The following is a 72,089-nucleotide window of genomic DNA, read 5'->3' as shown; positions in this document are numbered from 1 at the left end:
TTAGGTAACTTATTCAGATTACATCTTATTTGTTATGCTCTTACTTGCATCTTCCCATTCCCTGCTCCCTCCTTCTTTCATCCTATTCTCCTCCCCTAGGTCTGTGACAGAAGGGGATCTTGTCCCCCAGTATAAGATTATAGCCTATCAGGTCTTTCCCTCATAGCCTGCTTATTCTTCCTCTGAGTGTCACCAGGTATTAACACAAATAGTTCTTCCGGTGTATGCTCAAAAATGATACAGGTGAGATAACATGATAGATGTTTCTAACCTTTGGGAAAACCACCAGGCTGATTGTCTGGGTGATTTCAATAGTTTATTATACTAAAAACAGTGTCTAAAAATTCCATTTTCCTCACACCTGTGACAACCTTTGTGTTCTTTTGTATTTTTAAAGATGGTCATTCTGTTTAGAGTGATACAGAAAAATAACAAAATGTGAATATGTATTGGCCTGATGGTTAAGAATGTTGAGTAATTTTAATGAATAAGGTACATTTTAAGTCTCAATTATAAAATAATTAAGCAATATACTAATTATTTGGAAGGAACTGATAATGGCAAAAATAATAAATGATAAAAAGTCTATATCAAAAAACGCATTTAATCAATACATGCAATAACAAAAATATTGTGGATATAAATGTGTACTGTGTTCAGAAACTGTTGTGACTCAGTTTTATTAAATATCAAAACTTTTGACCTCGGAGGGAAAGTTCTTAAGATACAATGTTTACACAGAGGTGAAACAACAGTGTGATCTCAGAAGACTTGAAACACTGCAAGGAAGTCCTTTAAAATAGGAAGTAAACAATTCAAATCTTATACTGACCAGATTCACTAGGGCCTTCCATATCCAAAGAGTATATAAAGAGCAAATTCTGTTGAGTCACTCTCAGACAAATCAAGCAATAAAATATGTCCAGAGGATCCTCTGGCTACCTGGAAAAAGCAGAGAGCACCTAAATTGCTTAGAAGAAACAAAAAACCAGTTGAGCTACCTAAAAGAATCTCAGACTAACTGAGCTACTTGGAAATAAGTCTTTCCAACCTGCTAGCTACCTGAACACTGTGCAATGTTCTCCAGGTTTCCAGCTTTTGTGAGCTGAGGTGGGTTTTGTTGATGCACATGTCTTTGAAGCATTTCTGATACTGTAAATAATCCCTCAACCACCTTCATGTAAGTAACCTCAATAAAAATCATTGGTTCGCCAAGTTTGACTTCTGGTGGTGTCTTTACTTTGGTGTATAATGAGCTACATCCCCAGGATGAACAGACATAAGTGGGTTGTGTCTCCACAGGAAGTTACCACAACAGAAATTACTTCATATACTGACAAAAATAACCTGAAGCTATTCGTATCACAAAGAGTAAAGAAATTTCTAAAATATACATTGTCATTATTAAAATTAAGATAGGTGTTAAGATTTGTGTGTGAAATGTAAAACATTAATTTAGAAAGCAATGGCATTGTGGATTCTGTGAAACTTGTAGTAGTGCTTTAGTGGGAAAGTTCCAGGTAAGTGCAAATATAGACTCCAATGTGAATAATATATATTTTTTCTCTCTACAATTTCCCCTTCCCTTCATTCCTGCCTCCATTCTTCCTTTTTACCACTATTCCTCCCACTCTGGACCTATTTTATAAATTTTCACGAGAACTACTAATAAACAGAATACTTAATCTCATACACAAAAATTCAGAAAGACAAATTAAGAATGGATTTTTATTGCATACATATTCTGTCAAGAATCTCAGGGAAACAGAAAGTTGAATAACACATTGAGTTTTGTAACTATTTATAAAAGAATGTTTCTTTCTAAACATAATTTGAAACATCCCATGCAAATCAGAACAATAAAAGCACTGGTCCAGAGAAACAACTCTGAGGGACTTACATTTTTTGCATTCACGGTTAAGGCAGGAATACTGTTATTTTCTTTGTGTATTTGTGCACATGTTATATACAAACTTCTCCCATATATAACCAACTGTGTAATATTGCTTAGCATATTATTTGGTAAGAAATGGATAGTTTTATTACTACTCCAAAGTGCTCTAGAACACGTTATTAGAGTTAGTCTGATTTACGTATTCATTCATTCACTCACTTATTCATTTATTTATTCATTCATCCAAGAATATGTAAAAGATTCTTATTCACTGAAAGTAATTATTTTAAGGTTGTTGCTTGCTCTCATGAAGCCTAGTTTCTATTTTGGAAAGTAGTATACTTGAAATAGATATGCAACACAATTATGTATAAAGTTGGAAGTGAGATCTGACATAAATGTAATAGTGTAGGAAATATGCATAATAAGATAAAAATAGTAAAGAAAATACAAAAATGGGTGTGAATATCTAATACAAACCATTTATAAAGTGTCTTGAAGTAGGATAAGATTTTTAAGTATAGAAAAGGACAAATATAAAAGACACTAGTTTCTAAGAGAAGAGTGAGCAGCAAAAAAAAAAATCCTCTTAAAAGAATGCTTGAATTCCCTTGCTATATCAGTAAATGATTCTACTCTCTAGATACTCAGTTCAAAAATCAGCAGGTTTCTGAGTAGCATTCTCTTCCATTGTTAATCATTTTAGAGTCATAAATAAGCATTAGTAGGCTTGAAATATCTTTCATACCCATCATTTTCACTAAACCTATTATCACTAATTTTGTATAGGTTTTTTCTCTTGCATAGTTCTACTGCCCAACTAACATTCCCCCTTGTCTCAAACTGTCTCTCTGTAATCTGTCTTCCACTTTCACATTTCATCATATGAAATTGTATCAGAGCAGACACACTTAGACACTTCAAGCAGCTAATTTCTTTAGGCTAAAACAGACCTTTTTGAAGATTACATAAATAGTCTGGATGATTCAAGGTCTGCTTTTATGCATATCTGTATCTACAGTCATTCCCCTGATGTAAGTATTCAGCAGAACTTTCAATTTTCAGAACATGTCATATTGATTTTTGACTGTTGCTTTATTTTATGTTGCTATTTCTGTGTGAAGCAAACCCAGTGATGTTTTTAATAACTCATAAATGAACAAAGCATTAGTTCCTAACACTGTTTGCTTGTAGGAATTCTCATATAATTTCTACATATCCCAGTTTAAATTCTATGGTCATTGTCTTTAACTCTACTAATATGTATTTCTAAGCATCTTTCATCCTGTCTTTAAATTGTATATCTATGAGTAATTTTAATGCCTTTAATTTTTAAAAAATCTAACATGGCTTGTTACCATTTTATTTTATTTTTTAAAAATTCCCTCCTCTAATTTTCCTACATCTTCTTCATCTCTCCACCCACAGTCTCTCTTTATAAAATGGACAAAAATAGTTTAGTTTTACAATTAAGCTTAGCTGTTTGTGGGTTAAGTTGTTTTTATGTCTATATAGATGTTTTAAGTTGATAACGGTGAGATATGATAGATATTGATTTATATTCAGAATTTTAGAAGCACCAAGATAGGAAAGATGTTTTCTTCAAGTCTGCCAAATACAAATAGCCGAAATACTAAGAATGTAACATTTATATAATTCCTGATTGTTTCATGGTTCTTCTTGCTGTAGGTAATTTATTGGATATATGTGTAATAATATAAATGTATCTATATAAATAAAAACAATATTTAATAAAAAATAAAAAAACAAAAAACTAATACAAAAGAAAATGGAAAAATGTATAAAATTCTAAATATACCAGAATGAATTTTTTTTAAAGACAAAAAGCAAGAAACACATGGACTCTTTGTGTATAATTGAAGTTAACTTAAATGGCAACCCACACTCAAAAGATATTTAATATCACATTAAAATTAATCATAGTAATCATGGCATCCAAATAATTGTATCTCTTATGTACTTGACAAGGTTCTTAGAACATTAGACAATCATAAAATCATTACCGACCAAGAAGCAGGACTCTAACAGTAATAGTGTAACAGTTAAATTTTTATTATTGTCTCTTGTGCTGAAATTCCTGCCTACATCTTCCAAAAGATACTGATAATTTATACTTCAAAAGATTTCTTTTGTTGCTGTTGTTCATTCACTTTACATCTTGGTCACAGCCTCATCTCTCCTGTCCTCCCAGTTACACCCTCCTTCCCTCTACCCAATTTCTCTTCCCCTATTCCTAAGAAAAGGGAGTCCCTTTTCCATCCACCCCAGCTCATCCACTCACATCAGGACTGAACATGTTCTATTCCCCTGTGGCCTAGCAAAGCAGTCTCAACAGGAGGGAATGATCAAAAAGCTGGAAACAAAGTCTATGTCAGACACAGCCCCTGCTCCCCTTTCTAGAGGACCCACATGAAGCCTAAGCTGCCCATTGGCTACATCTGTGTAGGAGACCTAGGTTCAATCCATGCTTGGTCTTTGGTTGGATTTTCAGTGCCAGCAAGCCCCTCTTTGCCCTGGTTAGGTAGCTATGTTGGTCTTCTTGTGGAACTGCTGTCATCTCTGGGTCCTTTTCTCCTTCCCCCAACTTTTACACAAGACTCCTTATGCTTTGCCCCATGTTTGGCTGTGAGTTTCAGCATCTGTTTCAAGGCACTGCTGCATGGAACCTCTCAGAGGACAACTCTGCTAGCTCCTGTCTGCAAGCCTAGAAGAGTGTCATTAATACATCAGGGCTTGGCTGTCTCCCATGGGCTGGGTCTTGGGTTGTTTGGCCAGGTATTGGATGGCTATTCCCTCAATCTCTGCTCTATCTCTATCCCTGCACATCTTGTTGGCAGGGTAAAATTTGGGTCAAAATTTCTGTGGGTGGGTTGGTGTTCCCTTCCCTCTACTAAGAGTCTTGTCTAGTGAGGAGGAATCCTCTTCAGTCTCTATGGGCCCTCTTACTAGGAATCTTGGCCAGAGTCCCCCTCACATTCTCCCAGGAGCCAACCCTAATTTAGTTTTCCAGCTTGTCACACAGATGCTTCTGCCCACAGTTTCTCTTTTCTTTTCAGGTCTTCTGTCTTCCTGCTTGACTCTCCCCACGTATAGACAGAGGAAGTGGTTGAAGAGAGGGAAAAATGTAGTAGAGGGAGCACAGAGAGATATAAGGGTTGATATCAAAAGATTTCTTAACAATACTGAACTTTATCTAAAATGCTTTGGGCCTTGTAGGCTCATTTCTGCTATTACTACAAGATAGACCTGTGTGAATTCCTAAAGGAGAATGTAAAATAAAAATTCCAGAATAGCAAACACCCAAATGTCTCTGAAAGTTTAATCACTGGAAACACAGGCCCCAAGCTGGTATGAGAATATCTGTGACATTAAAAGTACTACTCTTTGATAAATTAAAATATTAAATTACTATCTCTACTTTCCCAGTGCAATAAGAATAATTTTGAGATACAATTGCAAAACACAGACTACATCAAGATTCAGTCAATCAATCAAGAAATTATGAATTTCAGGTAGCAGAGCTGGCTCTAAGTAAAAGCATTTGCTAAACAAGGATACAAGGATGAGACATTTATGGCCAAATCTCCAGAAGACACATTAGAAAAAAAAGAAATTAAAAACTCAGGCAGACATATACATGTGCCTATAACACCAATGATGTAGGGATACCATGGTAGAATGATCATGGGAGCTGTTGGACTACCAGCCTAGTTTCACATTCAGTGAGAGATCCTGTATTTAGAGACTAATGTAGAAAGTGGTCAGAACATTTTATGTTTTTCTCATACATGTGCATGGGTGCATGCATCTGCATTCACATGTGAATATACAACACACACACACACACACACACACACACACACACACACACACACACACACACACCAAATCATATATCTCTAGCGTTGAATGCTTGATAAGCTTTTGAACTGATACTTCTCTAAGTAATTACAAAATAATTTAAATACTGGAAACAGAGTTTAACTAAAGAAATTGAACATAGGAAATAAAAACAAATTACTAAACATGGAAGTGAAAAACACAGTGACCAAGACATACTAGATAGGTTTCAAATTATAATGTATGTGATGGTAAATTTAAAGGCAAAACAATTATTGATCTAAATGAAAATGAAATGGCATAGAAAGCAAAGTCAGAACTTTGAAAGCTTGAATGATAAATAGAAAATATATCATATATTGTGTCATTAGATATTAAGGCTAGAAATTATGGAAATAGGTTGAAATAGTAAAATCAATGATATCTGACAACTCTTCAAATTTAACAGTACATAAAAAAAAACCAGAAAATAGACACTTGTTTAAAAATCACCTTATATAACACATGTATGTTAAATATAAATATATTGCAATTAAAATATTTTAAAAGTGTACTATATTTCAGAAATTTCGTGTTTCAAATGAAACATATTTAATAATAAATAATTTGGAAACAAAGATAAATACTTCATTCAATAGGTCAGAAATAGATTTATTTTTTCTGAGGGAGAATTTAAATACATGAAAGATTACCTCTATGAAACAACAAAAGTAAAATGGAAACAACACAAATATTTTTAAATTGCTCCAAAATAAGAAATATAAAACACATTTAGCAAAACTACGATTCTTAAATGCAATGAAAACATATTCTCTTGGTAAAAGAAAAGTAATTACATAAAATTCAAGAAAAAATAATCCTGATAACATCTAAGCATATGATCTTCTTCAAGATTAATTTTTCAATTTTCCATTGTTTGAATGATGTATTTTATTTAGCAAAAGACTTTGTCCTAAAAGAATATTGCAGCGTGGAGCCAAATCATACTTTACAATCCTCAAGCATCTAAAAATTATATTTTATTACTGAATTTAACAATATACATTGTACATGCTTGGTGAGGCAGTTGATCTACATAAATTTACAACTCTTTAAGCATTTAAAAATTCTCATTATTCCAATTTTTATAAGCCAATTATTATATTAAATTCTTCTCAGTTTTGTTTATCTCCTAAAATTCAGACTGTATGTATTAGGTAGAAATACTATGTAAATGATCTCATATGTATCTGTTAAGTTACAGAAATAAGACAGAAGTAAGCTTGACATGCTAACAAGTATTGAAATACTAGGGACCATATTGATGAGAAAGACTTGTGAATTCAATGTTAGACTGGTAAATAAGACAAAATACTGTCTAAAATGTATTATAAAATATATGAGAGGAAATGTGTTCAACAGAAAATAGATACTTGTTTGAAAAATATCTTATATAACACAGGCATGTTACATATAAATTTATTATGACCAAAACATATTAAAAGTGTACATTTGTGAAGACATTTCATATTGTAAAATAAAACACATTTAATAATAAATAATATAAAAAATTTAGTTCTATTCCTCATACTAAAATATTTATAGACCTATTCATTCAAAGTTGAATATAAATGTTGTATAAATATTATGGGAGAAAAATGAAAATAGAATTACAGAATGTCTGTATTGATTTTGAAAGTTTTTCTTAAGAAAAGTTATTTTTCTCAACTGAGTGTCATTATTTTTATAAGAATTTTGGTTGTTTTGAGTTTTAACATACCCAGTGGACCTTGAAATTAACAACTGGGACTCTGTCTGTGGATTTGACTCCATATCCCATGCTGTGCATGAAATTAGCAAGGTTATTATTTATTCTCTTGTTAATAAATTAAAGAATCTCAGATAATTACTGCCAATTTAACAATTTCTCTCCTGTTTACCAAGTTGAGAATAAATTGTGTTTTAATATGCTCATCAAATTAAAAACATTTATTGTCAAGCCTGATCTGCAAGTTTTCAACAAAATATATTTTCTCCTGTAGATCATTGTTTTATTCCTAAATTTTTACTTATTTTTCAGTATTTTCACCTTCTTATTTGTTTATATATTGTTCATTCTTTAATTCTTTTCTTTATTTTCTTTTTCTTCCTTTTGTTACAGAATTTCCAGATAGTCACTGTTCTTTGATTCCCTTGTGTTCCTTTTACAATTGTATCATGTTACCTGAATCCATTCCTTATCTTTATATGGCTGTAATTATCTACAAATGTATACAGAAAGAAAATTGCTTCAAAGTTCTGAAAGGCACAGTCCATGAGCACCTTGAATCATGGGTAGAAGGGTGTGTGTGTGTGTGTGTGTGTGTGTGTGTGTGTGTGTGTGTGTGTGTGAATGTCTTCACTTATCAGGAAAGTGGGACAGAGGGGAGGACATCCTATTGGGACTTCAGGTGAGAGAAGCATGGGAGAATGGGGAAATAGAAGGATCCAGAGAGTCCTAGAAACCTACAAGGAAAACATTATGACGGGCAGATCTGGGCCCAGGGGTCCTGCTCAAACTATGACACCAGCCAAGACAGGCTATCTGTTCTTACTACATAAGCATAGTGATGTGGGTTTAGACTGCCAGTTTCCATGTAAAAGACATGGTTGCTGAGAACACCAGGATAGTTAACCAGTAAACATCAGAGTAGCTCCTATTCCTGTGGTGTGTGTGTGTGTGTGTGTGTGTGTGTGTGTGTGTGTGTGTTGTGTGTTACATGGAAACTGGCAGTCTAAACCCACATCACTATGCTTATGTAGTAAGAATTTAATTCATCTATCTCTCAGACTAAATTGGCCTGTATTTCTTGTAAAGTAATACATTAATAATTTAAATTGTTTTACTGTAGTAGTGCTTTTATGTTAATAACACATTTTGTTAACCCTTTTTTCAGTTATACTATCTTTGTTGAGATCTGTATTAAAGTAACATGTAATTTTCTCATCCTTTTATCTGAAATTTTCTAATTAACTTTAAAGTATGCTATCTAATTTTAATATTTTGGCATATTTATTTATGCATACAATGTTTTGAGGGCATATTAACCACCATCCATACTCATAATTTTTCTTTTTTACATTTAGCATTTTATGCATGAAGTTCTATATACAATTACCTCAGATAAAATTTTTCACTGGAGGGAAAATTTGTATAGGTAATTTTAACATGTGTGGTGGAAAAATACATGATATTATACATATAAAATAGAAGCACATTTATTTATAGATATATTGAGTTAATTTTCAAAGAAACAATACCTTAAAAAATCAGCTAGCACATTCATGAACATTGTATTGGTATGCATTAAAATCAGATTTTATAAAACCAAAATACTGTAATTTTGTCACATTCTACAACCTCTTTTACTAGAAAATAATTCTGAGGATGACTAAGAGTGTTATCGTTGCTTTTTTTCTATATGTGAAATTAGAGTTTACTCTAATATTGCCAATTTACAATGGTACTTCAGGAACATTAACATCCCCATCCTGCCAATTGGTTTCCTTCACTGCTTTTTGCTATAATTCTGCTTGATTTTGCAAATATTCCAATTCCTCACAGAGTTTTATTTCTCTACTTTTTCCTCTCACACAATTTTTCTAGATTCAGAGCACACAGAGAACACACACACACACACCCTCATAATAAATACACACATGAATGTATACAGAATAAATTATATAAATACTCTAATATATGTACATATATGACACTGATATTTCTCTTTTGGAATCCGACTTGTCACACATAACATGATGCTTTCAAGTTCTAATACTTTTTCTACAAATGTCAATTTCACATTTTTGTTTGGTGAAATTATAGTTGATTGTAGTATTTAGCTGTTATGTATAATGAACTAATAAACATGGGATTCAAATATGTCTGAGTTATGCTAACATTTTCTTAAGTACATATCTCAGCATAGTGTGTAAGAGTCTTAGGAGTTCTGGTAGTTCTAAATTTAGGTTTTTAAAAAATATTCATCCAGATTTCCAAGTGTCATTCTTTGTTTTCTCTCTGCATTTTATGTAGGTTCCTCTTTCCCAACTGTCGGTATTTGTTGCAATTTGCTTTTTTAATGATAGCCATTCTGACTGTGGTGAGATGAAATCTCAACACATATCTAATTGGCATTTCCCTATTGGCTAAGGATACTGACCCACTTTAAAAACTATTTAGTAGACATATGTGTTTTTAAAAAATCCACTCAATAGCTTATTTACTTTTTATTTTTTAATTCATTAAATTATTTAAATGTTTATTTATTATTTATATGTACTATCATTTTTATAAACACAATTTTTATTAACTTTACATACTGATAACAGCCCAATCCCTCCCCACAGCTCCGTTCCAACCCTTCCTCCATTTCTCCCCTCCCCCATCCTCTATTCCTCAAAACATGGGATCCCAAATACCCATCTACCCCAGCTCATCAGGTCACATCAGGACTGTTTATGTTCTGTGGCCTGGCAAGGCAATTATACCAGATGGCAGTGATCAAAAGGCTGGCATCAAAGTCCATATCTGAGACAGCCCCTGCTCCCCTTACTAGAGGACCCACATGAAGCCTGAGCTGTCAATAGGCTACATCTGTGTAGAGAGCTTAGGTACAGTCCATGCCCAGTTCTTGGTTGGTGCTTCAGTCTCAGCAAGTCCCTCTGGGCCCTAGATAGTGGGCACTGTTGGTCTTCTTGTGGAGCTCCTGTCACCTCCAGGTCCTTTTCTCCTTCCATCTACTTTTCCACAAGGCTCCTTAGGCTTCACCCATTGTTTAGCTGTGAGTTTCATTTTCTGTTCCACAGTGCTACTGGGTAGAGCCTCTCAGAAAACAATTCTGCTAGGTTCCTGTCTGCAAACATAGGAGAATAGCATTTATAGGCCAGGGCTTGACTCTTTCCCATGAGATAAGGCTTGAGTTGTTTGGCCAGGTATTGGACGGACATTCCCTCTATCTGCTCTATCTCTCTCTATTCCTGCACATGTTGTAAACAGGATAAATTTTGGGTCAAAGTTTTTGTGAGTGGGTTAGTGTTCCCTGTTGGAATAAGGTTATTGTATAATTCAAATGCACATTTCTGTACTCTCCATACCTGATTGCAAGCCTTCTGAGAGTTTCCTGTCTAAATGTTGTATAAATTCTGCTCTTCAATTGTTCCCCTGATATGCCAATAAAGCAACTTACAGCCAATAAGTGAGCAGGGGGGAAAGAATAGGACTGCACTTCCTGCCATCCAGAGGAGGAGTTAGAGGAGGAAGTGGAGATTCAGCAAGTTGATTCAGTCAAGGGTAGAGGTTCAACAAAGATCAGAAAGAAGGAGCTGGAGCTGAGAAGACTACAAAGTGCAAGTATCACTGGGATGTTTGCTGGGAGTAAGACAAAATAGCAAAGAGGGTTAAGAACAGACTTAAACTGTTCAAGCTTGTGTTGTGAAGCTATGTATTAGAAAAGAGTCTCAATTATTTATATGATAGCCTGGATATGAAATAAACTAAGAGAAACAAACAAAATCTTATAAGCATAACTTCAACAGTTCCCCTCCCTCTACTAACAGTCTTGACTCATTAGAAGTTGTCCTCTTCAGTTAGTCTTCATAATAGCCTCAAACAATATAAAATATCTTGGTGTAACTTTAACCAAGCAAGTCAAAGACCTGTATGACAAGAACTTCAAGGCTCTGAAGAAAGAAATTGAAAAAGATATCAGAAGATGGAAAGAGTTTTTGATTTAATCTTGTATCCAGCCACTTTTCTGAAAGTGTTTATTGCCTGTAAGTGTTTTCAGGTGGGATTTTGAGGGTGACTTATGTGTACTATATTATCATCTGCAAATAGCAATACATTGACTTCTTCCTTTCCAACTGTAGCCCTTGGATCTCTTTTAGTTGTCTTATTGCTCTAGCTAGAACTTAAAGTACTATATTTTTGAGGCATGGAGAGAGTGAGCAACCTTTTATTTTCCCTGATTTTAGTGGAACTGCTTTGAATTTCTCTTCACTTAATATGATGTTGGTTATCGGCTTGCTGTATATAACCTTTATTATATTAAAATACAGGCCTTGTATCTGTGATATCTCCAAGAATTCCATCGAGAAAGGGTGTTATATTGTGTCAAAGGCAATATCTATATTTATTGCTAATGTATGTTTCTTGTATACAGCATAATTTAAGGTGGTCCTGTTTTTGCATCCATTTTGTTAGCCTATGTCTTTTTATTGAAGAGTGAAAGCCATGTCTGTTGAGTGGTAATAATGAGTATATTAATTTTTGTTATTTTGATAGTAGTAGTGGTAGAGAGAGTATGTGTGCTTCCTGTTTTTAGTTTTGCATATATGGGGTTATTTATTTCCTGTGTTTTCCTGGGTGTTGTTTGACTCCTTTGGTTGAAGTTTTCCTTTTAGTATTTTCTGAAGGGCAGGATTAATGGTTAAGTATTATTTAAACTTGGTTTTGTCATGGAAAATCTTGTTTTATCCGTCTATGGTGATTCAAAGTTTTACTGGGTGTAATAGTCTGGCCTGACATCTCTGGATTCTTAGGGTATGCATAACAACTTCCAGGCCCTTATGGATTTCATAGTCTCTGTTGAGAAGTTCAGTATAATTTTGTTAGGTTTGCCTTTATATGTTAGTTAGCCTTTCCCCCTTGAAGCATTTAATATTCTTTCTTTGTTATGTACATTTAGTGTTTTGATTATGTGGCAAGAGGATTTTATTTTTGGTCCAAACTATCTGGGGTTCTAGAAGCCTCTTTTATGTTTATAAATATCTCTTTCTTTGGGTTGGGGACATTTTCTTCTATGATATTATTGAAAATATTTTCTGGGCCTTGGAGTTAGGAGTCTTCTCATTTTTCTATTCCTATTATTCTTAGGTTTAGTCTTTTCATAGTGTCCAAAATTTTTGGATGTTTTGTGTCAGGACCTTTTTAGATTTAACATTTTTTTGATATATCAATTTATTTAATTGTATCTTTTACACCTGAGATTCTCTCTTCCATCTTTTGTACTCTGTTGTTGATGCTTGTGTCTGTAGTTCCTGTTCTCTTCTCTAGGTTTTACATATCCAGAAGTGCCTCAGATTGTGTTTTCTTTATTGCTTTTATTTCTGCTTTTATTTCTTGAGCAGTTTTTTTCATTTCCTTCTTGTGTTTGATTGTATTTTCCTGCATTTCTTTAAGGGATTTATTCAATTCTTTAATCTGTTTGCACGTATTTCCTTGCATTTCTTTGAGGGATTTAGTTTCCTCCTTTAAGGCCTCTATCATTTTTATAACCTCAGATTTATATGTCTTTTCTTGTGATAATATTTTCAGGGATTTCTCTGGTAGAATATCTGGTTTCCAGTGGTGTCACATTGCTGCATTTTGTTGCTGGTGACCTTATGCTGACCTCTAGTCATTGTATTGTCTCTTGTGTTAGCTAACCTTCTGATCTCTCTGCTGGCCTTGTTTCAGGTGAGGTTCACAGGTTAAGAGTCAGTGACAAAGAGGGCCTCAGGATGGAAGATGATGGAAGCTGGTTCTCTTCAACAGCCAACTTTTGCTGGCTCTGTTGATTCACTGACATCTGTATCCAGATAGGTAAAAAAGATGGAGTCAGCAGCAGAGAACACTCTAAGCTGCATGTTGCTTGCCTGACAAAGGCCTCCTTGGGATGGAGAACTATGCGGGTTGGGTCCTATATATAGGTTATAGTTCACTTCTTCTGGTTCCAATGGATCACTGATGTCTGCGTCCCAGGTGGGACAACCAGTTGGAGTCAGAAGCAGAGAGGATTCTAAACTGAATGTTGCTCAGGCCAGACACAGACCTTCTTGGGTGTGAATTGTTTACTATTTTATTATTCCTGAACCTCAGCATATATTCCAGTTTTTACTAACACCCTATATCTTATATTTTGTCTGATACTATTCCTATTTTATTTTATCTGTTTAGTTATTTACACATTAAGACAATAGTCCTCTTACTTGCCACATATGATTTGTAAATCATTTTAGTTGGTTGTTTCCTTTTTAAATTACTGTGTATAATATTTGATATGTACAATTTTAATTTTACATAAATTACTAAGTAAGCTTTATATCATATATTTCCTCAGTTTTCTGTTAAGTATACCAGCCATCAATGTAGGATCAGGTAGATACTAATAACATTCATATTGTTTTTATTTATTGAAATTAACTATTTATTCTCTGTGTAATAGCTTTCAATATTTAGTACATATTTAACTTTATTTTATATCAAGTTTTCATTACATGATGCAGAAATATTAGTTTAGTTTAGTTTTTTTAAATCTTGTCATCTTTATGATTTTTATGATTAGGTATTTTTATTTTTTGAGAATTTGATACTCAAATTCTATCTGACATTCCTTTCTATAACTCTTCCAACCACATATTCTATGTTTGTTGAGGTTTAAAATCTAACTGAGCTAAAGCACAGCTTTGAAGATGCATGCCTTTAATCCCAGTACTCTGAAGGTAGAGACAGGCAGATCTGTGAGTTCAAAGCCAACCTGGTCTATATAGCAAGTTCCAGGACAGCCAAGGTTACACAGAGAAGTACTGTCTCAAGGAAAAAAAAAACAAAACAAAAAAATAAAAATCTCACTGAGGTCACTTACTGGCATCAGTGAGTATATAATTATAGAACTTTATGCTGAAGCAGGGTTAACCTGTCTAGGACACATCCCTTAAAAATAAAAATCCTGACCATTTTCCCCAGGAGACATCAACTGGTAGTAACTACTCAGCTAAGTATGATATTTCATTAGGTCTTCTTCCTCCATCTAAGCTGAACATTTAGCTCCTTTGCTCTCATGCATTTACTCACAACTGTTAGAGTTTATGTGTACAATGGTCCTGCCTTGTCCTGCAAATATTGCCTTATTGTAGATGCCTTTTACCGCTGGCTCTTATAATCTTTAGATCCTCTCCGTTTTGATGATCCATGAGCCTTGTGATGAAGGAGTGTAATATAGATATCTTATTTATAATTGAGAACTTCAGAGTTTCTTGTTCTCTGCATATTCACCAGGTATGAGTCTCCATATTAGTCATCATGTACTGAAAAATTAGATTCTCTGATGAGGGCTGAAAGAGCTATTAACTAAACTAATGATACAAAAATATTTAGGAGGAAGTTGGCTGTAATTTTTAAGTACATAACTTTTATAATGTTTAAATTTGTTTTCTATATTTCTGGTTTCTTTAAGACTGTTATAATAAGAGCATTTTCAATTTTGTTTAAAAAGACCATTTTAGCATTTATAGAGATGTGGATGTATTTTTTCCACATGCATGTATATGTATGTTGTTTCTTTTCCTGTTTTGTGTATGTTATCATATGTTCATATCTCTTTAATGAATCATTTATCATGGTGAATTATGATTTTGCTATGCCTCAGTATTTAATTTAAAACTATTTTGGTGACTAATTTTGCATCTGTGTTCTTTAGGAACTATGACATTAATTTTCTTTTTCATCAGGAGTATCTGATTTGAATATCAGGGTAACAATAGCTTCATAAAAAGATATAGATAGTGTTTTTCTCTTTACTGTGTTCTGGAATAGTTAGAGAATCATTGGTGTTATTCCATCTTTGAATGTATCTTGAAGTATACCTGAATTTTTCAAGGACTGGAATTTTTTGGTTAGGATATTTTTTAATCAATGATTCTTTCTCACTGATCTCAATAAAGGTCAGCTTAAATTATTTATTGCATCTTTGTTTAATTTAGATATGTCACATATCTGTAGAAATCCTTCCACTTTTACAGTTTCAAAATTTATAAGATTTGTGGGATTTTTCTCATCTCTTCAGTAGTTCTTTCAAATTTTCATGTTATGTATTGATAGCCATTCCTCAACTCTTCCTAGCACTACCAATTTTTCCAACCTACCCAAACTATGTGCTTTTTTCTTAACCCATCTAGTGAAATTTGTGCTACCCATAAGCTTTTAGATATGTGACTATCCTCTGGAGGGTGGTTGACCTACCATAAGCCTCATCCTTAAAATAAAATGTAATTTTCCATATCCTAACACCAATCAATTGCTAATAACTCCTTGGCTAGAAGTAGGACTTAAAGCACACCTTTCTTCAGTATTCTGGGAATTGTTCTGGCTTAAACTTCTACAGGTCTTTTGCCTGCTGTCATAACAGCTATGAGTTCATATATGCAGTTGTCCCATTGTCTCCAAAAGTCATTTTTTCTCTTTAGTCATCAATTGTCCATGCCATTGCAATCTCTTTCCTTTCATGTTCCACAATGTTACACATAGTGGAAGATTTTTGTTGATCTAGATTTTATTTTACTTTTTGGCACATACATATTATATTATACATATACATAATATATATAATATAATATATGTATATTATATTATTACATGTAAGTAGAAAAATTAGATACAACAAGCAGAACTTGAATTCAGCAGTACAGCATCTCTGGCAAGAGAACATATCCAAAGAGTTAGGTCTATGTGATCCTGTTAGAATATAGACACACCTTTAATTCCACTGGCTGGAATACAGACATGCCTTTAGTACACACCATTAATGAAAAAAAAATCTAATTGAGAGATACACAAAGTGACAAATTAGGGAAAGATTTGACAGAATGAGTAAGGGATAGCATACACCCAACTCTCAGGAGAACAGATAAGAAAGAGAAGCTACATAAGATCACTGCTTAGAGAGAGCAAGGAATTTGTGGAAACAGTACTGTAGAGTTTGGGAATATAGTAAAGTTCTGTGCAGACCAACTGAGTGCAGTTGAATTTGTGCAGTTCAGTTTGTGGGGTTCAGGGGCAGTTTTTTTTCAAACAGAGAAATTCAGTAAGAAGACAAGAGAAGCCAGTATGAATAAGTTAGCTTGGTAGCAATTTTGAGCAAGAACAGCTGAGTTGAAACAGACAGCTGGAGTTCAGAATGATCTAGAAAAATTGATCTTATTCAGCAATATGTCTCAGAGGCTGGAAAATTCTAAGCCCAGATAAGCAGAGGCAGGAAGCTGAAGCCTTAAAGGTCCAGGCTTGTAGAAGGTTTTTTAATATGGACACTAGAAGCTTCCAGCCCTAGGCATAGAATATTTATATAGAAAAGCTCTGGGCTCAGCCTAAGCCATGTATTTAAATAGTTTGTGTACAGCTCTCATCTCATTTCCTCTTCTGAGGAAATAAAACAAAATTTACAGATACTTGTGACTTAGGGGTTGAGTGCAATAAATGTGTTCCCCTTAATGATGTGTAGTTAATTATCTATTATACTCTGCATCTTGGACAGTTGTGGGTCTCTGTGCTCATCACCATCTACAGCAAATAAAAATTTTTAATGAGAGTTAGGAAATATATTAATCTAGGGAAAACCAGAAAATAATTGAGTCAGTTTAATATTACTTCAGTTTAGCAGAATAATAAAAGGTTCTCACCTAGAGCCTATAGACTGTATATCTATAGGTTCTAGAAATGATAATGACCTTTAAGGGAATATATTTAGAATATTTTGAAAATATTTTAATATTTTAGAAGTTTTTTAAATACCTTTTTTTGAGTCCTAATCCCTCCACTTGAGGCCTTGCCTGGTTACAAGAAGATGGCCTGTGACCCCCATTACTAGAAATCTTTGTTAGGGTTACTCTCTTATGTTCCACGGACTTTCCACTGCATTAGGTTTCCACCTTACCCTCAGAAGTACACCCCAATTACAGCCATTTCTCCGAGTATTTTCTCCCACCCTTCACCCACCTGCTTTCTCCTGTTCTCAACCCCATCTCCTCCACTAGTCCATTTGTGTAATCTATGTTATTTCTCCTTCCTGGGGAGATTTGTGCATACACACGTAAGCCCTTCATGTTTCTTAGCCTCTCTGAGTCTGTGGACTGTAGCATGAATGTTTTTTACTTTACAGCTAATATCCAATTATAATTTATTATATTCTATGTGTGTGTTTCTGAGTCTGTGTTACCTCACTCAGGATGATTTTTTTTCTAGTTCCACCCACTTGCCTGCAAATTTCATGATGTTGTCTTTTTCAACAGCTTAGTAGTGTTCCATTGTGTGAATGAACCACATTTTCTTTATCTATTCTTCTGTTGCGGGGCATCTAGGATGTATCTAGTTTTTGATTATTATGAATGAAAGCTGCAATGAACATAGATGTGCCCAAGACTTTGTGATAGGACGTAGAGTCCTTTGGGTATATGCCTAGGAGTGGTATAGCTGCATTTTGAGGTTGATCAATTTTCAATTTTTTGAGAAACTAACATATTGACTTGCAAAGTTGCTGTATAAGTTTGCACTCTCACCACCAACATGGGCTACACTTGCGTTTTTATTGTAGCCATTCTGACAGTGTAAGATATAATCTCAGGGCCATTTTAATTGCTCTTCTCTGATGGCTGAAAAGGTTGAGCATTTCTTTAGGTGTTTCATTGCCATTTGAGATTCCTGTGTTGGTAATTAACTGTTTAGATCTGTACTCTATTTTCTAATTGAAATACTTATTTTGTTGATGTCTGCATTTTGTTTGTTTGTTTGTTAGTTCTTTGTATGTTTGGGATATTAGCCCTCTGTCCAATATAGAGTTGCTGAAAATATTTTTTTTCCATTTTGTAGGCTACTGTTTTGTACACTAACCCACCAACAAACCCTTCTACATACAGTTTGACCTCTTTGCAGAATGTTCTGAGGCAAGAGTCTAGCAGAGTCATCATCAAATACACCAAAAGACTTCTTTCTTCACCTGATGGGAACAGATAGAGATAACAATACCCAAACATTAGGCAAATCTCAGGGAGCTCTGGAGAGGATGGGGGCAGTGGAGGATCAGAAAAACCAGAGGCGTCAAGGATACACCATGAAAACATGACTCACAGATTCACCTTACAAGGACTCATGTGGAATTACAGGGGCCAGGGAACCTGTAGGGGTCAAACCTCATAAATATTGTGGCTGTGTAGCTTCATGTTCTTGTGGGAACCAAAAGAGTGGGAGTATAAGCTTTCCTTAACTGTTTTGCCTACTAGTGGGACCATTTTCCTTCTATTGGTTTGCCTTTGTTCAGCCTTGATTTGATGGTAAGTGCCCGGTCTTCTTGTGGCTTGTTATGCTGTGTTTGGTTGATGTCCCTGGGAGGCCTGTGTTTTTATGAAGGGAGGCAGAACGGTGGTGGATTTCAGGAAGAATAGAGGTGGGAGGAGAGACTGGGGAAGGGAAGGGATAGAAAACTGGTCAGGATGCAATATATGAGAGAAGATCTTTTAAAAACACTCTTTTCAAACAATAAAGATGAAAGAAAACATTCAGAGTAGAATATGCCAGTAACATACAACAAATTTCAATTTCAAAAAAATGATGTGAGAAAATAAATTTTTTTCTGTATTCCTGGCATAAATTTTCTTCATAGTAAGAATAACATTTATTGACATTTTTAAGTTTATAAGGTACAAGACATTATTTTGTTTATTGTAGATGGTCCATTATATAAGATATGGTAGAAGCTGCTAAATCTAGGAAATAAACAGAGCAAGAAATTATAATTTGATATACATTTTCATAACTTCTTTCATATAAGAGAAGGAAAAGAAATAGGAAAATGATGAATGATGTAGTGATGATTATGATATGAATATTTAATCAAAAATGAATAGTGAGATGTCATTAGTAGTTAGGCTGCTTTTTTCCAGAAGAAACTATCTAAAATCAACTTAAAACTAACTTCTATTAGCCAGAATTTATGAATAAGTTTGATGTATCTTTATTTTATTTTTGTTGCTGGAAAAATTAACTTTTAATTTAATCAAACTACTTTCAGGAATGTCTCTGTACTGAACAATTCACAATAAAATTCTCTTTTTGAAGAAACTAAGTATTCTCATCAGTTCCATGCTCCTTAGGTCTTGGCAAAAAGTAGCCCATTTCTGAGGTGCCTCTGCTCCTCCAACTTCTAATCTCAAGTAAGGACCTGGAATGGTGAGTAAACTGTGCCCTCCTCCCATTACAGAAAGAGCTCTTAAAGAGTCAGAGTAAGAGAGCCTTTTTCACCTTACTCCCTGTCCAAGCTGAGACTCTCCATATAGGCAGGCAGGATAGCCCTGGCACCTCCCAGGTCTTGAGCCAATGCTCCACTCCAGTCCACTTAGGCAACTGTTCATAGGGCCCAGGGTGGGGAGTAAATATGTATGTAGTGGAGGAGAAATACTTCAAATGTCCCATCATGTCACATGTTCCATGCAAGTGGAGGAAGAAACCCACCACCAACCTAAGAAGGGCCCTAAGAAGAATACCAGCTTCAGAAGAAATGCTTAAATTCTATCTGGTTTATAGTAGCTAGATTTCAGCTTTTGTTGGTGGACTTCTGGGAGATCTGGCTTCCCTTTTTCCATGCTGGTGCCAGGTACTCAAACATAGATGTCAAGTGTGTAGACAGCACACCCTTGAGGTCTGGGGCTGGGGGCATCATCACTGTCAATTTGCTGTGCAGTGTCGAACACTAACAGCTTGTAGATGAGGTCCAGAGCATAGGAGTCCCACACATAGGCCTTCAGTCAGTCCTTCACCTTCTGCTTCTGGCCCTTGAGCAGTTTAAAATTTTCAGACAGTTCTTTCTTGTCCACACTTGGCTACACCTCTGGAGTGATAGACGCACAGATCTGGCTAAGGTGGGCAACCTGATTCTGCTCTGTGATGTCCTTCATCATAAGGCTGCAAGTCCACATCTCTGCCATGGTGAACCCAGTACCCCACAGGTCAATGGGCAGGTCATAGTCCAGCTTTCAGCCCAACAGGTGTGGAGTCCTGTACCACATTGTCACTACACAGTTGACGTAGCGGTCGGGCTTGGCTAGGCCAGCACAAAGTCTGCTAGTTTTAGAAGCCCATTTCATGTGATGATCACATTACAGCCTTCATGTCCCTGTGCAGGATCTTTTTCTTATGGATGAAGTAGAGGTTGCTCAGGAGCATCTGCATCACCATCTTGATCTCAAACAGTGTGAATTTGACTAACACATTGCTCAGCATCCCAGCAAGGTCATGCTCACAGAAGTCAAACACTAGATAAGGGGTCTCTTTAGTTCAGCAAATCTCAATTAGGTTGATCACATACTCATGTTTCAGGAGCCATAGGATCTTGATTTCCCCCAAAATTGTGATGCCTCCTTCTCCATCAACACTTTCTTCATAGCCCAGGATCTTTAATGGTTTAAAGATTCAGCCTCTTTGTTTCTTTGTGTATATAAGTAATTTTCATTATTTCCCTCCAAAAACAACATATATGAACTGAGTTTCAGTTTTTGTACATATTGATATTCACTTTATGTTTTCTGCTATTTGCCAGTTTTGAATTACCACTGATGTTTCCTAAAGCAGGTTAGAGATTCCCATACAGTCTTAAAATACAAAAGCTTTCTTTTTTTTCCTTTTTTAAAAATTAATTTATTCAGACTACACCTCAATTGTTAGCCCATCACTTGTATCCTCCCGTTCCTCCCTCTCTCCTGCTTTTACCCTATTTCCCTCCAATAGGTCTATGACTGAGTGGGACCTCCTCCCCTACCATATGTTCATAGGCTATCAAGTCTCATCTTGGTAGCCTGCTTATTCTTTCTCTGAGTGCCACCCAGCCTCCCCGTCCAGGGGAAGGTGTCAAATATGGGGCACCAGAGTTCATGTCAGAATCAGTCCTCGCTCTCAACGTAACTGTGGAAAATGTCCTGTCCATTGGCTAGATCAGAGTAGGGGTTCAATGTTTACTACTTGTATTGTCCTTGGTTAGTGCAATAGTTTGAGCAGAACCCCTGGGCCCTGATCCACCCATCATGATGTTCTTCTTGTAGGTTTCTAGGACTCTCTGGATCTTTCTATTTCCTCATCTCCTATATTTCTCTTACCTAGAGTTCCAGTAGGATAGCCTTCTATTTATCTTACTGCTAATTATCTCCCATGGCAATTGCAAAGCTCTCCAAGAGTTCTAATGCAAGTCAAAGGCAAGATTGCCTAGAAAATTCTATTTCAAGACATCTATAGTAGTTAAAGAATAAAAACATGCATTCTGGGTTCTTTAATCTCTGTATCATTATTATTTTATTATAATTATTATTCTTCACTTTTGTTGACACACTCTAATTCTCTAACCCTTATAACAACTTAATTGAAATAATTATGCTTCACGTATTTCATTTCTAATACTCTAGACTTTTCAAAGGGGGTGGGAACCTTTCCTTTTTCTGTCTCCTACACAGCAGGTACCTATAACATTAGTGAATTAATGGATTATTATCATTATATACTAAAATAATTTTAGTACATTCCAATCATTGTAGTAAGATCTGCTAGCCAAAAGTTGGTGAAGTATAATTCTACATTAGAATGATTTATTCATATGACAGAGTATATAAGTGTGTGATTCAATTGAAGTTATTTACTTTAAAAATTATGTTTTTTACTCCTAAGCCCATGACAAACAAGGTTTTTTGTTTGTTTATTTGTTTTAGATATTTGCATTGTCTCAAAATATACTAAAATCTACTTCTTTAAGAAACTTAAATTTGAGAACATTTATATACAGTTATATAGAGCCTTTAAGAAAGTGTATAGCTTTTATTTTTAACATACAGATTTTACCTTGAATTCTGATGTGTATTAGTATATGTCTGAGTCTGGGACTATGCCATGACTTTATTTCCTTAAGATTTATTTCTAGCAGAGGGGTAAGTTGATTGTATGGTAGTTCTATTTTTCATTTTCTGAGGAACTTCCATACTGTATTCAGTACTATGGCTACAGAGATTTGAAAAAGATAACAGATACACTGGAACTGGAATTCAGGGAGTTGAAGTTGTTAGCTGCCCTATGTAAATACCCCTAAACATTTAGCAAAATTTTCTACCCCAGAATCTTATTTAAGTAAATAGAGTTTGTATAGACATCTACAGATTTTATGACTGACATACTCATGATAGATACGGTCTTGACATTTTCTGTGCACTGTACTGGACTTTTTGAAAATGAGTCTATGAAACTAAGCACATAAGTTCATACAAATCTGACAGTTGTAAAGCTTCATGGCTGTGCTTATATCTTACCTGTTTCTCCAGTAAAGTCTTTTAAGGAGCCCCATACTGATCTAGCTCTATCCTTTTCTTGCTTGGGGAACTTAAACTAACATAATTAATGCAGTTAATGAGGGATCTCTTTTCTGAGGAGTGGAGCGGGGATAAAGTGGAAATGAGTGGGGACAAGGGAATGGGAGAAGGGGGGCCATGATCAGGATGTAAAGTGAATATATAAATTAAAAAATTCCAACAAAAATAATAAAGTAAATAAGGAAGATTTAAAAGAAAGAAACGTAATATTGTGCAATATAAGAGAACTGCCTGCAACAGTCTTAGGCTAGCTCTTGCTTTTCCAAGATAACTTAACAATTTGAGTTAGGAAAGAACTGTTTAGATTGGAAAGACTGTATTTTCCTCTTTTCTGGAAAGAGGATGTCCAATATTTTCCCAATGCGTACCTGAAGTGATGCAAATGTAAATAGATACTTTTTAAAAAAATCCAAACAGTTAGTTTTTGAGAGCTCTGGGACAAAGTCACAGTGCATCATAGGTAGCTTTTATCTGTTGGTAGTTATCTATAAATAATATGCCTGTTTCATGCAATTTTTACAACACTGAATTCTTTCCCAGAGGTCATAGAAGTTGGTATAAATACAAAAAGAACATGATCTGAGGTTACAACAAGGATTGACAAATAAAAAGTGAATATATGGGTCTATAATAACGTAAACTCACTAATTTTATTTTAATGAGTTGATTTTTTTCACTGATATTTCTAATAAAGAGCTTTGTGAAAGTATTTTCTGAAATTTTTTTATCTTTGGGAATTTTATACTAGTCCTATATTTACATCATTTCCATCGCACACTCTTCCCATTTCAACTCCTATTTCCCTCTAGTCTCTCAAATTTGGACCACTTTTTTCCTACTATTTTGACGAATATGCACATTTTATGTGTTGTGACTAACTATCATGAGATCTTTCCTAGAGAAGACTGATTCTCTTAGAAGCCACTCATTACCTGTAGCTCTTCATCTGTGGGTAGTGTCTTACAAGATTGCTCCCATCTTTGTGAGCACATAAATTGGTGTTGTCATTGTGCAGGCCTTGTCTTGGTGACCATATTGTTAAAAAGTTCATGGGTACAAATTCTTGTCATGTATAATACCATGTGTTGTATTAGATGTCCTGGTCCACTTGACATTGTTTTCTGAGCCTTAGGTGTAGAAGACTGAAACACACACACACACACACACACACACACACACACACACACACACACGTGTGTGTATGTGTTGGTAAAGGGCATCCTACAGGTAGTTGTTCTCTGTATTTTGAACAGTTGCAGATTTCTCTAATGTTCTCTATGTGCTGCAAAAAAAATGTTTCTCTGATGAGAAGGGAGAGCTACACTTATCAGTATATATAAAGTTAAGTATTTAGAATGTAGTTAAGAATTATTATGGCTTAAGTAATTGGTGGTAGTAGGTTCTCATCTAAAGCCCATGACATTGCTAGCCACAGGTAGGTGCCTGGATTTACAGTATTAGGCATGAATTCCCTCCTATTGTGCATGACTTAAATCTAATTAGATGGTGTTTAGATATACGTGCCATTGTTGTACCCATGAGAACTTTCCTGGTTTGTCATTTATGGTTGTTTGTAGACTTTATAGCTGGACAGGACTCTTGCTGTTCTTCCTTAGCAATTTGCATAGCATATTTATATACTATGAGAGCTAGTCCTTAGAAGCTTCCAGTTATTTTCAGTTTGATTCTTCCAAGTACTGTGTCCAAATTTTGCAGAGTTTTCAGCAATAGGGTCTTACCTTCAAGTTCTTGAAGGCAACTAAGATCAATTAAAATAACCTATTTTGATTTTGGAGTCACTGACATTCCCCTTATCAATAATTCAAGGGGAGGTTCCCCATGCCTAGAACTAGCTAGTGTACTGTCTTTTAGATAAATATTGTCATTACATGTGGCATGATTTTATTTCAATATTTATCTATGTATTCAAATTCACTTTTGTATTTTATATATTTTCAAGTAATCATAATATAATGTTTCCCAATGGTTTTTAAACTATCCTCCCTCATTTATCCCTTCTCTCTCACATAGACTCACTCATGATGTGCTACACACATTGTTAAGAGACTAGAAGATTCATTTTTATCAATGTGGTTACTTCCCTACATATAATATAAAATATTAACACTTAGATGACATGCCAGATTTTGAACTCCTTTGTATTAGTATTTTTTAGATAAAACTTGATAATATGCTGTGTGGTATCTCTTAAGACAGGGTGGCTTCATGGATGTCTAAATGGCAATTTTAGGAAACACTTCTAAGATTGTCAAGTAATATCTAATCTCATTTTCCCTTACATCTTTTAATTAACTAAATAAATTGTATTCAAAAGTGAGGATGTTGTTGAAACTAATTATTTTGTGTTGACACAACAGAGTAATCTTTTCATTATCTTATGATAACTAGTCCAGGTAAGCAAAACTAGCAAAAAACATTTTGAGAATAGGAAAAGAATGAGTAGCCCATATAATAATTATCTCCTATTGAAAAACATTCTACATACCATCAGCTCATATTCCAACTTTTCATCAGATGTTACTAAGAAATAATAATTTCTGTGGTCTGTTTATTACAAAAGCTAATATGGAATTATGGAAAATGGAATAAAAATTTTATAAAACTCTAAAAGAGTTCTATATTTTAGTTTTTGAATAGCACAAATACATCAAATAGGAGTAGTCATATTACCCATTATAATATTTCTAGCAGGACCTTATGAGATAATATTAATAAATGATACAGAGTGTATTTCAGTTCATAAAATCAGAAATGAAAAGGAGGAATAACAACAGATGCCAACGAAATTCAGATAACCATAAGGGCATACTATAAAAACATGTACTCTTTCAAATTGGAAAATCTAAAAGAAAAGGATGCTTTACTTGATAGATTCTACTTTACAAATTTCAATCAAGTTCAGATAAACACTTTAGATAGACATAAAACCCTAGTGAAATAGAAGCAGTCATTGAAAGTCTCCCAACCACAAGAAAGCATAGGGCAAAATGGTTTTAACACAGAATTCAACCAGACTTGCAAAGAATAGATTGTTATTAAAAATGAAACATTCCAATATAATAAAAGAGATAGAGTTGAGAAAAATGTGTGGATTTTTCAAGACATGGAATGGATTCTGATTAGTATAAAGTTTCTGCAAAGATGAGTCATGGTGTTTATAAAAGCAACAAAAAGAAAATTATAACAAGAGACCTGATATACTAGATAAAAGAGAAAAATAGATCCTGGCAGCCTCTAATTATACTGGTTGCATGGAATAACAGAATGTTTTATTAATATCTGTTCACTTTGCTAAACTTGTTCTTCTTAATTGCCTTGAGGAATTTATTACCAGACACTTTTATTGGTAACATATTACTATGGTCAAATATATGAGTTGCTAAAAATAAAAAGTTGTCTCCTTTTCTTTCTGTTTTTAAGTTTGTTATCTAGCATTCATTTGAATAAAAATCTTATGTTATTGTTATTTCTTTGTTTCAGTGTGTACAAATAAGCGTCTATTTGTCTTTTGCATTTATCTGATGTAATTGCCTTGAGTTTTCCAAACTGTTCTTTTTTAATTATGACATAAAATATTCTTATTCCAGTATTTTTCTTGATTATTTTAAAACAATAAGGCTCATAGTGCACCAACCATGAGGGTACTTCACTTGTACATTTCACTCTTATTTTACATGAAATGAATTTCTTATAGATTTTAAGTTTAACGGTATTTTTTATTGCTAAGTTGAATGTGATAAGCTACTTTTCCTGATAACGAATATTTATGATATAACTTCTTTGCTTATTTAGAACCAAAACTTTAGATTTCCTAAGTCAGCACCAGTTCAATCAATTCAGTTATACAGTGTTTCTAGGTACAAAGTTGTACACTGTGATTGAAAATCAGTTTTTCTTCTCAAGTATGGAAAAATAATAAATTATAATCAAAGAAGAAAGATGAAATAAAGCAAAATGCACCCCCTTTTACATAGATAGTCCTGACAAAATAATCTTTGACCATTTAATCTTATGTAGATTTCTAAAACTGGATTCTAAGGTATCATTATGTCTCATCTGTGTTATTAAAACAGAAAGTACCACCCACTTTTGAGCTTTTATTCCTTCATCGGCTATCATACCTCAAAAGACTAGAATATCTCTAAGGCAAAAACTATTTAATATCTGTTGAACAGGTGAATGACATTATTTACAATGCTTTTGAAATTACTAGGATGTATGAAAAACTTTCAAATGAAATTTTACAGTGGGAATTCGGTGCCATTAAATCACAGTAGCTACTCTTAGAGAGCTGGGTGATATGCAGAAGACTATATTTGAAACTAATGACACAGATATTAATTATCATTAGATATTTATTGAGTTGTTTCAATGAGATAACATGCTTTCCATATACAGAGGTATAAAACTTAAATATATAATAATTCGTAGGAAATATCTATCAAGACAAAAATCCAAACCATAAGAGTTGTGTTTTACCAAATCAAGACAAAAAGTATGTAGTAAACATAGAAAAATTCTGTTCTGGAGCTAACTATATGTTAAGATATGTTTATATAACTAGTACACATACTATTAAGCATAACACACACACATATATATATATATATGTATACATACATACACACATATATATAGCCTCGTATTCTTGGTTCTATTATTGATATTATTTGTCATAACTTCATAAAGTAAAAACTATTGTATCCATTTTGCTACTAACAAAACTAAGTTTTAGAAAAATTAATTACATATTAAAGAATATATTGTGGGTGAAATTTATAAGCGGTATTTAAAGCTTGGATACATAAATTGTGGCCAAACTATTCTACATTTTATATTTCATAAATATTACTATTAAATATATGGACCTACTTTTATAATAGGCACATATGATCTAGGTATATATGTATTTTCTAATACGTTAATAAATGCACAGACAAGTAGGAGAAAAAGAGAGAGGCCTATTACTTCATTACCTTCCATCATATTTATGGCTTCTATTACTGAAATGAAATACCATGGTGAAGAAACATCATGGGGAGGAAAGGGATTATTTGGCTCACAGTTCCATAGCACTGTTCATCATAGACTGAAGTCGGGACAGGAAATCAAACAGGGCAGGAACTAGGAGGCAAGAGCTAATGTACAGCAAAGGTGCTACTCACTGGCTGACATATCAGGGCTTGCTCAACCTGTCTTCTTATAAAACACATGACTACCAGCCCAGGAATGATACCATCCACAGTGTCTGAGCCCTCCTCTATTAACCACTATTTAAGAAGATGCCTTACATCTGGATCTTATGAAGGTGTTTTCCCAGTTGAAGTTCTCTCCTCTCAAATGACTCTATCCTATGTCAAGTTGACATAAAACTATCTAGCACCCCTCATTAGCAACAGGTAAAATTTAAAAAGTACATAAGTACATAGAAGCATATTCAGATATTAGGTCTTATAATGTCTCACTTACTTGGCAGTCATTAATTTCTTATACTTCCATATCCAGGACTTTACTACTAAGTTTTTTCCTCTTCTGAATTAACATGTCTATTGATACTGTCATTGTTCAGATCTTTTCAGAAAGTTCTATGAGAGACTCTTTCACAGCCGACCTCCTGGTATTTTATGCCTGACAACCTTTCTACCTCCTCTTCTGCATTGTAAGCTGAGCCATAGATGCAGTAGCTGAGATATAAACATACCTGTTGGATCTAGACTTTCCAAAATATATTAATGTTTACATTGTGTCATGCTATGGTTATATATTATGATCTTTATTTGCTGGAAAGAGAAACTCTGTCATGAGGTTTAATAACTACACTTATCTGTGATAATAGAATAAAATATAGTTAGAATTTATACTAGCCTATCAAAGTGACAGTAGTAGATTCTTTCTAAGGTTCATGACTAAGTACCCTCAGAAAATTATCTGGATTTCTAGTAATAGGCAAGATATTTCTAATAATTAAACAGCTGTTGGTTATCACAAAGATGTGAGAGTCACTCACTGTACCTTTACAGAGACCTTGTTATTCTGGTCATTGTTGTAGTTTGTATAAGTTTTAGCTGGCTAGAACTGTAAATTGCTCTTCTCCCTTGACAGCTTACATATTATTTTCTGGTACCATGCTTCAACCACAGGAAGGAAACATTCAGGTTAGATAACAACTCAAATAATCTGAATGTTGTGTCTTAACTGTGTGGTGTGTTTAGCAATAGAACATTACCTTCAAACTCTAGAAGCACCCAAAGACAACAATATATGTGAATATATATGTATATATGGGTTTATGGATACATGTATGTATTGTATATGACTTAGGCAAATATAAAATAATAAGATTCTTTGAGGCTTTATCAAACATCTGTAGTGTTATTTGTAACCTTTCCCCCTTCTCTCTACTGATCGCCCTCCTCTCTCACCAGTTAGAGCCTCATCTACATTTTTAAATGTTTTTAAAAGCTTTACAGAATTTTATCAGGATAAATTTAAGTTAAAACAGTATTAGTAATGATATTTGTTGGAATATATATTCCATCTGCCAGTTAAACAGGAAATGCTATGTAATTAAGAGCAAATCATACCTGCAAATCAGAATTTGAGAACCAGTACTAAGAATTTGTTTTGGAACATTCAATATTAATGTGGGACCGACAGTAAATTTAATCTAAAGGTCAGTTATATTTGGCCATCAAATGGAAAAATAATCCACATTTCTCATATGAATTATAAATAGCATGATTTATCCAGTAATTTTTGCTCTGATATATCTTGAATTTATTGATAATTATATTTTTATAGTTGCTTTTTATAGTAGTATTCATTATTAACTTAAGAAAAATTATATTTCTTTGGCAATAAATTTTTTCTTAATATTGTATTGGTGACTGATACTACTGTTATTAATACAAAAGTATCTTAACTTATCACTTATTTTCTTGTCATTAACTTTCTTGAAGATTAATTTTAAATTCCCATTTTTACTATGTTTTATCTTTGTAGATAGATTGAACTGTTAACCATTGGTGAGATAAAAGATTTCATACACTTAACAGAGAAGAAAACTGAAAAGCTAAATAAAGGTTCTTTAAGAATTCTGTTTTCCTAACTTGCCATGGTTCTCTGCTTATATAATGCATGCAATGAAACTAAAAAAGTGTTATCTATTACTCATACGTATTAATCATTATTGAATGACAATAAATAATCTGATTCCAATATCCATATATCAGAATAAAAACTTAAAATGTCTAAAGGAGATATGGGAAACATAGAATTACCCCTCCATACTTGATAATTTTAATTGTAATTCTTTCCCTGTCATGGTTTCTTGTATCACTACTCACTTGAACTGAAAATTTATTCTAGGGCACTGAACACAGAAACTGCACAGCTTAACTCCTCTAGGGTATAAAATGAGGTAAGAGCCTCATTAGCCTAATGTTAACAGAACTCTGGTGATTGTGATAAGCCTTTTTGACAGAAGTGAATGTAACTGTTCTTTCCAACCTTGTTTTCCATATTCATAACATTTACCATGCTTCCTATATATCATTTTCCTGTCATTTATTTTTTTTTACTGAATATGAGCATATATTATTAAATATACTGTGATGCATTTGATCACTGTTTTTTTTTATTATTCAGTATCAATCCATTTGTAGGATATGCTATTTCCTTTCTGAGGTTTATAGTTTGTTTTTTCTGTAATATGGGTTCCACTTACAAAACGTGAACTTATTGGCACATACCTCTACCCTTGTTGAATTCCAAGTGGTCTTCAGTTCATTTCTCAGACAAAAACAGGCTGACGTGTGGCTTAAATGACTGCAGAAAACTTGAGGCATAAGACAGTGCCTAGGAGGGATGTCAAAATAAGACAAGGACAAGCGTGTGTAAGTAAAAACTCACTGTAAGTGGGTAAAAGAGACTGCAAGAGCTCTTGCTTGCAGTAATATCTTTAATAGCTATATGAACAATATATAGACAAAGGTTGAAAGCATTTTTCTCATTCTCTTTCTCTTTCCACAATTACCCTCCTTTCCAGGTACCTTTTTTATTTTCTTTTTTGCCTATGGCTGAGCTGGCCATGACATAATATCAACCCTTGGGAGTTAGGAACAAGATCATTAGTAGTTCTAGGACATCGTGAAATATGTCAATTACAAAGACATCCTGAGATTTCTGAAACTTGTTTTGAAAACAACAGCATAACTATTAGAACCCACCAGGTGCAATGGCATATGCCTGTAATTCCAGCACTCAGGGAGGTTTAGGCTTAGGCAGGTGGATCTCTGTGAGTTCTAGGCCATCCTGATCTAGAAAGTAAATCCAGGACAGACAAGAATACACAGAGAAACCCTGTCTGGAAAAAACAGTCTTAGAACTGCAATTTAGAAAGATTTTATACTCATGTAAACCATTATATAATGGTCATATTGTTATGAGTTCTAATAATACCACAACATTTTATGTTGTGTGGCATACTACTAAATCCATTTTGCTTTCAGACTCCTAACTCTCTAAAATGTTATATATCATGACCAGTTTTCTCATCATCAAATGAGAACAGAATATTCTCTAGATCTCTAAACTTTGCTGTTCTCTCCTGGTAATACATATTCTGTCCCTTCTCCAAACCAAAATAGGGTATTTTAATCTCTTTTACCAAAAACTACAGAGCATTGACCTATTTTGAACCTGTATCTATTTTACTGTCATCATACTTATAATTGTACATACAGTAGGAATTATTGCATAAAAGAATCCACAGATGAATATAAGCAAACACTATACATGTATATAGCTGTGTTATCATTAATTTAAACAATTTATCTTGTGAATTTACATTGTTAAAAGAGAATATTAGATGGCATGGGCAGCGTATAAGAATCCCAAATTATGTCCTTATATAAGCAAAATATTTCAATTTATTAAAAGTTGTAAAGAAGGAATTTATCATTTTCTCTTTACTGTCTTTCAAACATCAATCAATAAAAACTTATTTTTAAAATTAATTTTAATTTATTTTTTACTTTTACATGTATACTTATATATAATCATATGTAAAATAAAATTTCTACAGCAAGAAGGACCACTAAACAATTAGGAATTATAATCAAAGTTACATTCGTAGTGTTCTGCCTATTTGTATTTGTCAACCTTAGAGAAAATATTTTTCTTGGTGAGTCTACCACTCTGAAGGTTAATCAATATCTATCATATCTCATCTCTACTAACATAAAATCTTCTATCTAGACTTAAAACATCTTAACACCTAAACAACTCATCTTAATTGTAAAACTAAACTGTCTGGTCTTTGACCCCATCAGAGACTTGAGAAGGAACAAAATTAATCATCTTAATAAACAGGAAGTGAAAGTCAGCAGCTTCCAAAATGTGAAAATGACAGAGAGAATTTGCTGCCTAGACAAACATCCAAAACTATAATGTTGGAGCATCATCGTCAGCCTTCTGGCTCATTATATCTGGCAGACATATTTGTGAAGCAGGAACTATTGAGAACTTGCTTAGCCTGTCTTTTGCAGAGTTTGGCTATCAACTCTGCTTGCAATCAAGGTTTCCCACTTTTAGGAATAATTCTGTCTGTAGCAGAAATTAGGACATTTTTCCCAGTGGCTTGTTTGCCACATTTGAAGCTATCTCCATAAGTAGGTTGTTTGATGCTCATCATCTTATCTGAAGTAGTCTGGGTATTGTCAGGAGTTAACCTGTTTCATTGTCAAAGGATCCTCAAAATCATAAAAACATCTTTAAATGCCATATTCTGTAGGTCTCTGAGTGTTTTCAAAGATATTATTTAACTATTTTACCTTATCTATCTATAGAATCTTAGCTATTTGTTAAACTTAAGTGATGAAAATAAGCTATTAATTGAAATGACCATGATTTGATCAACTAACAGCTAACTAGTATTACGTAATATTCTTAAACAGCCTTAAATAGCAACTTCAAAATATTGGAAGTAAACTTTGTATTGTAATTGAGTGATATGGGTATACTACCTGCTGTTCAAGTAGTATTTAATGTATTTGAAGAATAATCTTGAATTTGAATTCTATACCACTGCATAAAAATTGAACTTATTTTTATCAATATACAAAATTCTATACCTATGAATTAAAAATAAACTTGTCTTTGTCTGTAAGTAACAGTTAAGGCCTTAAGTTGAAGTGTACTTTCAATAATCTACTTTTTGCCCTGTCATCCCTATATATTTCTATATCCCCCCATTCTTTCTTTTCGACTCCTGTCTCCATACCTAACAAAGAAAGACAAAGGAAAAGAGAAATCCCCGAGTCCAACCCTTTTTCCTTTCTGAATAAGATCAATAACTTTTAACCAACTCCCAATGAAAATAGACATCCATATTCCAGAAAATAACCAAAGACCCTATCCAACTCCCATTAAGGGAAATGGGGCATCATTCTCTTTTTAAGGCTTCTTCTGGCTTAACTGGGGTGAATAATACCCTTGTATGGGACCAAACAGAGTTGGGGAAATGGTTAAGCAACTTATGAATAGCATTTGTGGTCTTATTTCTAAATGTGGAAAAATTGCATGCTTAATAGGAGCTTTGTATGGGACAGTCTGAAATACTGGAAATTTATCTTCCAATTTTGCCATTGTTCTCTGCTTGTATAATCCATGCAATGAAAATAATTAATATTATCTATTACTCATAAATATTAATCATTGGTACATGACAATAAATAATCTGATTCCAATATTCACATATTAGAATAAAAAAATAAAAGGTCCAAAGGAGATATAGGAAACATAGATTTGCCACTCTATACTTGACAGAAATTTAATTGTAATTCTTTCCGTCTTGGTTATTTACATCATTACTCACTTCTAGGGCACTGAACATAGAAACTGTGGGGAAAAGCCTTGAATTCATTGGCACAGGAGAAAACATCCTGAACAGCACACCAACAGCTCAGGCTTTAAGAAATACAATTAATAAATGAGACCTCTTGAAGTTGAAAAGCTTCTGTAAAGCAAAGAACACTGTCAACAGAAAAACCTACTTTCTTAAGATAAGGTATTCCTTTAGGATTGTGTATATAAGATATTTTCTAGTAAATTAAAAATTTATGTAATACAATATACATCCCATATTTTTTCCTTATTTCTTCATTGAAAATTTCAATCACTTACATTTGATATGTGCTTTGACTATAAGAGAGAAATTTCAATTAATGGATTTCCAAATAATTGTATTTTCTTTTTCATAATGTTTCAATTGTTATGGTATTTAGATTTATGATTTCACATTAAGTACAAAATATAGTATCGAGTTCTTTAAATAATACTTGAAAAGAAATTTCATTTAGGTAAAACTTTTAAATTCGTGATTTTGTCATGGTTCTTCTTGCGATAGGTAGTTTGCTGTATATATGTGTAATGATATAAATGTATATGTAAAATTTTTAAATGTTTAATAAAAAGTCAAATAAATAAAAATAAAATTTAAAAAACAAACAAAAAGATGTAATCTCAATAAACTATTTAAAACTTAAAAATGTCATATTGCAATTTCAAAAAAAATCTTCTCACCTTGAATTTAGAGGTCCTCATTTAAGTCAAAGAATAACTTACAAATAATTTAAAAAAATTCTTAAAGTGATATGTAGGTTTACACCTAAGTTCTTTTTGTTTTCATTTCATGAAAAACAAAACAAAATAAAAAACACATTTTCAATTATATCACATATAGATTTACTTAAATTGTTGAGTAATTTTGAAAAATATTTTATAATCTTAAATTTATGAACCACTTTAGAGAAAATAGAAAGACATTGTAGAGAAAACCATGGGACTTTTCCAAAGCTTTGTGAGTTAGGAAATGTATATTTCACAGAAATTTCATGATTATCTTTGTTCACCATTATAACCAGTATAGGAGCTATAAAGTCAAGTCTTCCTCTGTAAAATCCATCATTCATCTAGCCACTCACTATCTACCCTTGGCATTCATATACTTTAGTTACTATGTTGGCAATGAAAATAAAATAATGAATGAGATTCTTTTTATTACAGATTCAGCAAACTTCTGTATATTGCATTTTATCTTACTATAATTTAGTCCTACAATCCTAGAAACTGGCTGCTTAAATAGCAGTTCTTCATAGCAAAAATACTTGTTTATATGGAGTGAAAAAAGACTCAGTTTTTCAAAGTGACCTAATTGTTCTACAAGCTGAAGTAGCATTTTCACTTTCATTATATTTTGTTGCTCTTTTCAAAATAGCTTATAATGTAGCCCATGCAAGTAGTCTCTGATGAGTCCTTATACAGGAATTAATGAATGAATGAGTCCTTAGTGATCTATGCAAAAATATCTTAGTAGTTGCAAATAAATGGAAGTGTCTTTTATTCAGTAGTGTATCTACATGGAAAATAATCTGGGAATTAATTGAAATTGTCAAAACAACAAGGTCACTTTCACAAAATTTTCCTCAAAATTTGAAGTGAATTTGAGAACTTGCTGATGCCAAATCTAATACAAATGGAAGCACTGACATATTTTCTCCTAATAGACTAATGTAGAAAAAAAGCCAAACATGATTTTCTTATGAGAATGAATTTTTAATCATGTAATTTCTATTCTTCTAGTAGTCTCAGTGTTTTCATTGTCTAACATAAGTAAATTATTCTTCTTTCAAAAAGTTTCTATGTGCCAAAAATAATTTAAAAGTCAACAATTCCAGTTCACAAATTTTAAAAACTTATATTCACTTATAAATAAGCAATGTTATAAAATAAATAATTTAAAGTCTATTAACTTTAAATACTACTTTAATTCTAGAAATATTTAGTGATAGTCCCTGAATTTCAGAAACTATTATTATGAAATTTGAGCATAATTTAGTTTGCAAAATGATTCTCATGTTCCCATGAATTCTCAACGATTAAAAAGAAAATACAGTAAAACATGTGCTCGTGAAATACTCTATGGTAAGAACATATTTGATGAGAAATAAACATCACAGCTGTCTGAGAACCATTCTAAGGAAAGGGACTATGAATATAAAAGAAAATCAGGCAAGAACAAGCTTGACATATTCAATTAGTAGAGAAAGACCAGTTTAATTCTTATTGAGTGGGCAAATGTTCAAGTACTAAATAATATACTTAGAGAGGTAGAAAAATATATACGTCATGATATTATGACCCTTGAGGTACTATTTTGAGACCTGGAAAGTCATTCAAGGTTGAATGAGTTGAAGAGTTCAATTACATGACATATTTTTTAAAGAACTGCTCTGACAATTTAGTAAGAAACATAATGCAAGTGTAATTTGAAGCATCAGTAGGGATAAAAATGATTTGAGAGAATGAGACAAATACTTCTTGAATTGTAGTACAAACTTTTGAAAATCCACTTCTCTGTAATAGAAATACAAACATGAGCTTCAATATCTGCATTTCCAGAACTCTAGGTACTAGCTGACCATTGCAACTACACAGGGAACCTTCATTCAAGAAAAATAGAGGACTTTCAGTAAGATTAGTGAAATAGTGTGCGTTTTCTCTTTTCCTTCCTCTTAGTCTTCTCTCCTCAGTCACATCTTACAATATTGCCTAAATTACAATAAACTCTATCAGTCCAGAGCCATTTAAGAAGACAAATAGGCTTTCAGGTATCTATTTTTTTTTTAATGCTGCTGAGCATAACTTTCTGTTGGTGTTTTAGTTTGTGGTTTTGCTTTTGACTATTTTGGTTTTGATTTTGTTATTAGGATGTTATATATTCTTTTTTTTGTTTGTTTGTTTGTTTTTTTTGTGATTCTTTAGAATTTTTGTTATTTGACCAATGTGGTGGTTCTATGGACACTCTAAATTATTAGGGTTGCTTTTATTTGAGTTGATTGAAAACCACTGAATGTGAAAAGCTTTTCCATGAGTTTCTGTCAGGAATGCAATACTTAGAATCTTAATTTTCTGAAGCCTTGATTCCAGTTGAATTACACAAAAGACTTACTAAAATATTTTTTGTTTTGTTTTGTTTTGTTTTGAGACAGGATTTCTCTGTGTAGACTTAGCTTTCCTGGACTCACATTGTAAACCAGGCTTGCTTCCAACTCCAAAATATCCAACTTCTTCTAACTCCCTGAGTGCTCAGGTTAAAGGCATACCACACTACACCAGGCTGATTGACTAAAATCTGAAAGGAATATCTGTGGAAGGAGATAATATTATACTATTTAAGAGACTTCATGTATACTCTGGAATCTAAAAATGTGTGTGTGTGTGTGTGTGTGTGTGTGTGTGTGTGTGTGTGTGTGTGTGTATACATGTTAGCTTACACAGCCAGAATAAAATTTAGCATATCTCACTATTAGTATCTGAAAAGGGGAAAAAGAAGGCTAAGCCAGAGTTGTATCCTGCAAGAGGGCTATAAATGAGGTTCAACACACACACACACACACACACACACACACACACACACACACACACAGAGACAGAGAGAGAGAGAGAGAGAGAGAGAGAGAGAGAGAGAGAGAGAGAGAGAGAGAGAGAGAGAGAGAGTCATACGTGACCTGAGGGGGAGAATTTTGCCTTCCAACTACAGTTTTTTAGTTGTGTTCTCATTGGTTAGCCTATCTCAATTGTCTCTCTTACATAACATTTCCAGGCTCTAATAACTGTATTCTATTCTTTATTTTTTAAAGTTTGGAAAATATTATAGAGAGTAATATAGTAATGAGTTTTATGAAAGCATTTTCATATTTGGTTATATTTGAGTGCAGTGAAATAGTCCTAATGCTTTGGAAGATTATTGAGCTATTTTATATTAAACTAAACATTTTATTATCATGTTATCCATCAATCATGTACTCTACAATTTACAAAAATTCTGAAAACGTGTCTCCAGATAAACCTCATGTGGAATTTCATAGGAGACTTATTAGTCATTGTCAAAACTTAAAATTAGCCAACATGCCATTCAGTAGTAACTTATATATTTATATATTATATAAATATATATGTTTCAAACATTATATATAAAATATATAATTATTATATATTCATGTACATATATAAGTTCAAGTACTAAAATATATAGTTAATTAGGAAGAAAATGGAAATACCTGTAGCATGTAGATGGAAATATGAGCCTTAGGATATTATTTTGACATCAAGGAAGCCATTTAAATTTTTAATTGAAGATTTCAATAATCTGAAATAGTTTTCCAAAGAGTAATATTGACAATTAGGTTGTCATTGCATTTATTCTGCCAAGTTGAAGGCCCATGTTTCAAAGTAGACCAGGTGCCTACTGATGCCATCCAAAACTGTGTGTGGGCATGTGTATATGTGTGTGTGTGTGTGTGTGTGTGTGTGTGTGTGTGTGTACTCAGGTACAAGTGTGTGTGTGTGTGTGTCTGTGTGTGTGTGTGTGTCTGTGTGTGTGTGTGTGTCTGTGTGTGAGATGAAATGTTACAGCAAAGAGCCCTTCAAAAATCTCTGTAATATCATGATCTTTTATACAACTGCACACACTAGACAACAATTTCTACATTTATATGCAAATTGCAATCAAACCACTTACCACTTCTATTTCCACATTCTGTTGTTTATTTAAAAAGTGTTATATTAGCTTTATAATTTCTTCCATATTTCTTCAAAATTCAATGTAACAATAAATGGTAGCATTATATTCAGGAGAGTTAGCTTAAAATGGATATTATTATGTATATACAAGAATAAAATCCAAAATGTGATATCTAATTTTAATTTTGCAATTACAAAAAGTCAGAAAAATTCTCTTAGGGTACATCAGATAATTGTAAACATGCTACATTCATTGATCAAAATGTAATTGAAATTTGACAATGTCCATCAAATCATTTCGGTTGGAACTAAAAGAAATTATCCTGAGCAAGACAACACAGACCCAGAAAATAAACATTGTATGTACTCATGTATAAGTGGATATTAGTTGTCACATAATTGATAATCACACTACAGTTCAGACACAGAAAGGCTATGTAACAAGGAGTGCTCAAGAGGGACACATGGATCTCCATGTGAAGGAGACATAAAGTAGCTTTTGCTGGTGGACTGAGGGCACATGAGGATGAAAGCAGGAGAGATAAGATTAGGGAGGGAGGAAAGGAGGGAGAGAGTATGGGAAGAGATGACTAGAATAAGGGGGACATTTAGGGGGGCATGTGGAATTCTAGTGCAGTGGAAACTTCCTGGAACCTTGAGGGTGATTATAGCAAATATTCCAAGTTACAGAGGATACGGAGCCTGAGCCAGTCATGTTTTGTAACCAGGCAAGGCTTGAAGTGGTAGGAGTGGAACACCAACACAGCCAATAAAACCTTCACCCAGCAGTGTGTCCTGCATGCAAAGTGTACTGGGGAAATGGTTGCATAGAGCTTGTGGGAGTTGCAACCAATGATTGCCAGAAGAGGGAACCAATGCCAAATATTGCCTGGATGATCTTGAACTGGAAGCTGGAGGGCCCAGAGACATAGAATAGAACTAAACATGATTGACTAAACAAACAAACAATAAATAAAATGATTTCTAGTGGTAACCTGCTATAGTCATAGCAGATCAGTGCCTACCCCAGTAGTCATCAGAGAGACCTCTTCCAGCAGCTGATGATAAACATATGCAGAGATCCATAGCTAACCATTAGGTGGAACTTGGGTAACTCTGTAGAAGTTGGGGAAGAGGGATTGTAGGAGCCAGAGATCAAGGACACTATGAGAATACAGCCTAAAGAAACAAATTCTCAGGACTCATAGGGGCTTACAGAGACTAAAATGGCAATCATGGAGCCTTCATGGGTCTGCTCTAGGTCCTCAGCAAACATGAAGTGAAACTGAGAAGCAGTAGATCTGGAGGAGAGGGGAAGTTGGGGCTGGACTGGGGGAATAGAGTGAGGAGATACTGTTGAAGGAATATGTTGTATGAGAGAGAATAAAATCATAGGATTATATTTTCACAAGATTTATTGATTATATTAACACCATTAAACAAATTAATTTTGAGACCACTTCGAACACTGTCAGAGTATAGTTAATTTTATCAAAAAAACAGCTCTAGCATGGAAGGTGAAGCAAAGACCAATAAAAATGCACAGTTGTGAAGCCCAGTCCCTAATATATTTCTTTTTTAAATTTTTTATTAATTTATTCTTGTTACATCTCAGTGGTAATCCCATCCCTTGTATCCTCCCATTCTTCCCTCCCTCCCATTTTCCCCTTACTCCCCTCCCCTATGACTGTGACTGAGAGGGACTTCCTCCTCCCTTTTTTTCCTTTATTAATTTATTCTTGTTATATCTCAATGGTTATCCCATGCCTTGCATCCTCCCATTCTTCCCTCCCTACTATTTTCCCCTTATTCCCCTCCCCTATGACTGTTCCTGAGGGGGATTACCTCCCCCTGTATATGCTCATAGGGTATCAAGTCTCTTCTTGGTAGCCTGCTATCCTTCCTCTGAGTGCCACCAGGTCTCCCCCTCCAGGGGACATGGTCAAAGGTGAGGCACCAGAATATGTGAGAAAGTAATATCCCACTCTCCACTCTACTGTGGAGAATGTTCTGACCATTGGCTAGATCTGGGTAGGGGTTTAAGGTTTACCGCCTGTATTGTCCTTGGCTGGTGCCATAGTTTGAGTGGGACCCATGGGCCCAAATCTACCTATCATAATGTTCTACTTGTAGGTTTCTAGGCCCTTCTGGATCCTTCTACTTTGCTATTCTCCCATGCTTCTCTCATATAGAGTCCTGTTCATAGCAACCTTATTCATAATAGCCAGATCATGGAAACAGCCTAAGTGTCCCTCAGTACAAGAATGGATAAAGAAACTGTGGTACATCTACACTATGGAATACTACTCAGCTATTAAAAACAAGGAATTCCTGAAATTTGTGGACAAATGGATTGATCTAGAAATGATCATAATGAATGAGTTAACCCAGAAGCAGAAAGACTCAAATGCTATATACTCACTTATATCTGTATACTAGCCCAAGGGGCATGTCCCATGAAATTCTTCACTAATCAGGAAACTGGGACAGAGGGGAAGACACCCTATAGATATTTCTACAAAGCACTACTACACCTAAGGCTCAGACAACTGTGGTAGAGAGGAAGAAAAAAATTGGAAGAGCCAGAAGATCAGGAAGTTTGCTGGGATAGTATATCTCCTACTAATATCAGAAGCAATACCACTCAATGACCACTCAAATATTTACTAAACAAGAACAACTCCAATATAAGTGCCAAACTGGATGGCAAAAGGCCCATGATGCCCCAAGCTTATATATAGATCTACAGACAACTGAGTAAAGCTAGGAGCATTAAAAGTGGATTTCTTCAGAGAAGAACAATTAGTGCTCAGTGTCAAATGGTAAACCCTGAAAACAGATACAGAAAAAAAATCAGCATGTGGAATCATTGGTTTAGATTTAGGAATATATAAGTATTAACAAGTAATGAAAAAAGAGACCATGAATTTTTGGAAGATTAGGGAGGAGTATATGGGAGCTTATTTCATTATGCCCTTTTCATACATCATTAGTTTTGGTTAATTTTCCTCCCACTTGCTCCTTCCTCCCTTTCAACTACCAGTATTGATTTTCCCTTTCAATTTTTATATTACTTATCTTCTCCTTTCCTCCCAACCTCTTTCTCTTAAACTTTAATACTTAAAGCCTCTTTCCACATACATTACCTTTTCATAAGCTCTGTTTTTGTTTCTTTTCCCACAAAAACACACAAATTCAACTTTTAGAAGCTAGTATCTGGATATGAATAAAGAATATGTGTTATTTGTTTTCCAAGCTTGGGTTACCTCACTTCAAGTTTTGGTTTCAGCCCCACTCATATTTTAGAATATTTCATAATTTTATTTTTTCTTGGAGTTGAATAGAGTTAGTTTGGTCATATACACCATATCTTTATTAGCATTTTATAAATCAACAGACATCTAAGCTAATTCCGTTTCCCTGATATTGTGAAAAGAGAGGCCAAGAAAAAAGATAAGCAAATATGTCTTTGACAACATATTGTATCTCTTGGGTATAATATATTAGAGAATGATACTTCTATTTCATAGAATATTTCAATTTAAGATCTTTGAGAAGCCTACATAATTGATTTCTGTTGTAACTGTATCAGTTTGTAAGCACACCAACAGTTAATAAGAGTTTCTCTTTCCCTATATCATCAGCATTTCTTTTCATTTCTTAATGACAGTCATTCTGATCAGAGTGAGAAGGAATTTTAAATTCTAATCAATTTGCATTTATCTGATGGCTAATGACATTGGACAGTATTTATAAATGTTTATTGGCTATTTGTATTTCTTTGTTTCAGAACTGTTTGTTCAATGCATTGACTCATTTATTGACTGACATTTAGTTTTATACATTTAATATTGGTTATTTTTATATATCCTTGATATTATACACTCATCTAAATTATACATGGCAAAGGCTCTCTCCCATTTGTAGATTGTCTGTTTACTCAGTTGATTATTTCTTTTACTGTGCTTGACGTCCTGGTCATGGAACACTCAGCTACTTCTCCAGTACCAGGTCTGCCCGCCTTCTGCTATGATTCCTTCGTGATAATGGACTAAACCTCTAAACTTTCAGCTGTCTCCAATTAAATGATTTTCTTTATGAGAGTTGTCATGGTCATGGTGATTCTTTACAACAATAAAAACCTTAAACAAGACAAAAGTTGGTACCAATATCATATAGTCTTTGTTAATAAGGCTCTGTAATATAATTTTGGGTCAGGTATACCACTGGCTATTTTCTTTACTGTAAATAATTTTACTAATCTTTTGATAAGTATTGCATTGATTCAGTAGCTTATCTTAGTAGAGTAGCCAGTCTCACAATTTTAGTTCAGGAAAAGGGAAAAAATTTAATTCTGTAGTGTTTTCAATTCATTTTTTTCAGTTTCAAAGAAATCCTTATAAAGGTCTTATTCTTCCTTAGTTATGTTCATTCCAAGATATTTTTGAAGAAGCTATAAATTATCCTAGATATTATATTAATTTCTCTCTCTGAAAATTTGTTATTGTTGTATATAAGTACTTATTTTTTTCAAAAAAGACGTGACATGTATCTTCCTGGATCTACATCACCCAATTGATAATTATTTCTTAATGTGTATGCTAAAATGCTCAACTTTGCTAAATAATTTGGATTATTTCAAATAAAATTCTACCTATTACTTAAATATAGTGCTAATAATCATAACTGAGAGTCACCAGTTGTCAAAGATTTTACTTTCACTTCCTTTATTATTATTTTTCCTGCATGTTATTCATTTACTCATATAACCACATTGATATTCATCTTATGTGTACGCACCTAAAGCATCCATCATTAATTCTTGCATTAATATCTGCTGTCAAGCTTTAATCTTGAAAATTAAATCAAAGAAAGGATCAGTCATATGTATAGGTTTTAAAGTAATAGATACAAGGATAAAGATGATACTATTATTATTCACAGTAGTTACCATACAGTAAAGTATGCAATAAATTAACAAATAGTAGTCTATCACTATTGAAGCTTTATGTGAAATATCTGAACCTCTTTACTATCTATTTATTTTAGTATTTATAAATAGTTCTCCAAAATACATTATTGACTTAGTATATTTTCAATTTAAAATGTAGTATTTCATCTTATCTAGAATTAGTTCAAACATAAAAATATTCCTGTAGCAATAATCTTATAAATATAACAAATAGCTTATGTATACTTTCTGTGTAGTTGAATTACTGAGTCCTGCAAGGGTTATAAGGAAACAATGTTGGAAAACATAGTTTACCCTGAGTCATTACTCATCCTATGCCTTGATTTATTTCAGTGATCAGTATATAAACCTAAATTAAATATCACAAGCTAAGATTCTTAAATGGAATATGAGGATAAGACAGATAAGCACATTCGGAAGAATCTCTTAAAAACTGTATTGTTTATGTGTTGTAAAAAAATTGGTAACTGATTTTCATATGTAGTCTACTGTCAGTCAACAATTTTAAGTTACGTGTAGATGCTCAAGAGCTGTATGCCCTCAAGGTGATTGGAAAGGAGACATTCACCCAGATTAAAGTGCAAATACTCTCATCAACCATTGTCTTCTGGGAGTATGAAATAAATATTCTCAGGTCTTTGAAATTTTTGGAAATCACAAGAGTGATAGTACTTTCATAATTGTAAAATATTAAAGATGCATTTAAACAATTATCATAAACAGAAAGAAATTACTATTTACCTGATAACTATTACAACCCTTAATAGATAAATAAACATGTGTTTGTTAGCATTTCTTGGTTCTCATTACCAGTCTGTATAAAGGTTTGTTTTTTCTTCATAATTGTAGCATAAAACTAAGCTACTTTCCCATAACTTTAATAAGCTCTACTTATAAGATCTTTACTATTACTTGGTCTTTACTTCTGTAGGAAAAGAATACAAATAGGACACGTGATTTATTGAAAGAGATTATATCGAAATAAACAACTTAATTTTTTGAATGCTATATTAGATTATATGTAGACACCTGGAATAAACATAGAGATGAATTTATTTTTCTGAATATTTTATATTTATGCTACATGGAAGCAGCATAAATTGATATTCAACTTTAATCACTTGTTTGGTACTATGTAACTGTAAATACATTTTGATATTTATTGTCATTTATTGTTGGAACTTTAAATTTTTCTTCCTTCAGAATTCAAACCTCCTGAGCTTCTAAGTGAATTATCATTCATGCCTTAGATACTTTACTAACTTTATATTTTTCATTTATCTTCCATGGAGGGCGTTATTTCATTTTTGTTCAAAATTTACTGATAAAACTCATACTTCCCCTCAGAAATGTGTGGCTTTTGTCACAAAATATTGATTATATTAGACTGAAAATCATAGTTACTACTTATAATTCAAAGCATTCATAGCAACGATTTGTGTGAAGTATCATATCTAAATATACTATTGGACTACATTCATGCAAAATTAAACTATTATAATTAAAAATACTCCTAGATTAACAGTCAATAGAAAAACATCCTCCAGTCTGTTTTTTTTAAAAACATAATTGCCTTATTTCAAAGGAAAAAAAGTGGAAGACTCTCCCAACCCATTCCCTCCCTCCAAAAAACCCAACCAACCAACCAACCAAAAAAGCAACCCCCCAAAAAAACTCAATAAAAATAACAATAATAAAAAATCCTATTAGAAATTATAAGGAAGCACTAAGAGTTTGACTATTGTATTCTTCAAGTATGTTGTTCAGATATTTTATTTTTAAGTTGCTAACTGCACACACATTAAAAACAAAACAAAACAATAACCAAACAAGCCTTAAAAGTGCGGCCAAGGTATTTTGCTTAAAAGTTAGGATCAATACTGAGCCTGTGGGCTTGATGCTCTTGCTTCCAATTCTGGCAGAGTTAAGAAAGGCTCAGGCTCAGAAGTGATCCTACCTCCGGGTTAGGGTGAGAAAGCTAGGGAGATGCCTGTGTTCTTGCATGGCAAGGGAAATCCACCCTGAATCTAAAATTCCAAGCTGGAATGTGGTGGGGCTTCACAGTAGCGTTAGTCCGGATAAGGAGAGGAGCACAGACCGGGCGGGCTTTGGGCCTGGCCAGGCTTTTGCGTCTGTTTAGTGGGTTTAGTGCAGGCCTCCAAGCCTCGATTCAGAACGCCCTTCAGTGTGTCGCACATTGTTGGTTCATGTTAAAGGACTGTTTCAGATTTGCATCCCAAGGAAAATCATGCTACATAAAAATGATCCAAGATTTTTGCCCAAAAAACTTCTTGGATAAAATCCAAAAAATACTATTGCAATTGCGTCTCTTGAAGAAAAAAAAATATATTCTAAATGTAAACAGATTCACTCAACTGTCTTGTACAAAGCTTCAGAGTGGGTAATGTCTAGTTCTCTTGGCATGCACTTGCCAGATGGCAAGGAGCATTGCTTTCTGCCCCAGCATCATCTGGGGGGGGGGGGGGTGAGAAGAGCCGGTCCTCATACCTGAAGAGGGCTTCTCAGTGCTTCCAGAGAAAAGCAATGAACGCCACAGGAATAAAGTGCTGAATGTCCTGTTGTGTGTCTTCATGAGGGGGACCACACAATTGGCTACCGTGGACACAAAGACCAAGAGGACTGCCATGACAACCAGGAGGATGTTGATGAGTTTGCCCAGAAGGTTCCAGGCAGTGACATTCTCTAGTCTGTTTTTAAAGTGAAGGAAAAGTGAAAATAAAATCTATTAATTTTCCCACTATAATAAATAGCCTATATGTCTCAAATTTTCTATTTTATCTTAGTTTGAAAGAATACAAATTGTCTTATGTCCTAGATGATATTTGTTTTGTCACTTTGCTACAACAATAACTAAATTCTGACAATGGAATATTGCATGTGATTTGTTTCTACAAAAGAGACACAAAAACCTTGCTACATCAATCTTTTACATTAAATTACAATTCTGAAAAGATATATATATATATTTAATCTTATTTCACATTATAAAACTATCATATGTATTCATAAGTATTTATTTATATGCGAGAGAAAAAGTGAATTTTGCTTTTCTTTTAAAAATTATCTATGTACTTTGGTACATTCATATGAAATCAATGCTCACCTAAATGCTGTGCAGAAGCACTGAGGGCTAAAAGACTACAGTTATCAGTTGCTTCAATATCAATTTTACACAGCTCTCTACCTATCTTACTAACACCATGCTTTGTATAAAACTTCTGCTACAGCACCTCATTTGGGCAATTATCTTTGTAAGAATCTGTAATATACATTTGTATACCTATTCCAGGTATAGAAAATAAGTTTATAAGGAGTTTAAACCCTTTTTACTTTGTAGTAATTGCCTTAAACACTATTCAGAGAAGAAAGACTGTCACAAAGTACTTCTTACCTTGAAAATCAAGTTAAAACTATTTTACTAATCCATTCCCTATCTAAAAACATCATTATTTTGACTTTACATATTATTCAAGTCCAGATTACATCTTCCTATCTCTTTTTTAGTAAATACCTGTATTACCCAAAGTTTGTTTTCATTATCACAGGCAATGCTTATCTGAAACGTTTTTTTAATAGGATTTTGGTCTTTATTATCAAATATGGAAAGGTTTTCAATTCTCTAAACTTGAGTTCTCTGCAACAGAGGAAGGACAAGCTTGAAGCAAATACAACTCATAATAATCTCCAAATAGCTCGATAATTACATTACAGACTATATATATATATATATATATATATATATATATATATATAGTCATTTTCCACAAATGAATGTATAAGTACAGTTAGATATGATAATATTAATATTTTCTGTCAAGGCCAAAAAGGTCAGTGTTTTGGTATTTTTGTTTTTTGTTTGTTTTGAAAAATTAAACTACTATATACATGTAACTAATTTCAAAAGAATGTACCCAATGAAATCCTTTTCAGGCACCTGATTAATACCTGTTTCCATTTCCATTCAAAGCTATTCACCCTATCAACTGGTCAGATAGGCAAAAATAAAAAAAAATAAAAAATAAAAAAAAAATTACAGTCACTGATTATTATAGAGATTGTGTATTGTCAGAATTGAGTGCTGATACTATCAAATGATGTACAGTTTTATTCTAGAATTATTAATTAACAATGTTTTTTATCTTAAGGTTACAAAGTCAATACTCTCGTCCATACTAACTTTGAGGACAAAATAGAGCTTTCTGTTCTTGCTTAACTCTGAATAAGATGGTGGTACTTTCCAAATAAACAATGTAATCAGAGATAGTTTATAAAAATATGTTTTACAGATTAACTTCCCTGACAGCCCCACTTTGTGTCTTTTATTTTAAACCAACTGAAATTAACTTGTTCTGAAAACATATTCTTGCACATGGAGCTTCCCACTGTGCCTAACAAACATCATACTTTTGGATAAAAATAAGTCTTCGTTTTCCAGAACCTTTCAATTGTCATTGCTTCTTCAATTATGAGTGTGTTTTCATGCTTTCCTCCCTTCTCTACACTAGCATTTTGTTTGACTTATATTTGTGCAAGTCTTGTGTGTACATATTTACCAGCTCTGAATACATATGTGCAACTTCCGTGCTAGTCCTGAAAACACTGTTTTCATGTAGTCATCTATCATTTCAGACTATTATAATGTTTCCACCCTTTCATCTACAGTTATCCCTGAGAGGTGGGAAGAATATTGTGATATAGATGTTCTATTTAGAACGGAGCATTCCATAGTCACATATTATTGTATCTCATGTGGTAACCATCATTTACTGTGAAAAGAAGTTTCTCTAGTGAGGGTTGAGAAATACATGAACCTATAAGTATAGTGATTAACCATTAAATGTCAGTTTAACATTATGTATATTTTAACACAACAATAGTAGGTTCTTTGCCTTATTATTGATGATCTTCAATCTTGTAGAGAAGTTTTTAAATCAAATAAGATAGTAAATGGTCATCACTCCTGGATAATTCCTGCCACTACTGCTCCACCTATTAAAGTGTGAAGAATAACATATGAAGAAATATGCTATAATTTAATGATATAGCAAATAAGTTACATTTTATTTTTGTTTGAAAAATGTATAGAAGATGAACCTTAATTAAGATGATCACCAGTGTATTTAATAAGAAATAATCATTCATTTTCTCCTTTTTGAGGAGGGTTTTAAAAGTCATGGAAAAAGGGTAGTAGTAGGGAATTAACTATAATAAAATCTTAAACAATAATTTGTACAAGAGGTGCTCCTGAAGTTAAACCTTCAAAGAAATGAGTTTTTGTGTCATCCAGTTACATATTTAGTATCTCTGGTTTTGTCACAGTTTAAAAAAATATAGTTAACTAATGTAGTAAAGTAAACATATCTTAAATTATTTCAGGTCATTACTGTAGACTTCTAAACTTTTGGGAAGGCTCCAAATGACTTCCTTGGCATCTAAGACACTGCAACAGGGCTCTAAGAAAGTAAAAGTCACCTTTGTTGTTAAATATTTTATATTCAATATTTACTTTGAATTATAAACATAAAATAAACATATAACAAACTAATTGTTAGCATTAATTACATAGTTTCGTAACCTCTTTTACATCACTGATCTTTCTAATATCTAAGTTTAATTACATTTTTCTCTTACTTTGGATAAACAAGAATAACCAATAAAATTCAGTGAGTTATATTAAAAAGTATACTCACATAAAAACCAGTGAATATCATTGTATCAAATGTGACAATAACAAAAACAAATTGTGACTGTTGTAGGAAAGGAAAATATAAAGGAAAATTAATTGTAGAAATTAAGAATCATGAATTTTAAAACTGGTATCATGTGTAAAACGTCTTAAATATGGCTGAGCGTTGGTTGCACGTGCCTTTAATCCCAGTACTCCGGAGGCAAAGGAAGGTGAATCCCCGGGACTGCAAGGCCAGCCTGGTTTACAGAGTACTTTCTCAGGGTAGTCATGGCTATATACAGAGAAACCTTGTCTCAAAAACCAAAAAAGCCTCAAATGTATATATTACTAACCACGAATTTAATGTGGTCAAACACACAAGATAACCAATATGTAAAATGAGACTATTTATTTTGCCTTATAATGTGCAGAGTTTCAGTTAGTACTTGATTTTTCTCACTGCATTATGGCAGGAAGACAAGGGAAATCAAAACGATTCTCTGCATGGCTAGGTAGACAAGTAAACACAGAAAGTATTTGTAGACCATAGTCTTCTCCAAGAGCACCCTGCTAATAAATGACCTCCTAATGGAACTCAATTCTTGCATTCATATCTAATAACTATTGAAGCACAATGACACGTGGGCCCCAAGTAATTTTTAATTGTATTATTTTTAATTAAAATACAATTACATAACATTCCCTTCCATCTTTTTACTCTTACCTCTCATGTCAGGTTCCAGCCTCTGACACTCTCTCTCTAGTTTGAAGCTTCTTTATTTAATTATTATTTTTATTAATAAATATATGTGCATACAAGAACAAATATATAAATACAGCCTGCTAAAGTTATTTATTATTATTATATGTATATATATATTCTTCTAAGGCTGGCCACTTGGTATTATGTAATCAATTAGGGACTTCATCCAGGGGAAGACATATTCTCCTTGCACTGTATAAGAAATCTAGTTAAGCATAGGGCAGTGAGTAAACCAGCAAGCAGAACTACTATGAAGTAATGATACTATTTATTTTGTCTTTTAACTTAGAGAGTTTCAGTTAACAATTAGTTTCTCTCACTGTATTATGACAGCAGGGCATGGGAGATCAAAACTATTCTCTGAATGGCTAGTAGACAATAGAGCATAGAATGTGTTTGTAGTCCCACAGTCTTCAAGAAAACTCCGCTAATGCATGACATTCCAATGCAACTTATTTGTTAAAGTAATTTCTATGGAGCAATTCTGCCTCCAGGTTCTGGCATCAAGTTTTCCCTTAACTTCTATGGACTGTGGATTATGACCTAGAAATATAAGCAAAAGCACTTTGTTTTCCCCAACTTTCTTTTGATGCAAATGTTCAATTCCTTCAACATAAAGAAATTTTAACAAATGCTTTAATGTTATTATAGTTTTATGTTTAGTTTTAGAGTATGGCCCACACTGGTTGTACTTATTGTTGTTACTGTTTTCATATATAAATAAAGTATTTATATTATTTTCACCTAAACTTTTACAACTCCCCTTGTGTTCACACGATTACCTATGAAATTAATCACTTTTTTTTCTATATTGCTGCTGCCCACACACACTGAGTTCATTTGATCTTGTAATATTGTTCTTTTAAAAAAATTTTTTTTATTAATTTATTCTTGTTACATCTCAATGGTTATCCCATCCCTTGTATCCTCCCATTCTTCCCTCCCTCCCATTTTCCCCTTACTCTCCTCCCCTATGACTGTGACTGAGGGGGACTTCCTCCCCCTTTATATGCTCATAGGGTATCAAGTCTCTTCTTGGTAGCCTGCTATCCTTCTTCTGAGTGCTACCAGGTCTCCCCCTCCAGGGGACGTGGTCAAATATGAGGCACCAGAGTACGTGTGAAAGTCAGACCCCACTCTCCACTCTACTGTGGAGAATGTCCTGTCCATTGGCTAGATCTGGGTAGGGATTCAAAGTTTACCTCCTGTATTGTCCTTGGCTGGTGCCACAGTTTGAGTGGGACGCATGGGCCCAAATCTGCCTACCATAATGATATCTACATTTATACAAAACCATTTAGGATTAGATAACCTAGCAGGAGCTTAACGCTACATAAAACTGGCTGCTTATCCTTGGATAAGCTTGGAAAGCTTGGAAATTTTCCCCACATTAAGGAAGACTTTTTTTTCAATAGAAACATTATAGAAACACACAACAGATCAAAACTCAGTTAACACCTCACTTTGGGGTACCCAGATCCAATTGACAAATCTGCAACACAACTTGTACAGCTGAGGTACAGGAAACATTTCAGAAGAGAGGGGGGTAAGCTTGTAAAATCTAAACACTAGCATGTCTGGATCTAGATAGTGCCCTATACATCTGAAAAGAATTTTTACCCATGAAATTTTTACCTATATATCTGCCTAAAGAAGACTTGTGAAATGGCATCACTAATTGGCATAATTTATGTAAAGGAAACCTAAAATGTTTTACTGTAAATAAAGAGCTACAGGTAATTAATGGACACAAAAGAAAAAATTGATGTAAATGTCTATAGTAACTTACTTTCTGATGAGATCTTGTGTACCAACATATATATATATATAAAATGTCTCATGTTATTTGAGGTGAAGTAGTTAAAAAAATAAATATACCATGTTGTCACACAAACTGTAAAACTAAAAGTGATGATTTCATAGAAATAAAAATTAAATCACTGTTAAGTAGATGATTTTAAATAGGACTTATTAAGATAGTGTAGAAAAATGATATTATGAACAATTTTCATCAATTTATTATTATATTGTGCTGAATTTTTCATCCTTTAAAAATGCTGTATGCTAATCTCTTTTCACATTAAGATTGTGCAAGTGTCTTTTTGTTAATCCGCTAATTATTTCCTGGAGAAGAGCTTTTTATTTTGATCTTATCCCATTAGCCCATTTTTCTTTATATTGGTTATAACTTTTAGTCATTATTTAATGATGTCACATTATATCTTTGTATGTATACATCAAAATTTCATCATCCATGTATTGATCAGTTAGTACCTTATTTGAAACGATATCTTCACTGTTATAACTTGTGAAAATTTTGTATAGCTTTACTAAGGTCTTGGTATAACTTCTGCATTTATTCCTAACAGTTTCATAGTTTCATAATTTATATTAAGGCATTTGACCTCTTTCTTTTTTATTTTATTTTATTTATTTTTTATTTTTTATTTTTTTCTCCTTTATTAATTTATTCTTGTTACATCTCAATGGTTATCCCATCCCTTGTATCCTCCCATTCTTCCCTCCCTCCCATTTTCCCCTTATTCCCCTCCCCTATGACTGTTCCAGAGGGGGATTACCTCCCCCTGTATATGCTCATAGGGTATCAAGTCTCTTCTTGGTAACCTGCTGTCCTTCCTCTGAGTGCCACCAGGTCTCCCCCTCCAGGGGACATGGTCACAGTTGAGGCACCAGAGTATGTGAGAAAGTCATATCCCACTCTCCACTCTACTGTGGAGAGTGTTCTGACCATTGGCCAGATCTGGGTAGGGGTTTAAGGTTTACCGCCTGTATTGTCCTTGGCTGGTGCCTTAGTTTGAGCAGGACCCCTGTGCCCAAATCTGCCTATCATAATGTTCTACTCGTAGGCTTCTAGGACCCTCTGGATGCTTCTACTTTGCCATTCTCCCATGATTCTCTCATCTAGAGTCCCACTAGAATGTCCTCCCCTCTGTCTCAGTTTCCTGGTAAGTGAAGGCTTTCGTGGGACATGCCCCTTGGGCTAATATGCAGATATAAGTGAGTATATACCATTTGAGTCTTTCTGCTTCTGGGTTAACACACTCATTATGATCATTTCTAGCTCAACCCATTTATCCACAAATTTTGGGAATTCCTTGTTTTTAATAGCTGAGTAGTATTCCATAGTGTATATGTACCACAGTTTCTTTATCCATTCTTCTATTGAGGGACACTTAGGCTGTTTCCATGTTCTGGCTATTATGAATAAGGCTGCTATGAACATGGTTGAGCAAATTTTCTTGTTGTGTGCTGGAGCATCTTCTGGGTATATTCCAAGGAGTGGAATAGCTGGGTCTTGAGGAAGCCCTATTCCCAGTTTTCTGAGATAGCACCAGATAGATTTCCAAAGTGGTTGCACTAGTTTGCATTCCCACCAGCAATGAAGGAGTGTTCCTCTCTCCCTACATCCTCGCCAGCATGTGGTGTCGCTTGAATTTTTGATCTTAGCCATTCTGATGGGTGTAAGGTGGAATCTCAGAGTTGTTTTGATTTGCATTTCCCTGATGATTAAGGAGGTTGAGCATTTCTTTAAGTGTTTCTCAGCCATTTGATATTCCTCTGTTGAGAATTCTCCGTTTAGTTCCAAGCCCCATTTCTCAATTGGGTTATTTGGTTTGGTGGTGTTTAATTTCTTGAGTTCTTTATATATTTTGGATATTAGACCTTTGTCAGATGTAGGGTTGGTGAAGATCTTTTCCCAGTCTGTAGGCCGGCGCTTTGTTCTCTTGACAGTGTCTCCTGCCTTACAGAAGCTTCTCAGCCTCATGAGGTCCCATTTATCAATTGTTGACATTAAGGCCTGTGCTGTTGGTGTTCTGTTCAGGATGTTGTCTCCTGTGCCAATATGTTCCAGGCTCTTTCCCATTTTTTCTTCTAAGTGACTTAGTGTCTCTGGTTTTATGTTGAGGTCTTTAATCCACTTGGATTTGAGTTTTGTATAAGGTGACAAATATGGGTCTAGTTTCATTTTTTTACACATGGACATCCAGTTAGACCAGCACCATTTGTTGAAGATGCTATCCCCTTTCCATCGAATGGATTTGGCTTCTTTGTCGAAAATCAAATGACCATATGTGTGTGGATTCATATCTGGGTCTTCAATTCGATTCCACTGATCAACCAGCCTGTTGCTGTGCCACTAACATGCTGTTTTACTTACTATTGCTTCATAGTACAGTTTGAGATCAGGTATGGAGACTCCTCCGGAGCACCTTTTATTGTACAAGATTGTTTTAGCTATTCTGGGTTTTTTGTTTTTGCATATGAAGTTCAGAATTGAACGTTCAATGTTTTTAAAAAATTGTGTAGGTATTTTGATAGGGATTGCGTTGAATCTGTATATTGCTTTTGGTAGGATGGCCATTTTTATTATTTTAATTCTCCCGATCCATGAGCAAGGAAGATCCTTCCATCTTCTCATGTCATCTTCAATCTCTTTCTTTAGAGTTTTGAAATTTTTTTCAAACAAGTCCTTCACTTGCTTAGTTAGAGTAACTCCTAAGTACTTTATATTGCTTGTGGCTAATGTGAAGGGTTTAGTTTTCCTAATTTCTTCCTCTGCAAGCTTGTCATTTGTGTATTGGAAGGCTACAGACTTTTTTGAGTTAATTTTATATCCAGTCAATTTGCTGAAGGTATTTATCAGCTGTAGGAGTTCTCTGGTGGAATTTTGAGGGTCACTTATGTAGACTATCATATCATCTGCAAATAGGGATAATTTGACTTCCTCCTTTCCCATTTGAATACCCTTGATCTCCTTTTATTGTCTTATTGCTCTGGCTAGAACTTCGAGTACTATATTGAAGAGATATGGAGAGAGTGGGCAGCCTTGACTTCTTCCTGATTTTAGAGGAATTTCCTTGAGTATCTCACAATTTACTTTGATTTTGGCTATTGGCTTCCTATATATAGCCTTTATTATGTTGAGGAAAGTGCCTTGTATTCCCAATCTCTTTAAAACTTTAAACATGAATGGGTGTTGGATTTTATCAAATGCTTTCTCTGCATCCAAAAAGATGATCATGTGTTTTTTTATTTTCAGTTTGTTTATGTGGTGGATTACATTGATGGATTTCCGTATATTAAACCATCCCTGCATGCCTGGAATGAAGCTTACTTGGTCATGATGAATGATATCTTTGATGTGCTCTTGTATTCGTTTTGCAAGTATTTTATTTAGTATTTTTGCATCGATGTTCATCAGAGAAATTGGTCTGAAATTCTCTTTCTTTGTTGAGTCTTTGTGAGGTTTAGGTATCAATGAGACTATGGCCTCATAGAATGAGTTTGGTAATGTTCCATCCCTTTCTATCTTTTGGAGTAGCTTGAAGAGTATCGGTATTAGCTCACCCTTGAAGGTCTGGTAGAATTCTGCACTGAAGCCATCTGGCCCTGGGCTTTTTTTGGTTGGGAGACTATCAATGATTACTTCAATTTCTGTAGGGGAAATGGGACTATTTAGCTTGTTTATCTGTTCTTCACTCAACTTTGGCAAGTGAAATTGATCAAGAAAATCGTCCATTTCCCTTAGATTTTCAAATTTTGTGGCATATATGCCTTCAAAGTAGGATCTTATGATTCTTTGTATTTCTTCAGTGTCTGTTGTTATGTCTCCCTTTTCATTTCTGATTTTGTTGATTTCAATACTGTCTCTCTGTCTTTTAGTTAGTTTGGCTAATGGTCTGTCTATCTTGTTGACTTTCTCAAAGAACCAGCTCTTGGTTTTGTTGATTCTTTGGACTGTTTTCTTAGTTTCTAATTTTTTAATTTCACCCCTGAGTTTGATTATTTCCAGATGTCTACTCCTTTTGGGTGTTTCTACTTCTTTTTTTACTAGGGCTTCCAGTTGTGTCGTTAAGGTGTTTATGTGTGATACTTCCAATTTCTTTTTAAAGGCACTTAGTGCTATGAATTTTCCTCTTAGCACTGCTTTCAATGTATCCCACAAATTTGGGTATGTTGTTCCTTCATTTTCATTGAATTTCAGAAACTCCTTGATTTCTTTCTTTATTTCTTCCCTGACCCAGGTGTCCTTTAGCAGAGAGTTGTTTAGTTTCCACATACGTGTAGGCTTTTTGTTATTTCTGTTGTTGTTGAATTGCAGCCTAAGCCCATGATGATCTGATAGGATACAAGGTATTATTTCAATCCTCTTGTATCTGTTGAGGCTTTCTTTGTGAACTATGATGTGATCAATTTTGGAGAAGGTTCCATGGGGTGCAGAGAAGAAGGTATATTCTTTCTTGTTTGGGTGAATGGTTCTATAGATATCTGTTAGATCCATTTGACCCATGACATTGGTTAATGATGTTATTTCTCGGCTTAGTTTCTGTTTCAATGACTTGTCCTTCAGTGAGAGTGGGGTGTTGAAGTCTCCCACTATTATTGTGTGGGGATCGATGTGTGGTTTAAGCCTTTTTAGTAGATCTTTTACAAATGTGGGTGTCCTTGTATTGGGAGCATAGATGTTCAGAATTGTGATGTCATCTTGGTTGACTTTACCTCTGATGAGTATGAAGTGTCCATCCTCATCCCTTTTGATTAATTTTGGTTGAAAGTCTATTTTGTTCGATATTAAAATGGCTACGCCTGCTTGCTTCTTGTGACCATTTGCTTAGAATATTTTTTCCAACCTTTTATCCTGAGGTAATGCCTATCATTTGGGTGAGATGTGTTTCTTGAATGCAGAAGAATGTTGGATCTTGTTTATGCACCCATTCAGTTAGTCTGTGTCTTTTTATTGGAGAATTGAGACCATTGATGTTGAGAGATATTAATGACCAGTGACTGTTAAGAGTCTTAATTTTGATGTTGGTTCCAGTCGAGCGTTTGTGTAGTTGTGTTTTTGCCATGGTATAGTTATCTATTTCCTGAGTAGTTTTGGTTGTAGCTTGACCCTTTGGGATGGAGTTTTCCTTCTAGTACCTTCTGTAAACCTGGATTTGTGGATAAGTACTGTTTGAATTTGTTTTTGTCATGGAATATTTTGTTTTCTCCATAAATGGTTATTGATAGTTTTGCTGGGTAAAGTAGTGTGGCCTGGCATCTGTGGTCTCTTAGGGTTTGCAGGATCTCTGTCCAGGCCCTTCTGGCTTTGATGGTCTCTGCTGAGAAGTCGGGTGTAATTCTGATAGGTTTGCCATTAAATGTTATTTGGCCCTTTTCCCTTGCAGCTTGTAATATTTTTTCTTTGTTCTGTATGTTTTGTGTTTTGATTATTATGTGACTGGCAGTTTTTCTTTTCTGGTCAATTCTATTTGGTGTTCTGTATGCCTCTTGTATGTTTATAGTCATCTCTTTCTTTAGATTGGGGAAATTTTCTTCTATGATTTTGTTGAGAATAGTTTCTGAGCCTTGGAGTCTGATATCTTCTCTTTCTTCAATGCCTCTTATCCTCAGATTTCTTCTTTTCATGGTGTCCTTAATTTCCTGGATGTTTTATGTCAGGAGTTTTCCAGATTTGGCATTTTGGACCAGTCCATGAAGGATCTTTGGTTTGTGATTCAGTCTTTGTGAGCAAAGATGGTCCTCAGTTAGTTGACTCTTTTGGTCTTCTTGTGGAGCTCTTGTCCCCTACATGATCCCTATTTCCTTACCCCAATTCTCCCACAAGTCTCCCCAAACTCTGCCTAATATTTGGCTGTGGGTTTCTGTATCATTTTCGATCTGATTCTGGGAATAGTCTCTCAGAGGACAGTTATGCTAGGATCCTGTCTGCAAGAATGTCATTAATAGTATCAGGGGTTAGCTCTCTTGCATGGCATAGGTTTCAAGTTGGGTCAGTCATTGTTTGGTCATTCTCTCAATCTCTGCTCCATTTTTATATGCTGCACACATTGTATGCAGGGTAAAATTTGGGTCAAAGGTTTTGTAGGTAGGTTTGGGTCCTCTTCCCTCCACTTGAAGTCCTACCTGGCTACAGGAGGTGACCAGTTCTGGCTGCTAGGAGTCTCAGCTAGGGTCATCCCCATACCCTTCCAGGAGACTACCCCATCACAGGTCTCTAGCTTATCCAAGAGATGCACCAACACACATCCATTTCCCCTCTATCTCCCAGTCCTCCCACTTCCTACCCCAGCTATCTCCTAACAGAATCCACACTGTGGTTCATTTTCCAAATCACTATCCCACCCAGTTATTTCTCTTCATCCATTTCTGATGTGCATTTTGTTTCCTGTTCTGAGAGAGATTCAAGCATGCTGTCTTGGCCCTCTTTTTTACTTACCTTCCTTGGGTCTGTGGATTGTAGTAGAGTGGCTATACTGTACACTGTGGCTAATGTCCACTTATAAGTGAGTATACATCATGTGTGTCTTTCTGACTCTGGGTTACTGCTCTCAGGATGATATTTCCTACTTCCATCAATTTGCCGGCAAATTGCACAATCTCCTTGTTTTTAATACCTGACTAGCACTCTATTGTGTAAATGTACCATGTTTTCTTTGTCAATTCATTAGTTGAGGGAAATCAAGCGGGTATCCAGTTTTTGGCTCCTACAAATGAAGCTGTCATTAATATAGTTAAGCAGGTAACCTTGTGGTATGAGGGAGCATCTCTTGGGTACATTCCCAGGAGTGGTATACCTGGGTCTTGAGGTATCACTATTTTTTTGGGAAAGCACCAGATTGGTTTCCAAAGTGGTTGTACAAGTTTGCACTCCCACCAACAATGAATCTGTGCTTCACTTGTTCTACATCCATGACAATATGTTCTACCTCTTGGGATTTTGATCTTAGATATTCTGACTGGTATAAGATTGAATCTCAGTCATTTTTGTTTGTATTCCCCTAATGGCTAAGGATATTGAGCATTTATTTAAGTTGTTCTCAGTCACTAGAGATTCCTCTCTTGAGAATCTTAGATTTAACTGTGTTCCATATTTCAAAAATTGGATTATTTGGTATGTTGGTGTTTAATTTATCGAGTGCTTTATATACTTTAAATATTAGCCAAGTGTCAGATGGAGGGTTGATGAAGACTACTTCCCAATTTGTATGCTGCCACTTTGTTCTATTGACAGTATCTTTTGCCTTGCAGAAGCATTTCAGTTTCATGGTCCCATTTATTAATTGTTGTTCTTAAAGCCTGAGCTCTTAGTGTTCTGTTCAGGAAGTTGTCTCCTGTGCCAATGATTTCAAGGCTATTTCCTACTTTCTTTTCTAACAGACTTAGTGTATCTTTATTTGTTTGGTTGGTTTTGTTTTGTTTTGTTTTTGAGGTCTTTGATCTACTTGGACTTGAGTTTTGTGCAGGGTGATAAATATGGATCTATTTGCATTTTTTTACATGAAGACAACCAGTTAGACCAGCATCATTTGTTGAAGTTGCATGCCTTTTTCCATTATATGGTTTTTATTTCTTTTTCAAAATCAGTTGTCTATAGGTGTATGGATTTGCTTCTGGGTCTTCATTTCAATTCCGTTGGTCAACCTGTCTGATTTCTTTTTCTATTTTTTATTTTTGTATATTATAATTTATTCAGAATATATCCCAATTGTTATCCCCTTGATTACTTCTTCCTATTCCCATGCTTTCACCCTCTTTTGCCTCATTCCTCTCCCATAGACCTCTGACAGAAGGGAACTTACTCCCCCACCAACTGTCCACAGCATATCAGGTCTCATCTCCATAGCCTGCATCTCCTACTTCTGTGTACTACCAGGCCTCCACAACAAGGGGAGATAATCAAATTGGGGGTACCAGAGGTCATGTCAGAGGCAGTTACAGCTCCCTCTACAGTCTTAGAGAATGAACTGTCCATTGGCTATATAAAACAAGGGGTCTATATTCACTGCATGCATTGTGTTTTTTTGGTGAAACAGTTTGTGCACACCCTGCTGAGTCCAGATCCACTGGCTTTGATGGTCTCCTTGTGGCGCCTCTGAATTCTCTGGGTCCTTCCATCCTGTCATTCTTCCATACTGTCTTCATCACTAAGCCCAGAGTCTAGCAGTGAGTACCAGTATCTGTCCTAATCCCTTGCTGGGTGGGGTCTCACAGAGGACATCTATGTTGGGCTAATATGCACTTAAAAGTGCGTATATACCATGCATGTGTTTCTGGGTCTGGGTTACTAGACTGAGGATGATCATTTCTAGTCCCATCTATTTGCCTTAAAAATTCAGGATTTCCTTGTATTTAATAGCTGAGGAGCAGCCCATTGTATAAAAATGCCACAGCTTTTTTTTATCCATTATTCAGTGCTGTGACATCTAAGTATGTTTCCAGATTTTGGCTATTATGAATAAAGCTGATATGAACATAGTTGAGAAAATATCATATTATATGGTGGAGCATGTTTCAGGAATATTCCCAAGAGTGGTATAGCAGGGTATTGAGGTAGCTTACTTCCAATTATATGAGGAAGTGACAAACTGATTTCTAAAATAGTTGTACAAAGTTGCACTTCTACAAGCAATAGGAAGAGTGTTCCCTTTTCTCCACATCCTCTCCAGAATGTGCTGTCACTTGAATTTTTTACCTTAGCCATTCTGGTAGGTATAAGATGGAATCTTAGAGACATTTTGATTTGTATTTCCCTGATAACTAAAGATTTTGAGCATTTCTTTAGGTGTATCTCTGCCATGCAGTGTTGCTCTGTTGACAACTATCTGTTTAGCTCTGACCTCAATTTTTAATTGGATAATTTGGCTTGGTGGTGATTAATTTTTGAGATCTTTATATGTTTTGGATATTAGCCCTCTGTCATATGTAAGGTTGGTGAAGATCCTTTCCAAAATGTAGGCTACAGTTTTGTTCTCTTGAAAGTGTCTTTTCCCTCATAGATGCTTTTCAGTTTCATGAGGGCCCATTGATTAATTGTTGATTTTAGAGCCTGAGCTATCAATGAGGCCAGCACTATTTGTTAAAGATACTATCTTTTTTTCCATTGTATGGATTTGTCTTCTTTGGCAAAAACCAAGTGTCCATCGGTGTGGTTTTTTTTTCTGTGTCTTGGATTGGATTCCACTGATACACCAGCCTATTTCTATGCCATAACAATTCATTTTTATTACTGTTGTTCTATAGTACAGCTTGAGATCAGGATAGAGACTCTAATGCAAGATCTTTTATTGTACAGGATTAGTTTAGGTCTTCTGTGTTTTCTGTTTTTCCATACAAATTTAAGAACAGAAATGTGAAGGTCTTTAAGAATTGTGTGGGTATTTTGATAAGAATTACATTGAATCTAGATTGCTTTGGTTAAGTTGGCCATTTTTACTATGTTGATCCTCTCAATACATAAGCATGTGAGATCTTTCCACCTTCTGATACTTTCTGCAAATTATTTATTCAGAGGCTTGAAGGTTTTTTTCCACACAAGTCTTTCTGTTGTTTCGTTAGAGTTACAACAAGAAACTTTATATTATTTGTAGCTGTTGTAAAGGGTGTAGATTTTCTAATTTCTCTCTCAGCCCATTTTTCATTGGTATATAGGAATGCTACTGATATTTTTTAATTAATCTTGTATCTGGCCACTTAGCTGAAGATGTTTATCACCTAGGAGTTTTTTGTTGGAATTTTGGACATCACTTAAGTATACTATCATATCATCTGCAGATAGTGATACTTTGACTTCTTCCTTTCCAATATAGATGACCTTGGTTGCCTATTGTTGTCTTATTGTTCTACCTAGAACTTCAAGTATAATTCTGAGATGATATAGAGTGGGCAGCCTATGTGTGGGCAGTCTAATATGTGATTTTAGTGGAATTTCTTTGAGTTTATCTCCATTCAAATTGATGTTTGCCATCAACTTGCTGTATATAGCATTTATTATGTTTAGGGATGTACCTTGTATTCTTGATCTGTCCAAGTCTTTAAACATGAATGGACGTGAGATTTTGTCAAATAATTTTTCAGCATTTAAGGAGATGATTTTGAGTTTTTCTTTCATTTTGTTTATATGGTGGATTACATTGATGGATTTCTTTATATTGAACCATCCCTGAATGACCAGGATGAAGCCTACTTAGTCATGGTGGATGGTAATTTTGGTATGTTCTTCAATTTGGTTTATAAATTTTCTATTGAGTATTTTTGTTCAGAAATTATCTTTTTTTGGGAGGGGTTATTTGATTGACTGTGGCCTCATAGAATGAATTCTATAATCCTCCTTCCATTTCTAATTTGTGAGATAGTTTGAAGAGTGTTGGTATTAGCTCTTCTCTGAAAGTCTGGTATAATTCTGGGCTGAAACCATCTGACTCTGGGTTTTTTGTTGTTGTTCCTGTTGGGAGACTTTTGATGACTGCTTTCTTTTCATTATTGGATATAGGACTATTTACTTTGTTTATTGATCTTGATTCAACTTTGTTATGTAGAATCTACCAAGAAAAATGTCCATTTCATTTACATTTTCCAATTTTGTGGCATACAAGCCTTTGAAGTAAGTCTTAATGATTCTTTAGCTTTCTTTGTTGTCTGTTATTATGGCTTCCTTTTCATTTCTGATTTGGTAGGTTTGCATAGTGTCTTTTTGGCTTTTATTTAGTTTGGATAATGGTTTGTAGGTTGTGTTGATTTTCTCAAAAGAAAAAAAACAGCTCTTGTATTTGTTGACTCTTTGAATTGTAGTCTTTGTTTCTAATGCATTGATTTCATCCCTGAGTTTGATTATTTCCAGCTGTCTACTCACCTTGGGTATATCTGCTCCATTTTTATTTTGGGGCCTCCAGCTGTACCATTAAGTTGCTTGTATGAGATGTTTCCAATATATTTATGAAGGCACTTATTTCTATGAACTGTTCTCTTAGCACTGCTCTCCCTGTGTCCCATATGTTTGGGTATGTTATACCTTCATTTTCATTGAATTTTAAAAAGTAACTAATTTCTTTAGTTCTTTCTTTATATCTTACCTGGCCCAGTTGTCATTGAGCAGTGACTTGTTTATTTTCCATTTCTTGGTACGCTTTTTGTTACTTCTGTTGTTGTTGAGGTCTAGCTATATTTGATGGTGGTCTGATAGGATACAAGGTATTATTTCAATCTTCTTAAATAGTGGGGCTTGCTTTGTCACATACTATATGCTCACTGTTCAGTGCAGTAGTGAGAAGATGGTATAATCTTTTGTGTTAGGGTGGAAAATTCTGCAGATATCTATTTGATCCACTTGATTGATGACATCTGTTAGTGTCATTATTTCTTGTTTTAGCCTTTGTTTTGTTGACCTATCCTTTGGTGGGAGGTGGGTGTTGAAGTCTCTCACCATTAATGTGTGGGGATTCATATGTGCTTTAAGCTTTAATAATTGTTCTTTTACAAATTGAGTGCCCTTATATTTGGGGCATAGATGTTCAGAATTGTGATGTCATCTTAGTTGAGATTTCCTTTGATGAATATGAAGTTTCCTTCCTCATTTCTTTGCATTCAATTTGGTTAAAAGTCTATTTTATTAGATATTAGCATGGCTACTCCAGCTTACGTCTTGAATCCATTGCTTGGAAGATCTTCTTCCAACCATTTATTCTCAGGTAATGTCTATCTTTGTGGCTGAAGTTTGTTTCTTGTATGCAGTACTATATTGTGTCCTATTTAAACATCCATTTTGTTAGTCTGTGTCTCTTTAATGGAGAGTTGAGTCCATTGATGTAGATAGAGATTAATGACCAGTTCCTTTTAAGTCATTTTATTTTGATTTTGGTTGTAGTAGTGTGTTTGTGTGTTAGTCTAATTTTTGTTTAGCTAAAGTGAGGTTATCTATTTCCTGTATTTTCATGAATGTAGTTAGCTTCCTTTAGTTGGAGTTTTCCTTCTATTATTGTATAAATATTCTTTAGGCGTGTTTTGTCATGGGATATTTTGTTTTCTCCAGCTATGGTTAATGAACATTGTGCTGAGTATAGTAGTCTGGACTGGCATCTGTGGTCTCTTAGGCTTTGCAAAGCATCCACCTGTGCAGGACTTTCTGGCATTTGTAGTTTCTGTGGAAAAGTCAGGTATAATTCTGATAGGTTTGCTATTGTGTGTTACTTGGCCTTTTTCCCTTGCCATTTTTAATATTTTTCTTTGTTCTGTATATTTAGTGCTTTGATTGTTCTGTAGGGCAAAGATTTTTCTTTTTTGGTCTACTCTATTTGGTGTTCTGTATGCCTCTTCTATGTTTATAAGCATCTCTTTAAATTGGTTTTTTTCTATGATTTTATTGAAAACAATTTCTGAGCCATGGAGCCAGACTTCTTTTTTCCCCTCAATTCCTATTATCCTAAGGTTTCATCTTTTCATGGTGTTCTTTATTTGTTGGATGTTTTGTGTCAGAAACATTTTGTAGATTTAACATTGTCTTTGATGTTTTCATCAAATTCTTCCATTGTACCTTCTATACCTCTGATATTTCCTTCAACTTCTTATATTTTTTTGACAATGCCTTCCTCTATAGATCCTGTCTTATTCTGTAAGTTCTCTCTCTCCAGACATTTCTTAGTCTGTGCTTTTATTATTGTTTCCATTTCCATTTTCATTTTCAAATCTTGAACCACTTCATAGTTCTTCTTGATTTCCTTCACCTAATTGTTTACATTTTCCTGAATTTCTTCCTGTGATTTCTTCATTGTCTTTTTTTGGCCTCTGTTATGGCCTCTCTAAGGTCTCAATCTACTTGGCTTTATCTTCCTGTATTTGTTTACAAATATTATTCATTTTCTCTGTTTTCATCTTCATTAGGAAAAATTTGAGTCATTTTCTTGTGTTTCTGAAGTGTTAGAGTTTTCATGGCTGATTGCTTTTGGATAATTGGCCAAAATGCCATATTATTTTGGATTTTGTTGTTTGTGTTCTTACTTTGGCTTTTTATCAATCTTCCTGTCTCTGGCATTGGGTGTTTTTTTTTTTTCTGGTGTCCTTCAATGGCCGTTAAGCAAGGCTCATATGTGAGTGGTTATCTGTGGAGACTCTTCACCTGCAGGGATAAGGGAACTCTGCAGTTGGTTCAGGCAGATGACCTAAGATAAGACCTGGGAGCTTTCCATGGACCGGCCAGGTGACCTGAGTTCAGATTTACATGTGTTCTACAAATTGGGCCTCCTGGAGGTATGGAGACTCAGACACTCATGTTTTGTTCCTTCTGAGACACAGAGTACAGATTCTGCTTGCCCTGATAATTGGTAGAGTAGACCATGTAACTCATACCCATGCCTCTGTGGACCAAGGAAATTTCCTTGGATTGACTGGGTGACTTGAGGTCACATCTACTTGTGTTCTAGATTGGACAGTCTCCTCTGGCCTAAAAGACCTAGACATTGCAGTTTCATAGCCCATAGTTTTGTCTAAGACACGGAGCACAGATGCCGAATGACCTGCCAGAAAAATGACTAGACTTGGAGTTCTTTCCTCTGCCTGCATGGACCTGGAACTTTTCTAGGATTGGGTGGGTAACCAGATGTCAGATCCACTTGTATTCCAGACTGTGGGGTATCCACCCAGAAACTCTTGTTTTGTGTCTTCATACCCAACTAATAACCAGAGGGCAGGTGCCATAGGCATACAGATGAGTGGCTAGACTTTGGAGACTGCATACACACACGGGGACTCAAGAATTTTGTGTGAATTAGCCTTGTGGCCAGAGGCTGGACCTACCTGTGCTGCACATAGTGTGGAACCCTCTCTCCTGGGAATCATCATTACTGGTGTTTTCTAGTTTTTAATTTGGTCCTTAGGTTACTATACAGTCACTATAGTCCTGCTGATCAAAAATGAAGAGTGTTCTGAGCCACCATATTGGATCCCAGTATGTCTGTCTTTATGCAGATACCATGTAGTTTTCGCTACTATTGCTCTGTAGAATAGCTTGAAATCAGGGATGCTGATACCTACAGAAGTTCTTTTATTGTACAGCATTGTTTTAACTGTTTTTTTTCATATGAAGTTGAGAATTGCTCTTTGAAATTCTGTAAAAAATTGTGGCGGAATATTAATGGGAAATCCATTGAATACGTAGATTGCTTTTGTTAAGATGACCATTTTTAGTATGTTAATCTTAACAATCCTTTAGCATAGGAGATCTTTCCATCTTCTGATTTCTTCTCCAATTTATTTCTTCAAAAACTTGAAGTTCTTGTCATACAGGACTTCCACTTGCTTGATTAGAGTTACACCAGGATATTTTGTATTATGTGAAGGGTATTGTTTCTTCAAATTCTTTTTCAATGCATTTATTGTTTTTTTTTTATTTTTAATTTTTTTATTTTTTTTATTTTTAAAAAAATTTTTAAAGGAGGGCTATTTATTTTCTTTTAAGTTAAGTTTATAAGCAGGCAATTATTTGAAGGTATTTATCAGTCGTAGGACCTCTCTGGTACAATTTTTGTGGTCACTTATGTATACAATCATATGATCTTCACATAGTGATACTTTACTTCTTACTTTCCAATTTGATCTACTTTAGATGTCTTATTGCTCAAGCTAGAACTTCAAGTACTATATGGAAGAGATATAGAGAGAGTAGGCCGGCTTGCATTGTCCCTGATTTCAGGGAAATTTCTTTAAGTTTCTCTGCATTTAATTTGATGTTGGCCATTGGCTTGTTGTATATTGCCTTTATTGTTTTTAGACATGTACTTTGTATCCCTGATCTCTCCAGGACTTTTAACATGAAGGGGTGTTGAATTGTGTCAAAGGGTTTTTCAGCATATAATGAAATGATCATGTGGTTTATGATGCCAACTATACCCTAGAAAATGCAAGATATAGATAACTTCACAACAGCAAAACCAAAAGAAGACAAGTACACAAACACAGTACCATCATAAACTCCATAAGAAAAGAAACTAACAATCATTGGTCATTAATATCTCTCAACATCAATGGACTCAACTCTTCAATAAAAAGACACAGACTAACAGAATGGATGCATAACCCAGAGCCAACATTATGCTGCATAAAAGAAACACAGCTCAGCAACAGATAGATATTACCTTAGGATAAAGGGCTGAAATAGGGTTTTCCTAGAAAATGGACCCAAGAATCAAGATGAAGCCACCATTTAATGTCTAATAAAATAGATTTTCAACCAAAATTATTTAAAAGAGATGGGGAAGGATACTTCATTCTCATCAAAGGATAAATCCACTCAAAGGACATCTCAATGCTGAATATCTATGATGCAAGTACATGGGCACCCAAATTTGTAAAAGAAAACTTATCAAAGCTTAAATCATATATCAATACCCATGCATTAATAATAGGAGGTTGAAGATCAAGGTGGATAATGTGGTGACAGCAGAATTTAGGGCATGTACAGAGAAGAGAAACCATGGGCAGATACATATTTTTGATATGGTAAGCTTCTAGGAGGATGTAGGGGTGACTCTAGCTGAGACTCTTCCTAGCAGGGGTCATGGAGAATGAAGAGGACACCCTCTAAAAAGACAGGACCCCTGCTAGAGGGAGGGCAACAGCAATCCACCCAAAAATTTTCAAATCAAAATTTACCCTGTCTATAAATGTGCAGGGATAAAGATAGAGCAGATATTAAAGAAATGTCCAACCAATTTCTGGTCCAACCTGGGACACATCCCAAGGAATAGAACCACCCCTGACACTATTAACAATACTATGCTATGCGCACAGAAACAAGCCTAGCATAGCCATCCTCTGAGTGGCTACACCCAGCAAGAGATCCAAACATGCCGAGCTTCACAGCCAAACATTGGGTAAAAAATGGAGAGTCTTGTGGAAAAGTGGGGAGATGGATAGAAGAACCAGAAGGTGACAGTAAGTCCACAAAAAGACCAACAGAGCTAACTAACTAGGGCCTAAAGGGGCTTGTGGAAATTTAAGCTCCAGGCAAGGACTACTAATAAACTGGACCTAGGCCTTCTACAGAGATATAACAGACAGTGCAGCTGAGACTTCCTATGCATCCCCTAGTAAGGGGAGCAGAGGCTGTCTCTGACATGGTCTCTGTTGGCTGCCTTTTGATCACTCCCTTCTGGTGAGACTTCCTCACCAGGCCACAGGAGAAGAGAAGATGGTGGGTCTGATGTGATCTGATGAGCTATGAGCTGAGGTGTGTTAATAAGGGCTTTCCCTTTTTGGAGGAATAGAGAAGGAAAGAAGGGGGAAGAGAGAGGGAGTTTCGGACAGGGAAGAGAGGAGGTTGGGGCTACAATTGGGATGTAAAGTAAATAAATTAATAAAAAAGAGAAAAATAATCGCTGCTTATATACATCATTTTTTCTTATCATTGTTTAAATACCATACTTAAATTAATCATTTCATAAATAGGAAAAACATTTAGTCACATTCTAAGCTGATGATTCTATAGCAAATGTTTGGGGACACTAGAATCTAAACAAAGTTCACAATCTAAATTGCTACAATTATTTCATCAACATCTCCAAAATATTTCCCTGATTTCTGTGTTCTTTTTTAAACTTTAAGTTATTTGTGACTACAAATTATGTTAAACACCTTATTCCTTTCCAATGCATTCTCTAAAGTACTCAAATAGCACATTTCTGAATGAATGTGAGTTGCCATATATAAACTTTCAAATTTCAAATAGAAGCTTGTGTTATTCACAATATGTTTATTAGAAATGAAAGATATTCTGGTAAAATGTCTCCATATATAAATAATACATGCTAGTAAGTTAAGCTAAATGAAGGTACTAATTGGAAAATTATTTTTTAAATTTTATTTATTTATTCACTTTATATCCTATTTACAGACACCCTCCTCCCATTCTCTCTCCCTGGATACACAATTCAATCTCCCCTCTACTTCTCAGAGAAAGATAAGGACCCTCATGAGTTCCATCCCACACTAGCACATTAAGTTACCTCAAGACTAGACACATCCTCTCCCACTGAGGGCAGAGTCTGGTTAGAGGAATTGAATCCAGAGACAGGCCTGAGTCAGATAGGAACCCTGCTCCAGTTACTGGGGAACCTACATGAAGACCAATCTGTGCATCTACTAATATGTGCATGGGTCTTCCTTAATTTTTTTGTGTACTATTTTAATCAGATTTACCACTCTTCTTTAAGTATCCCAAGAACCATCTTTTCTTCGATACTTGGGACATTCTTATCAGATGTTTAATTTTCTATTGCCTGTCTTTCTCTCTCTGCCATCCACCAATCAACTTTGAAATTAAATTGAAAAATAACATAATGATATAATTTCAAATATCTGACATAAGATATTATCTAGGATATTTTCTGAATGTGTTCCATTATGTTGCTGTTATAATTATCTGGAGAGTTTCTCCTTATTCAAGGAAAAGTTGTAAGAGAACTAACTATAGGATATCTTGAAGGTCTGAATGTAGTTGTCAAATTGTTTTTAAAATAGTGTCCCTTTTATTTTGAAGATTTATAATTAAACTGTATAGTGACTGCAGAAGCTTTTAGAAGTCAGAGCAACAAGAAAATGCAAGAAAAGTACATATCTAAATGCCTTCTAACAGTGAGTCTTAACTACTTTTCTAATGATGTGGCTCTTTAATACAGTTCTTCATGTTGTGATGACCCCAACCATAAAATTATACAACTGGTACTAAATAACTGTAACTCTGTTACTGTTGTGAATCATAGTGTAAATATCTGTTATGGAAGATATCTAGTATGTGACACCCTTCTCCCCAACCCCACAGAGTAGTGATCAACAGATTGAGAACTGCTGCCTTATATGGAAAAGTAGGTGGTAGATCTTTTGCTAGAAATTGTAATATGTTGAACATCCCACCCTCAGGTTCCTTTTGAGGTGTCTGAGCTTCATCAAGCTATGATTATGACTTTTTCCTGCCTCTCCACAAGACATGTGATTGAACTCTCAATCTCCATGTTACTATTCTCTACCTTTTGGATGTTATATGATAAGAAACAGGAAGAAACTGGTACTTGACTCTTTCTTGGGTTGTCCTCCATAAAATTTTACTTTAAAAATATCAGGGCTTTGTTGTTGTTGTTGTTGTTGCTTAGTACTAGTGAGTTTAATCAGGATTCTCTGTGTGATCATGGTTTTGTAAGTGTTCTGTAGAGCCTTGTGGGATTCTCAGGAACTACATAATTGTAGATAATGTCTTACTCTTCTTAGAATACAGTAGCCAATTTTTCAGTAGAAACAGGAGTCCTATCTGTTCCTCTACAATCCATGATGAAATGTCAAACTTCTTTGTTTGCATTTTTTCAGTCTTCTGAATATGCTGCTCAATTTCTAGCTGAATAACATAATTTGTAACAAGTCCTTTCTACCTTGGGAATAAATCTTTTCTTAGTTTTAAGGGTTTAAATAACCTTTATCATTAATTTTTATCTAGTTGAATTTCACAGGCATTCTTTAGTTTTCTAGATAATATTGGATATCTCTTTGATTTAAGTTCCTATTGCCATGCTTTTTCTTTTTTCATTTATTTATTTATTTTTACTTTTACATATACAATTATATTATTATACATATATACTAAAAACTAAATATAGCAACAAGGACCATGAAACCATTAGAATCATATGTATTCATAGTGTTTTGCCTATTTGCCTATTTGTATTTGCCAATCTTGAAGAAAACATCTTTCCTATCTTGGTGAGCTTACAATTCTGAAGGTAAATTAATATCTATCATATCTCATCTCTATTGATCTAAAAACTTCTATCTAGACATAAAAACAAAGTAACCCCTAAACAACTAAGCTTAATTGTAAAACTAAACTATTTGGTCTTCAACCCCATCAGAGACTTAAGAAAAAATAAAATTAATTACCTGAGTAAACAGGAAGTATAAGATAACAGCTTCAAAAATCAGAAAATGACAGAGACAGCTGCCTATACAGTCACTCAAAACTCTCTATAACATTGGAGCATCCTCTTCAACCTTCTGGCCTATTATATCTGGTAGACATATTAGTGAAGCAGGAATTATTGAGGATATGCTTACCCTGTCATGGCAGAGTTTGGCTATCAACTCTGCCTGCTTCCAGTATTGCCCTCAGCATTCTGGAAGCTGACATCGTGCATCATTCATGTTCCAACCACAAGCACTTCAGTTGCTGTTGCTCATCAAAACAGGACAGCTTTGAAGAGAGCTTCTATTCCCAATTGGTCCAGCATTTCAGACTGTCCCACACAGGACTCTAAGCCTGGAATTACTCAACATTTAGAAACTGGGACTTAAATGCTATTCCTAGCTTGCTTAACCATTTCCTCCAATTATATTTAGGTCCCTACAAAGGTATTATTCATCCCAAATGAGCCGGGAGAAATCTTAAAGAGAGAATGACGCCATGCTTTTTCATATTTACCAAATTACAACTATTTTTATGGCTTTTCTTTTTTCCTTCTGATATCCTAGTTAAGTACTTGTTGCTCAATAAATTATTGATATTTTTTCCTTTTCTTTTCCTTCTCTGTACTTTACTGTTTCTTAAGTTCTATTGTAGCATGATCAAAAGTACTCTTATTTCTCCAGTGTCTCAATCATTGCTGGAAACATTTTATGATCTATACAGTTTTTATTTTTAAATATTCCATTTGGTCATTTTTGTCATATATTATGTTTTCTTCTCATTAATTTTGTTTTTGTTCAAGTACATATTTTATCATAATGAGTATATATACATTATATTTATGATTTTTTACCTGGTATTTGCTGCATCTATGAATTTCTGAGTCTATTTACATTGATTCATACTTCTTGTCATTAAAGATTATGTTTGTCTTTTTCATATTCTGTGTCTTTTGCATGAGTGATACACATTTTGACTTTATAATTGTGATTCAGTATATTTTTGTATATGTTTAGTGAGTATTCAAATTTGTTTTGACAAGGAATTATTTCAATGTAAATTAGACTTCTGTTTAAATATTATCATTATTTACTGGTAAGTATACAAAATCCACCATGACAGTTTAAATATATAGAAGGTTTACTATGGAATTTTAATTTTACTTCATGACATAGATGTCATATACTTCTCAAGCTGAAATATAATCTTGTTTGGATTTTAAAAGAACGTTTGGTACATTCACTTAAATTTTTAGTATCATCAATTAATTGTGAATTGGTGGATTATTAGTCTTGCTTTTTCCAGCCTAATGACATTACCCAAAATATATATGTAAAAATTGTACTTAGATCCCATATCAAAATAACTCTATCCAGGTTTACAGTGTGTCTT

Source organism: Acomys minous (assembly GCF_964271855.1).
Source record: "Acomys minous genome assembly, chromosome: 7".
Taxonomy (NCBI): Eukaryota; Metazoa; Chordata; class Mammalia; order Rodentia; family Muridae; genus Acomys; species Acomys minous.
Note: the sequence above shows the minus strand (reverse complement) of the source record.